Source organism: Mustela lutreola, chromosome 1, assembly GCF_030435805.1.
Source record: "Mustela lutreola isolate mMusLut2 chromosome 1, mMusLut2.pri, whole genome shotgun sequence".
NCBI classification, from domain to species: domain Eukaryota; kingdom Metazoa; phylum Chordata; class Mammalia; order Carnivora; family Mustelidae; genus Mustela; species Mustela lutreola.
In genome coordinates, this window is record NC_081290.1 from 68189859 (window position 1) to 68260472 (window position 70614).

At 57.1% G+C, this 70614-nt stretch overlaps 1 long non-coding RNA gene and 1 pseudogene across 1 annotated transcript; one reads left to right on the top strand and one right to left on the bottom strand.

The window, feature by feature from the left end:
* The first annotated feature begins 20423 nt into the window (after positions 1-20423).
* LOC131818384 (large ribosomal subunit protein eL15-like) lies at positions 20424-24456 on the top strand (annotated as a pseudogene).
* Positions 24457-46563: 22107 nt separating this feature from the next.
* Positions 46564-55312, bottom strand: LOC131819412 (uncharacterized). Its single transcript, XR_009349181.1, has 3 exons — positions 55210-55312; positions 47441-47895; positions 46564-46720 (listed from the first exon to the last, which is right to left on the bottom strand). It is a non-coding gene; the product is annotated as an uncharacterized LOC131819412 (long non-coding RNA).
* Positions 55313-70614: the final 15302 nt, after the last annotated feature.

Below are 70614 nucleotides of genomic sequence, written 5' to 3' on the forward strand. Positions count from 1 at the left end.
CTCGCTGCCACTGTGGCTGGGAGGCTGTGGCATCTTAGCTGCCATGGGTCCATGGGTCCGTGGGTCTGCATGAGCGCGCAGGGCCACACAGCTGCGTGGGCAGGAAGGTGAGGTCCAGCATCCCTGCCAGTGTCCTGTCCCCCAGGCATGACAACTTCTAACCCACAGGCACCTGTTCCCTCACGGCAGGTCCTCATTGTGCTTCTGGGGTCCCCATAGCGGCCCTCAGAGGGACAGGGGCCGTGGCCTATTCTGGCTTTATTCGTGGGCAGGACCCAGAGCGGCGGCGAGGGGACCACAGCGAGGAGCTGGTTGGGGCAGCTGCCGGGGCCACGGGAGTGCACGGTGTCCAGGGAGGCCTCCCTCCTTGGGCCCCTCTCCCTGCAAGCAGCGCCCCTTCTTGGGCACTTGGCCATAGCTGTGGGCGATGCAGGCCTGGTCTGGCAGAGGCTGCAGGCAAGGTGCTGTTGTGGAGCCGCCCCCTGGCTCGCAGGCTGTTCCTGCTGCCTCTCTGTGCCCCCTTGTTGACCCACACAGATACTACTGGGGTAAGACACATAAACCAGTTAAAGAAGACACTGTTGTCCAATGAGCGAGAACCCATGGCTCCCGCGCCCTAATGGGCCAAGGCAACGGGCCCCGCCAACTTGCAGGGGCCGCCTGTGTCCCGGAGACACCGTCACCAACTGCAGGACAGAAAGGTCAGCCAGAACCACAGGCGGCAGCCCCATGGGCCTCTCTGGTCACTGCCTGTCCCCACCTCCTCGTCTGGTCTGAGGCCTGGTGGCGGAAGGTTGGGGGCATCTCTAAGCCCACCCTCCAGACCAGCAGATGCAGGCCCAGCCCAGGAGGGGCACACCCGTCCTGCTGCCCTCCCAGTGAGCAAGTCCCAGAGCTGGGAGTGCACCACAGTGGCCCTTCATTCCTGCGGAAGTGACTGTCCCCCTTGCTTTGATGGTCCAACTGAAGCAAAGAGTGGTTAACCAGACCTTTGCCAAATGCAGCCCTGGGAGTTTTCTTCAGCTGTGCAGGTCTGCAAACCTCATGCCCGGCTCAGAGCCTGGCAGGCTGCAGCTGGGCGTGTGCACACAGAGGTGGGGGCCCAGTGCGGGCCTGGCAGGGTGAGGGACCAAAATCAGCCAAGGGGGTCAGGGCAGATCCTGGGCAGCCAGCCACCCAGTGGGCAGAAGGGCTCACTCCAAGTACCCTGCTCCTGGGGACAGCGTGGCCATGAGACAGATGACAGAAAAGCGATTTACAATTTGGCGGTTCTATTTCCAATTAAGCTGCGACATTAGTTAATATGCAGGCCGGGAAGCTCAGGCAGAGATAATGTGTAGATAGCTCCGTAAAGCTCCACCAGGAACAAATAATTTTGCACAAATTTGCAAACAGCACGGTTTTTGTAAATAACCATAATCTTTCTACCGGCCCTGCTGCCGATTATGCATTTTTCCTTTGTGATAATTTAATGATGATCTAATTTACCTATTGTTGCCAGGCCTTGGGTGCAGCCAACGTGATTGTCCAATTTAGTTCCAAATCCGTCCTGATGGCGTTAATTCATATTGACCGAGTGTTTACAAATCAAGCTTTCCCCCTCATTGTGCAGGACGGTGAACTCTGCTTACGAGCCCGTTTGCGCATGTCTGGCGGACTCAGCCCCGGGCTGCCCGTCTGAGCCCCAGAAACTGCACACATGGGTTGAGGTGCACGGCCTGGGAACCGCTGGGCCCGGGGAGGGGCAGACATGGGGGGCATGCTTTCAGGAGACAGCCAAGGGCAGGCCAGGCACACTGAACAGGAGCCTGAGCGGCCAGGAGGGCACAGGAGGGCGGGTGGGGGTTTGCTACCAATGCCCAGAGGCCTTGGTCAGACCTGCTGGAAGGGGCTGACGGGTGCCCTGCCCCGTGGTCTTGGCAAGAGTTCAAAGGCAGCATCCCTGTGAGGGACCCAGTACCAGCCTGTCTCCTGTGTGCAGAGACCCCTCCCAACAAAGCCTGGCCGGGTGGTCTTCTGGGGCAGGGCCACTGTGAGAAGTGACTGTTTCTCTGCTTGCTTGTTGGATGCCTGTCTCCCTTCTAGAATGTTGGGATGAGCAGGCATCTGCTGTGCCCACAGGCTCGCCCAGGGCTCAGCTGAGAACAGGTGATGGGTGTGACATGGCTTCTGTCTTATTGCTTTGTTGCTGTCAACACCGTGCACACAGGGCGGCGCCCGGACCCGCTTCTGGACCCTGGTCCCCAAGGCTGCTTCCCCATCAGGACTTCCTCTTCCAGGCTCACTGCAGGGTGCCAAGGCAATGGAGTGGTGTGCCAGTGGTGGGACCCCACGTGGATCACGGGGATGGAGTTACACTGGCAGGACAGGCCTGTGCTGACCCAGTCCCCAAGCTTTGGATGGCCGTGGGGTAAGGGGACAAACAGTCTGACAGCAGGATGTGAGTGGATGCTGGCCAGGTGGCGGCCGGGGCAGCCAGCTGTGGGATTGGTAGGCAGGCGGGTAGGCAGAAGAGTGGTGTAGGGTGGGCTGCTTGGGTGTGTGTGTGGGTGTGGGGGGGGCGGCTGGTGGGCTGGTGGTGGGTGAAGAATGGGTGAGTGGGTGGCTGGAGAGGTGTGAGGGGAGGTGGGTGGGTATTTGTGTGGGCTGTTGACCTTGTGCGTGGGGTTTGTGATTCCGTGGGCACATGGGCGACTAGGCGGGCTGTGGGATTTGCTGAGCGAGTTACTATATGGGTTGGTGGCTGAGTGAGCACAGGTGGAGCAGGGGGTGGACGGGTGCTGGGTTAGAAGTGGTTAAGCTCGGGGAGGAAGAGTAGAGGGGCTGGCACACGAGGGTGGGCGCCTAGGTAGGTCCATGGGTGTGTGTGTGATTAGGCAGCTTTCGGGGCGAGTTTGTGGACGGTGGCTTAGCAGATGATGAGTGGGAGGCCGCGTTCCCTTCCAGGAGCACTGGGGGCTTTTCCAGACACCCGTTACTAGGGAGCCTGTCCTGAGCCTGCCCGCAGCATGACAGAGGACACCAGGACCAGCAGTTGTGGTGTCCACTTGGAGGAAATACTTGGAAACAAAATCCAAAGGGGGAGTTGTCGGCTGCAGCCCTCCAGCTTCCAGCTGTAGGAGTGCATGGAGGAGGCAGACCCAACCCCCACAGATCACGTGGCCCTGGGGGCAGCTGCAGGGGTGGGTTGGACAAAAGGTGTGGGGACCATTCTGTGGGGATGGAAGTAGGCAGTCAGGTGGTGCTATGGTCTTGGAGACCCTGAGGCCCACCTGCTTGTGGGGGGTCTGGGTCAGGAGCTGGGTGGGTCTGGGGTCCGGTCCAGACCAGGGAGAGGCCTGGCAGATGGGGGTGGGGGCTTGCCCAGGGTAAGGGAGGGCCTCCTGGAGGAGGAGATACCAGGTGTCTATGTAGATGGAAGTTGGAGAGCTGTAGATCAGGGAGGGGGGAGCATGTACCTGCCCCATGTGTCTCAGCGAGAGGGCCACATGGACAATAGCTCCCTCACCAGAGGGACCAGAGAAGAAAGTGGGCATGGAGAGGGCATCCAGAGGGGAAACGGCACAGGCGGGTGTCCCTCCTTCACACTCAGCAGGCAGGGCTGGAGTTGGCGCTGGCCCTCGCCTGGGAAGGCCAGTCCTATTACCAGCTCTTCAGGCCAGCACTTTCAGACGCTCTCCCCTCAGATCCCGCTGCCCGGCCACTTTGGGGGGCTCTGAGCACCACCAGCCTGACACGTATTGTCCCAGTGCTCCCTGATCCCAGCGACCAGGGTAGCACTGGGCCCTCTGGACCCCTGCCCCAAACCACTTCCTCCCACTAAAAAAGCTAGATTTTTCTGCTATTTGTGCTGCTTTTAATCCATAGGAAGTGAATTTTCCACTCATATATTAGTTTATTTTATATTTTCAAATTGATTCGACTATACATTGATTTCCTGTTGTGGGTATTGTGTCCCGAGCGAGGATTACGCGTGTAGAAGAGGGGGCTCGGGGCTCATAAAGGTTGCTGTGCGCTGGAGAGCTCTTATCTTGAAAAGGGAGAGTCCAATTTTATTGAAACAGCTAAAATCCCACTTAATTGAATTTTTTTTCCTCTAAGATGTACAAGCTTAGAGACTTTTGCTTTCCAATTCAACTCAGACTCTGTGGTGTTTAAATTTCCAAGCCCATAAAGACCTTTATGAAAAAGACCCTGTGAATATCGTATTTCTGAGCCCGCGCCCTGCTGCGCAGCCCAGCTGGGAGCGGTGATCACAATATCAATATTCTGTAGAACAGCTTGGATTGCGAGCCTTTCATGCCTGTTTAACACAGCCCTGCGGAAAAGGCTCCTGCCAGGCTCCCCTCGCTTATGCCCTGGAGGGCCAGGACAGCCCACCACGGAGCCCCGCAGCTTGGCTAGGATTTTCCTGGCCCCAGACTGAGCTAGTGAGGGGCACCTGAGAGGCGTGTGCCCCGCGTTGTGCGCCATGTGCACCATCCTGAGCCTCACCCGAACCTCCTTGAAGCTGCCTGGCCAGCGGCTCTCACCCTTTGGGACTGGCTCTCAGCCCATCTCCCCTGCCTCCGCCACCTTCAGGGAGGAGAGAGGAAGGACAGACAGGCAGATGGCCACCCTGTACTCTGTGGCTGGCAGACTGTGCCCAGGCCTGGCTCCCGGAGCTGGTCACGCCAAGGACAGGTGTGCAGTGAGCAGTGTGTAGGTCCCGGTGCCCGAAAGGACCCTTCTGCACTTGCTGGCCTCCCATCCTGCCCAGGACCTGAGCCAGCCCTTGGCTTCCAGCCACAGGTGGGTGCTGCACACAGGAGCTGGGGCGTCTGCTGGGTGAGTCTAGGGGAACCTCTGTCTGGGGACGTCTGATGGGTGAGTCCGGGAACTTCTGTTCTGGGGGGGCCACACCCTTGTACCTGTTCTCACCCCTGGCCACCTCCTGGCCCAGTGGCCCAGGCTGGAGGCCACAGGCATGAGCTGACCTCAGTGAGCTCACATTCATGTGCTCACTCCTCTCCACACTCTGCTCAGATAGGCTCTGCCCTCCTGCCATCTGCCTTTGTCCAGCTCAGACCACAGCTGACGCTCCTGTGTCCCCTCCTGACCCCCACTCACCTCTACCAACCTAGGGCCTGAGCACCTGGGAGCTGGGTGGGGCCAGGGAGGGGGACCCTGGGGGCCCAGAGAGGCTCCCACCTGGCCTTGGAGTTTTAGGAGCTCAGCGCAGCCCTGCCCCTCAGGGATGCCTCCATTTCTGCTTTGAGTTCCCTGTCCCCATGCTGCTAGCCATGTGCAGGCTGGGGCCCAGGCCTGTGTCACTTCTGCGGTCCTCCTCCCAGCCTCAGTGTCCCCTCCCTGCCAGCACAGGGGCCTGCCCTGCACTTCTGTGCCCACTGGATTGGTCTGCGGTCCAGCTGGGCCAGAGGGGCTCTGGGATGGCCGTCTGGGGCCAAGCGTGAACAGGCCACCCGAGGCTGGGGCGCTCAGCCTGCTTCCTGGCCCGAGTTGCCTCCTGTCATCCACAGCCTTCAGGTGGGGCCCTCAGGGCCGTCCACCCCATCCCTGCCCCCACTCCCTGGGAGCTGGCAAGGCCGGTGCCTGGCTGGCGGGCCTCTCCCGGTGTCACGACGGTGGGGCTCATGCTTTGCAGGCCTGTTATCTGCCACCTCTTCACACACAGCTGTGGCCATGACAGTTTAGCGGGGCTTGGAACCAGGTGGTACTGTATCTCCATCCCAGGAAATGACTCATGGTGAGGACAGTGAAAACAAAGCTGCCCTCGGCCCTCTCGAGGCCGTGCCCACCCTGCTCCTTAGCACACGCGGCCCTCCTGCCTGCAATTATTTCCTCAGCTCACTGGGGCTTCTGGAGTTTTCTGAGATGGCGCAGCCACCTTGGGCTCAGGATGGTGCTGAGTGGGGATGGGGGTGGGGGGCACTGGGACCCCGCTCTGGGGGCCCAGGGCCAGACTCCCCAGGTGAGCCCAGCAGGTGGGTGCAGTGAGGAGGGTTGGGGGTCAGGATGGGTGACGGTTTGCCACGGAATGCTTCAGCGCCACCAGATTGGGCACAATTGGCACACCTTGCCCTCTGGCCCTTGGGGTAGGCCCTGGGAGTGGAGATGCCCGGCTGCCCAGCAAGGACCGGGAAGTGGGCTCCTGGCGGGACCCTGGGGTGGGGGTGGGGGTCTGGACTTGCTCAGCGGTGAGTTCCTTGTCTCCTTGGTGACCTCGGGTACTCTGCCTGAGATGCCACAGGCATTGGAGGAGATGGGAAGGTCACATGGGCCATCCCCAGGGCTGGCAGAGCTCAGAACAGAGGTTGTCAGCTCTGTCACTACTGAGCAGATGGCACTGGACCTGGCCATCCTGTGAGTGGCATAGGCACTCCTTCCCGGCAAATACCCGGACTGCCTCTCATGCCCTTCTTTTCTCCCCAAAACTCCTTCCATTGGAACTTCCTCCCCGCCCCCTGCAGCCCCCGCAGGCTCATCTCTGTCCTGGGCTGTCTGGGTCTGGCTACCGTGCCGGCTCTGGGCCTCACTGTCCAGCTCACCCACTCCCAAGGCTGGGTGCCTGCCCTGCCTGGCAGGCCTCACGTTCTGGTGGGGCCTGTCCCTGGCCTTTGCTTCCATAGGGAGGGTGCCCCCCAGCCCCATGCCCAGCACCAGGGCTGGGGGTTCTTCCCACCCCTCAGGCCTGGGTGTGCCTCTCAGGCTTTCTGTAGCCATAGGCCTCACTGGTGGTCTGTCAGCTGCCTGACTGGGGTCGGGGCGGGCGGAGGGAGTCCTACCTCTGCCCCCTGCCAGTTGGTGGGGAGTCTGGTGAAGGGAAGTAGAGCACATTGGCTCCATAGGGGCCAGCCCTGGGAGATTGTGGTCCTTTCCTCCACTCCTGCTCTCAGGCTCCTGCCCACAGTCCTGAGCCCTAAGCCCAACATGGAGGTGAGGTTTGGGTACTCCCCTGAGCTGGGTGGGCAATGCTCCCCTAGGCAGCATCTGAGAGTAGGAAGGTCCTGCAGGGGCTGGCTGGAGGCCTACCTCGAAGGACCCAAAGCTGTCTCCGGGCCCCTTCTCCCCTGCATGGGGGGCACCAGGCAGGGAGGGGGCAGGGCGGCTGCAGTGTGGGGCACAGCCAGCAGGGGCAGCGCTGGGGTGGCCATCTGAGGCCCTGCCCCACAAGGCTCTCTTTGCCGCTGGGAACAAGGGGAGTCCCCACCGGCCAGGTAGCCACAGTGCATTTTAATAGCGGAGCGTAATTCCAGAGCAGTGGGAAGAGAAAGAGAGAAGCCTATGAATTATGACAAACGCACTCTGTCTCCACGGCGGCCCGGCCTGGAAAGCCTTTTCTTCTCGTGTTTAAGTTAGCGTGGAAGATGAAATAGTCACAGAGACGCACTGGCCACTCGAACCCGTTATTGCTGCTGCGAGGGCCTATAAATACTTTTCTGATTTATAACCGCTCTCTGCTTTATAAATGGAAAACCAGAGACGCCTCCCAGAGCAGCTTTTGAAGTGCGTCTCCCCATGTCCACTCCTGGACGTGAATGCTAACACTGGGAGGTGCCCTCCGCTGCTCTCCCCAGCAGTCTGTGGGTCAGTTGGAAATCTGTGCATGTTGGCCCAGGAGGATGGGGTCCCTGATGTGGGGCTCTCAGGGCTGAAAGCAGGGTGGGGAGTTTAGCCTGAGTCTCCGGGAGGCGCTATGTTTTGGGAAGAGGGCAGGTGCACAAAGGTCCATAGGAAGGTCCTAGGCCTCCATGAGCCCCGGAGCGAAGCTAATGTTCAGGCCTCCAGCCCCTGCCCCACCCCAGCTTCCCAACACCCCCGATCTCTGCGGACGGCAGGGTGGTGGTGCCCAGCAGCCCTGCCCCGGCGCTCACCTGGGCCAGGTGACGTGGAGCTTTCCCTGAAGTTGGGCAGTGACCCCACCCCAGGGCCACGTGTGGGTGAGTAAGAACACTTGGTTCACCTGTGGTGTCCCAGCCAGTGCCTGGTGCAGGGAGAGCTCAGGGAACATCAGCCACTGATGCACATATTATAGTAACCTGGTATGTTGGGGAAAATGAGTCTCACAAAGCCTAAGCCACTTGTCCCAAGTCCCGTGGGGACTGTGAGCGGGGCAGCGGGGGGCTGCCCCAGGACGCCGCATGCATGGTCTTTCTCTCTCACCAGCCATGGCAGGACCAGCAGCCCTGGTGGGGTCAGGACAGAGGTCTCCGCAGCCACCCAGCCCCTCCCCTACAGCAGTTCCTGATGCCATCGAGGACTTGCAGGAAACCATGTTTGGGGTTAAAGAAAAGGCGTTGGAAAGAAGCACTTGGTGTTGGATTTGCTCTGTGAATTTTTGAATCATCTAGAGAATATGAGCTTCTTGATGAAAGCACGATTCTGTGTTATGAACCAGAAAGACATGGGCGATGAGACCAGCGAGCTGGGCTGAGGCACCTCCATAATGTTCCCCCTGCTGACACTGCTGCTTCCAGGCAGATGACCCAGTAAACTGGTCGTTCACCCCAGGGGCCCCTGGTGCCACACTCTCAGCCCCCCATGTCTGGAAAGGAGCATGAGGGATGACAGCCCGGAAGCCGGGCATGCCTGGTCCTGGAGATAAGTTTATCCGTGTGGGATAAGCCTTGGCTGTGGAGGGCTGACCCTGCTACACGCGGTCCGCACCTTGAGGTCCCTCGGCTCCCACAGTGAATCCCCATTCCCTGCTTGTGACACACCACGCAAAACTCCCCTGGCGCAGCCAGCGCTGGAGATGTTCATTGAAAGGAGGTAAAACTGTGACCTCCCGGCCAAACAGAACACTCACCCAGGAGTGTATAGTTGGCCACGGGTAACTGTTCCGGGGTCTGAGCTCACAGTGGAAAAGCAGCTCCCACCGGAACCGAGGGTCTCACCAGCAGACCTGGGGCAGCACCTGCGACTGTGGACAGCCTCTGGGGGGATCCACTCTGCAGGGGTGCAGGGGGGCCACACAGCCCCAGGGAAACCCACTGCAAGGCAGGGCCCCCCCTGCACCTGCCCCTGGCCCAGGCCCTCACCATCACACCTACTTCCCATGGTCCACACAGAAACTAATCATGTCCTAAGACTGCGGGGCCCGGCCCAGAGATCTCTGTGCTCTGGAGATAATCTGTGATGGGCCACGGGGCACCTGAAGACTCCAGCTTCTGGACGGTCAGCCATCCATGTGTCCCTAAGCCCCAGGTGGCTGACTGCTCAGGCCGTCTTCGTGCCCCGTCATTTCCTGTGCAGATAAAGGGTCGTAAAAACTGACTTCTGTTTGTTACACCCTGTTCTGCCAGTGTTGCAAACTGCCAGGGGTCATCAGCATGGTGGCAGTTGTGGCCAGGTTCCCTGCTGGCTGGTCAAGCTGGAGAAGGGCCGGGCAGAGTGAGTGGCTGTGTGTGTGACCAGCCTGGTTACTTTCTAGGGCCCTCTGCTTGTCCAGGGGCAGCACTTTCCATGAAATGTGGGGGGGTTTCTTTGACCAAAGCCCGTCTGTCCTAAGGCAGGTATAAGCCAAGGGCCCCTCAGTCCAACCAGAGGCAGCAAAACACAGATGGGTTCCAGTGACGGTTCCCAACTGACTTGGGGCTGGTGCTGCCCCAGGGTGGGGGTGGGCAGCTGGAAAAGCTTACCAGGAGGGCGTGTAGGCCAGATGCTGACATGGTGGACACCCAGGTCTCCAGGGTTCCCTGAGGGGACCCCAGGGTCTCACCTGGGCTTTGGGGGGAGATGAGGGCACCAAGCCGTCTGCTGTCTGGGAACATGGGCACCAGACCACCACTGCACCCTGTACTTGAATTCTGACAGCAGCTCTGGGCCAGAGCGGGTGGCCCAGCCACCTGCTGCTAGATGCATAAAGGGTGCGGCCCATGTGTGCAGGAGACTGGCCTGCAGCCGCGAGAGGGAGCGACCCACAGCACACGGGCAGTGTGGACAGACTCGGAGCTGGCTGTCTGTGAGAAGCCAGACACAGAGGCTGCTCCCACACGGCGTCTGGAGCGGCCGCCGCAGTGACAGATGCGAGGAGCTGTGGGCACGGCTGGAGCAGGCGCTGACCGCTGGCGGAGTCGGGGGTGGCACGTGCTAGAGTGAGGTGCTGGGTGATGTGACCTTGCAAAGGGGCTGAGTGCCACTGAAATGCAGTTTCAAATGGTTCATTTTAGTGAATTTCACTGGAATTAACAAATTAATCAGTAAAATAAACAACTTGGACTGGAGACAATGCGAGCAGAAGGAGGGGACAAGGAAGAAAGCGGGGTTTGCCAGCATCACTGGGAGGTCGCCGGGCCGCATGTGGGGTGCTCCAGGTTTACAGGGAGGCTGGGCTGGGGACTTGCTCTGACCTCAGGGGCCTCTCAAGGGGAAGGCCCAGGCTGAGGCCATTGGCTGGAGGCCAAGTGGGTCCGGGCTGCCCCATGGAGCCTTGTGTGTCCTCCGGGGGTCAGTAACCCTGGGGATCAGAGTTAGCCAGGGTTTAACTGTGTTTTCTGGAGGAGGGCCAGGAACTGGAAGGAGGGGGACCTCTGGGAGCAAGACGCCCAGCCCAGTTGCCTTCCCAGGCGCCACTCCCCGATGACCAGAGTCACACCCATGGGAGACACAGTCAGGGCCTCCACGGCCCTGGACCCAGGTCTGGCAAGTGGGAGCACGGCTGCTCAGAGTCGGGGGACTGGGGCGCCCACACTGCACACCCAGAGACCCCCAGGGCCCTGACGATCACAGCCTCAGTGTTTGGGAGGGTGCAGATGGAACGCAGGGCCACTGTCTGTGAGAAACTCACAGGAAGGACCCTGGGTCAATCTGGGTGGTGGGAGCTGGGCTGTATGGCCCTCCTCCTGGCCTTGGTGGGGACATGGGGTGGCTGGGCTTTCAGGACCCGGAGGGGGGAGCCCCACAACCACTCTGAAGCCCGGGAGGAGCAGGGCAGGACTTACAGGGGCCTGGCAAAAGCATGGCCTTGCTGGCTTCATGGATTCACCCCTCAGCTCACATATGCCCTTGTCCTGGTCACTGTCATTGCAGGGACCATGTAGTCCCTTCATTCTGGGTCTCAGGGCTGAGGACAGAGGTCCCAGCCCTTGAGCCGTGAAGGGTGCCTTAAGATGTTGACGGCCAGGAGGAGGAGTGGGGGGCCTGGGACTCAGTGTCCTTGTCTGGAAGTGCAGGTTAGTGCACGGTCCCTCCTTGATGGGCTTCTGCTGGCTCCAGGAGAGGTGAGAGACCAAGCACGGATGCCAGCTGTGCAGGGGAGCAGGACCCTAGCGGCGGGTCAGACACAGGCCCGGGGGTCACGACCCAGGGGGGATGTGTCCGTGCCGCCCACTGCGCTCTGAGGGGATGCCTGTGAGGTAATGGCCTGCACTGAAGCCTTCCTGGGCACCGTGGCTGCGCGGCCCTCCCCGGGGTCCGCACCAGTGATGGAGCGCTGACGGGAGTAACCCGGGCTGAGCTAATCGAAGCTGAAAAGGCGGAATCAGCGCGCGTCGGATCCTCTTGCCGCCTTCATCAATCCAGCTAACTGGGTTTGAGCGCACGTTGGGCAAGCGTTCGGCCCGGGGAATTACTGTGTAGGACATCTGAGGCCTGGCGAGGGCGGCCAGTGGGCGCGGGGCTGGGCGGCCGGGCCGACCCTCCCGGCCTGGGGAGGCCGCCGCCCCGCCCGCCCTCCCCGCCCGCAATTCAATTACCTGCTGCATATGCAGGCGGCGGGCGGGGAGACAAAGGCGCCCGCATTTACCCCATCATGAGCTTCATTTGGAGGAGGTTTGAAAACAATTCCCCGTCACATTTGTCCCTGTCAGATCACATTACTCACAAATGAACTTCACAAAGTATCAATTCAGTTTCAATGAGCCGCGTTGTGGGGCTCGGCGGGTTCGGGGCGGCCCCGCAGGGGGGGGGGCTGCGGACACCGAGGCCGGCAGAGGTAATCAGAGGCAGGCGGCCACGCTAGCGCTTTTCCATTTCACCCCTTTTGTGCACATCTGTTCCTGGATAATCCCATTTTCTACACTTCCAAATCACTGAAGATGGCTGCAGAGGGTGGGGCCGCGGGAGGGGGGCCACATCGGTCTGTCCATTGGAGCCAGACCCAGGCAGGGGTGTGGTGGGCAAGAGAACTGGCCCTGGGGCCCTGCCCTTCAGGTAGAGGCCCAGTGTTGCCTTGCAGGGGCTGGCTGGGTCTGGGACCCTGCACCAGGGGTGGGGGAGTCTGCAGCCTTGGGGACGTCCTCCCTCTCCCCGTCTGGGGCCCTCCCCACAGCTCAGAGGGGCAGGACCCTGACTCCCATCAGGGAGCTTCCCCATGGCCCAGGCAGCCCAGCCCTCCATACCCCTCTCCCCACCTCAGGGCTCCCCTCCCCTCCCATGAAGGTGGGTCCCCTTCTTGGTTGGGGCTGAGGGGCTCTCTGAGACAGAGCCCAGTGGGTGGGCCTCAGGCCCTGGCCTCCAATGGCAAACATGTCAGGGGAATCCCCAGCATGGACCTGCTCCAGATAGGACGCGGCGGGGACACACTTCCCTGTGTGCAGGCCTCTCCCCTCTCCCAGCCACCAGACCTGACAGCACAACACCAGGCCCATCTCCTGCCCCTTTACAGCCTCTAAGGAGGTGGGTGGCCCCTCCCACCAGCCCAAGCACGCAGGGCAGGGCAGGGCGGTAGGAGGGGCCCTGCTCATGCTGGCCTTCGCTTGGGGCGACAGCATGTCAGGTCATACCCTGCCGTTCCACAGCCCCACAAGCGGAGGTTATCCACTATTCCTGTGTGTCCAACCAGCCAGCCACTCTCCATGCCTCCAGGCCTGGGGAATGAAGTCAGCTCCTTCCTGGTCTGGGCCTCATGAAGACTGCAGACGTCACATGAGTCGGGGCGGAGAGGGGCTGTGGAAGCTGGAATCAGACACCCGGGCAGGAGGTAGGAGGAAGCCGAGAGCAGTGGGGGAGAGGGGGCTGTGGGGGTCGGGCCCCCAACCCCTGCCAGCTGCCTCTGCCTCTGGCTTGGCCTTTGGGACTGGACGTGCACTTATGGGGCTGCCCTGGGGCTGGTGGCTGGAGGCCGCACCCTCAGACCCAGAGACCCAGGGAAGGAAGGAACGGCCAGGTTCGCCCTGGTGTAGCCGTTCATGGGCTCGAGGTGTGCGGTTCTGCGGCCAGGCCCACCCCCGCTGCTGGGGTGCATTTGTGACTGCTGGGCAGCCGTGAGCCTATCTGTGGGGCATGTATGTGGGGTGTGCACAGGAGGGTAGATAAGCCCAAGCCAGTGTGTGCGTAGGCACACACAGGTGCACCTGCCCTGGGTCTGAGGTTTTGAGCAGCTGGGGGCACGAGCACCCCGCGGGGCGAGTGCTACCACGTTTGGCTCTCTCTGCGTCTGACACTCTCTACTGGGCTAGGGCTGCCTTCCTGCTCTGGGAACCTCCGGCGCCCCACGACCCTGCCAGCACGGATGCAGTCAGGCTGCCTGTGGACGCGGGCCCATGCGGGCATGGGGATCGCCCAGGCCCCTGTCACCCCAGGATAAGGCTGGGCCTCTGAAGTAGAAGAAAATCGCCATTTCACAGCATCGGTTTGCATTTTCAAATGAATTAACTTCGTTGTTTTAGAGCAGTTTGAGGGTGAGAGCACCGAGGGGGGCTCAGAGAGAGAAGTCCCATGTGCCCCCAGCCCCCCACAAGCCACGTCTGCACTGGAGTGGGACATCCCTTATGGTGGACCAGCCTCCACGGACATGCCACCCTCACCCAGAGTCCACAGATGACATCGGGGTCCCCCCGGGGGTCACGTTCTGTGGGTCTGGACGAAGGCGTCAGGATGGGCGCCCACCACTGCAGTATCACCCAGAGTTGCTTCCCAGCCCCCACATGCCCCGTGCTCCCCCTGTCTGCCCTCCTTTCCCCAGCCCCCGACAACCGCAGGTCTTGTCACTGTCCCCGTGGTTCTGCCTTTCCCGAGATGTCCCACAGCTGGTATCCTGCTGTGTCTTTCCTTAGTGACATGCATTTAAGGCTCCTCCGTGTCTTTTCACGGCTCAGACACTCGTTTCTCATGACCATGAGTCATAGGTCTGCGTGGAGCACAGCTAATTCACCCACTCACACATGGAAGGATGTCTTGGTGGTTCTCAGGTTTTAGAGATTGTGAATGAAGCTGCTGTAAACAATGGCATGCAGGTTTTTGTGTGGACGTAAGGTTTCAGTTAATTTGGGGGAACCCCACGGAGCCGGACTGCTGGGCCACATGGTGAGAGTGGGCTTGGTTCTGTAAGAAAGAGATCCGTTTCCCAGTGTCCCTGTCCACTGATGAAACCTGGCCGTGGACACGGGAGAAAGCCAGCATCTCACAGCATATACAGCAAAGCTGGAGCTATCACTGAGCTGCTGTGCTATGAGCTCCCAGGAGAGCCTGGGACCTGAGCCCCCCACCCCTCCCTCACTGCCCCCACCACCAGCTGGCTCGCCAGAGGGGGCCTGGCCTGCCTGCCCTGAGTGGACGTGGGGGTGCTTTGTCCTGGCCAGCGTGCATCGAGCCTGGGGGCCCAGTAGTGGGCATCCCTTATCCTGAGGGTCCCATCGGGCACGGGAAGCATGAGGAAGATGGGTGCCAGGGTCAAGGTCTCCACTGGTCCTCGTGGAAATGGCCTGGGCAGGACCCCACTGCTCTCTTTGAGGCTGCAAGGGAGCAGCCTGGCTGCAGAGGCCACTAGGGCTGGCTGGCATGGGTCCCTGAGTCTGAAGACAGGCGTTGCAGGGTGACCATCAGGGCATCGGGGCCTCAGCCACAAGGGGCCTCTGTGGCCCCCAGGGCAGGTGTGACCAGGCAGGGCGTGGAAAGACCTTGGCCTGGGAGGCAGCTCCCCAGCCATCTGCATCAGACTGTAACTGGTACTCAGCTCTCTCGAGCTATTGATCCCAGGGCTGGAACATGCTGTAAAATGAGGCAATCGTGATGGATTTAAAGTTAGGACAGGTAAAGCCATAGGAGCACAGAGCGAGGGCCTGGCGGGTTCACTCACCGTCGTAAACTTGCCCGACCAGACTGCCCTCTGGCTGCCTGAGCGCCGCACTTGTCCTCTTGCCCCACAGGTAGAAGGATGGGTCTTCAAACCAGAGCAACTCACCGCAAGGCCAGCCCTGTGGGCAGCCTCCAGCTCCATGTACACACACACATAGGTACACACTTGCACACGCATGCCAAGAGTGCACACGAACATGTCGCCGAGCCCATGTGAACCTGCGTGCCCCCACACGCGCACACACACTTCCTGGGACCATGCAGGTGGGGCAGTTTTCCTGTCCTTCCTCAGTGGGAACCCCATGCTCAGGCCGGTTCCCACAGGAGCACCTCATAGGCTCAGGCCTCTGTCCCTGAGGCCAGCCCAGATCCCCGTGGCCACTGCTCCCTGTGGAGGTGCTGGGAGGCCTCCGGACAGCGCAGGTCCTCAGCACCATGACAGGTGCTCACTGGCACGGACAGCAGTCTACCTTCTGTCAAATACTGTCCTCTGCACCCGGCCTCATGCCTGGCCTGGGGTCTCAGTATCCCTCTGCAGTGGGGCAGAATCCCCACCCGGGGGCAGTGATGGGACAGTTCCAAGGACATGATGTGAGAGGCCCAGCCATCAGCAGTGGGGAGGGGGGAGGCGGGGGCAGGAAGAGCTAGGAAAGCCTGGGTCTGGGGGTCTTCCTGGAGGAGGTGGTCCAGGGCTGAGTACAGCGGGGCCTGTGAAGGCCTATCCACCCGCAGGACTCTGTGCCCCCAGCTGGGCAGTTCTGAGACCTGAAACCTCCACCTCTGCAGGGAGCAGGGGCCCAGTGGCACTCCCATCCCTGCCCACCCAGTGCAGGGCACATTCTGGAGAGTCTGGAGAGTCGGCCCCTTGAGGCCTGCTCTACTGGTCCCCACGGGTCTGTTGGGGCTCGCAACTCTAGGCCAAGAAGCATCTAGAACCCAGGAACTGTCCAGGCACCAGCCAGGTGTATGGCTCTCCCAGCCCGGGCGTCAGCTGGACACCAGGACCGTGGAGATGTATCGAATTCAGCTTAGCAACCCAGGCATGAATGCCCGTCCTTTAAAGAGAAACTTATCTGTAATTAAAATCATGCACAAGTTTTAGAAAGAGTCTGTTTACAACTGGGAAGAAAGCTGATTGTAGGAATGAATAGGCCTCCATTGGGGCCGGTAGCATTTAATTCAGAAATAAATCCCCCACAGGAGGTGCCTCGCTGGGGCTCCTTCCCCGGTGCCTTGGGGGCCGGTGCCAGCGTGAGCGTGGCCGTGGTTGGCGCTGCTTATCCAGCGGCGATCGCAGGCACGAGGGCTGGGCTGCCGGCTCCCGGGTGGCTGGAGAGCTTGCCGCTCACCTCGCTCCTGCACCGTGAGCAATAAATTAGCCCAGTTAAAATCAGTGGGACATGCGCCTTCCAAGTTTATGCTTCCTTGTGAGCAGACGGTGGCTTCAGCCTGTGCACGGCAGGGCGGCATCAATCATCAGCCTCGGAGTTGAGTGGACAGTCACACCGGTCCTGGCGGAAGAGCCGCCGCCGCACGTGGTGGCCATCAGAAGGTGATTGATGCCGGCCGGGGCGGGCCGCCGCCACTGGGGTGATTTAGGGGTATGGTGGAGGCTGCCACTGTTAATTGGGAGAGTGGCGGATGGATAATTTGGGGCACCTGCACTCCTGCCTGGGCCACCGTGTTTGCATGACCCTCCCCGCTGTTCTTGTGCCCGTGGACAACATGGGACAGAATCGATTGTTTTGCTGGGTACTGACCGCAATTCAGAGCAGTAATATGAGCTGGAAGATGGGGGCTTCCGCTCGAGAACACTTGCTGGGTCTTGTTGGCGCCTCTAGCCTTCTTCCACCTGCCCGCCCCCCACCCCAGAGGCAGAGCCCCTCCACCAAGACCCCTGGACTTGGAATGAGCCTGCCCAAACATTCCTGACCGGCCCACCAGCGGTGCCCACAGACCCCCGCCACCTGCCTGCTCTATGGCTGACTACAGGGTCACTGCCCCATGGAGTGGGGGGCCAGAACACTGCTCACTGGCTCCTACTCTAGGTCCCTGCCCCAGGGGCATGTGGGACTTTCTTGAGAACAGCTCCTTGCAGGAGAACCTGCTCGCTGCAGTCTGCAGTGGGACACATGGGCTTGTCCACATGACTGGGAGACAGTGGGTCCTCAGAGCCCATGTAGGGGCATATGGGTGGGGAAAGCCATGCAGGCACAGGGTGGGTCCCCCCCCGGCAGGCAGCAGGGCCTGGCCAAGAGCTGTATCTGGGACCAAGGCAGAGCTGCGGGAGGAGTGAAGGGCAGCCGGGGAGGGCCGCACCCCCCACTGGCAGATTCTTCCTGCATTTGCTGGCAGGGTGGATCGGGACCATGGTAGGTAGAGAAGGTGATATGAGTGGAGCTGCCCCAGGGAGAGCAGGGCCTCTGTCAGTAAGTGTATACCAGGCCTAGCTTGTACCCCACTAGCTCAGGGTGGCCCCCTGGCTGCCTGGCCAGGCCTCAGACCTCGGTTCCTGCTCCTCCAGCCGCTGGCTTTCTCCTCTGACTCCTGCTAACCCCCAAAGTCCCACAGTCCCATTTCCCCACCAGGAGGGACCTCTTGCTGCTGCTGGTGTCCAGGGGCCGGTCCCCTGTTCCGTTCCAGGGAGCAGTGTGAAGTGGCAAGACCATGGGGGGAAGGGTGCAGGTGCCCCAGCTGGCCCCCGGCCCTTCTCCAACCTCTAACACTCTGGCCACATCCGAGACTCTCCCACCTTGTTCCCACCATCTGACTTGCTGGGGTTCGAGCTCCCTGAGGAGGGGCTTCCTGTGACCCAGAGCTTGGCCTGGGGAGGTGAGGTCTGGGCTACCCGCAGACACGGTGTGCAGGAGCCTGGGGCCGTGCTCTCCTCAGTCCCCGCTCTGCTAGGTAGGCCCCCAGAGGACAGTATGACATGGACCCTGACACAGAGGCAGCCTTGTGACCCCTGTGTCCACTTCTCACTTCTCCCTGGGAGACCGGACTTTGACCCTGGCCACACCCTTTGTGGGAGCAGCCTGTGCCCGCCTCCTACCCGCGGGTGGCTCTGGGCCTCCAGACTTGCTCCCGGGAGTTACCCCACAGACAGTGGCTACATCTGTTGATTTTAATGCCACAAAAATCATTTTCAATGAATAAGAAGAAAATGTGGGGGATGATCTCCGTGGCCTGGAGGGAGTAAATGATTTCTTTCATTGCTTATTTATTTATTTTTTTTTTTAAGATTTATTCTTTCAGTTTTAGAGAAGCATGGAAAGAGCTTGCAAGCAGAGGGTAGGGCGGAGGGCAAGGAAGAAGCAGACTTGACACTGAGCGAGACTCGATCCCACGACCCATGAGGTCATGACCTGAGCCGAAACCAAGAGCTGGACGCTTCACCGACCAAGCCCCCTGGGGGCTCCCAATGTCCTAAGTAAGACCCCAGAAGCAGTAACCACTGAGGAGAGCACAGAGGAGCACAGCCACAGCAAGACACGAGCTCTTCATCGAGACTGTCCGGGAGAGCAGATTCCCCACTCCATGTAGACATGCGGCCCAACATAGAAAGGGCGAGGGCAGGAGCCGATGTTCCTGAGGCAGGAAAAGTATGGTCAGTGGGCAGCAACGTCCAGGTCAGGGACGTGGAGTGTCCTGGGCTTGTGGCAGTGGTGACACGGAGCACAGCCGTGGGACTCGTGTGCCTGAGGACCAGAACCCTCCAAACCAGGGCTCCCTTGGAAAACAAAACAGCTCCCCCTTTCCGTGTTTCCCGTTTGTGGCTTCTCCAGCCCTTGGGCAGGGCTTAGTGTCCATGCTCTGGGGGCGGTGGTGCCTGTCCTGGGGATCGTATGCAGAACCTAGGAGCTGTCTGTGTGTGTGCAAAGTCACATACTCACAAAGCACATTAGAAGGCATGGGACAAAATCTGAAGGTCTGCAGATCAGACACTGTTTTATGGGGCTGATTTCCTGACTTTGATGATTATATTGTGGTTATGTTAGAGATGGTCCTTGTCTCCAGTAAGTACCACGGAAGGGTTCAGAGGAAGAATGTGTCTGGAAGTAACTCAGACGACTCAGAGCAGCAGAAATACATACGTGCAGGAGAGAGGACACAGATTTTTCACCCCGATGAAACTAATGAAAATAAAAATACTTAAACCTAGTCATGTTTGTAATGATACTTTCCGTAGGTACTGGGAACTCGGTAAGCAGGTGTCTATATGGAAAAAGCTAAAAGTGACCCCATGGGGGCGCCTGGGGGCCTCCATCCATTGGGTGTCTGCCTTTGGCTCAGGTCCTGAGCTTGGGATCCTGGGATTGGGTTCCCACATGGGGCTCCTTGCTCAGCAGGGGGTCTGCTTCTCCCTCCCCCTCTGCCCCTCCCCACCACTTCTGCTCTCTCTCTCTCCCATTGGTCTCAAATAAATAAAATCTTTAAAAATAAATAAATAAAATTGACCTCATGCAAAAAAATCTTCATGGTCTCAGGATAAGAAAATATCTCTTAAATGGTACAACATTATGTACTAAGTGTAAACAATTCTAAGAACTTCAAAGCTTTTATTCATCAAAACATCACTCAGACGGCAGGAGAAGGTGCTCGTACACATGTTGTCATCCAACGGCTATGCGACCATAACATATAAAGAAATTCTTACAAGAAAGCGTGAACAGGCACCTCACAAAAGTGGACACTAATGTAATGGCCAATAAACACACACAAGTGCTCTGTGCATCGTTTGTGAGCGGGATGGGCCCATTAAAGTCTCGTGATGTCGTGTGACACACCCATGGGGCAGCGGCACAGAGAAAGACAGGGAACACCAGGGCAGCAAAAGATTGGAGCAGAAACCAGTGGTTAATGTCTAAGGAGACCCTCCAGAGGGGAAGGAGCCCAGTTTGGCAGTGCCGGCCAGTTTCAATGGTGTAAATAATCCCCACATGGCTGACGGCAAGGTGCCACTTCATGTCACTACTGGCAGAGCTGAGAACCATGTGTGTACAGAGCTCTTGTGAGTCCCTGTGAGCCGGCCCTGGCCACCACTTGGGGGAGGCCAGGCCTCCCACACGTGGCTGGGGGCTGCGTGAACTGGTAGAGCGGTGCTGGAAGAGGATTTGGCAATACCTATAAAAGCTAAACATATTGCACGCCTCGAAATGCCACCACCCCCAAGCAGAGACCCACACATGTTCACCAACAGACATGCACAAGCATGTTTAGCAGTGCTACCTGGAACAGCACTGAACTAGAAATGACCCAGATGGCCGCTGACGGTAGGACGTTATATTTGCACACAAGGAAATAGTCTACAAATGAGACGAGTAGCCTACCGCCTCACACAGCTCTAGGAATGAGCTTCCTGAACACAGTGTCGATCAAGGCAGCCAGACGAAAGGTACTCACTGCATGATTCCTCTATGTGAAGTTCCAAGCAGACAGAATGAATTCGTGGAGTTAGAAATCAGGACGATGGGTCTTTCCTTCCAGTGGCAGCCATCAGCTCAAAGGTATTCAAACAGGTACATCCAGGAGCTATGGAGGAAGAAGCAGTCCAATGTAATGTGCTTTGTTCTCAAGGTGCACGCTGCCCAGCTCTCTGGGCTCCACTGGCCCCCTGCCCAACCTGACCTAATAAAGTACACAGACGAGGGTACAAGGCCAAGCAAGGTTATGTCATCTGTCAGATTCTTGTGTGTCACGGTAGCTGCAAACACCCAGCTCCTAAGGGTGTGACCTAGAGCAAGCCTGTCCATCATGGTGCTAACAGCTCAAGTTTGCCCAAAGCCTATAGTCTGTCACAGAAAAGCAAGCTGGACACCATAGTAGGGCTCTAAGACTCTTGAAATCTTACTGGATCGGCAAAGATTCCATTTACAAATGTATCCAGGTTATATTCATCAATCCATTTCATAAAGCTATCAGAAGAAATTCTGACACCCAGGAGAGCACCAGACCAGTCCACAGCATAGGGAGATGTGAGGACTGACATATGCAGGCCCTGAAAACATGGCCTTGGGAACAGTCCCAAGTTCCACCACATCACTAGTGGTTCTCACAGTATGGCATGGAGAAGATACAATACTCTCCAGCTAATGTAAGTAAGTGCTGATATAAGTAATGTTCATCAACAATTTAAGACAGTCAAAAAAAAAAAAAAAAAGAAAGAAAGAAAGAAATGAGGACAGTGGTTTTCTCTGGGGAAAACAGAAGTGCTGGGAGGTGGCACCAGCTGGGCTGATGATACTCTTATTTCTTGACCTGGAGCTGGACACACGAATTTCATTTTGTGACAGGTGGTACACTCATGTTCTATACATTTTTCTGCAAGTCTGCTATGGTTAGATTTTAAAGAATGTGAAAAATCATGAAAATTTTTATACACTAAAAAAGAAGAATCCATGATGCCTGGGTGGCTCAGTGGGTTAAAGCCTCTGCCTTCGGCTCAGGTCATGATCCCAGGGTCCTGGGATTGAGCCCCACATCCGGTTCTCTGCTCAGCAGGGACCCTGCTTCCTCCTCTCTCTTTGCCTGCCTCTCTGCCTACTTGTGATCTCTGTCTGTGAAATAAATAAATAAAATCTTTAAAAAATAAAAAATAAAAAAGAAGAATCCAGGGCACCTGGGTGGCTCAGTGGGTTAAAGCCTCTGCCTTCGGCTCAGCTCATGATCCCAGGGTCCTGGGGTCAAGTCCCGCATCAGGCTCTCTGCTCAGCAGGAGGCCTGCTTCCCTCTCTCTCTCTGCCTGCCTCTCTGCCTACTTGTGATCTCTGTCTGTCCAATAAATAAATAAAATCTTAAAAAAAAAAGAAGAATCCAAAAAAGAAATTAAGGAAACAATCTCATATATAATAAGGCCAAAATGAATAAAATACTTAGGAATAAACTTAACCAAGGAAGTGAAAGACTTACATCGAAAATAACAAAGCACTGCAGAAAGAAATTAACAAAGACATACTAGAAAGATGTCCCATGTTCATGGACTGGAAGATGAAATATCAGTAAGATAACAATACTACTGAAAGCAATCTATAGATTAATTGCAATCTGTATCAGAATCTCAACAAGACATTTGGCAGAAATAGAACAATCCATCCTGAAATTTATGTGGAATCTCAATGGTCAAAACAATCTTGAGAATGAAGAACAAAGCAGGAGGACTCAGAGCTCCTAAATTCAAAACTGACTACAAAGTGGGTACTGACATCAAGACAGACATAGAGACAAATGGAATAGAATAGAGAGCCCTGGTGTAAACCTTTAGACATGTGGTCAAATGACTTTCAACAAGGGAAAAGGAAAGAACAGTCTTCCCACAAATGGTGCTGGGGAAATTGCACATCCCCGGGGAAAAGAATGATGTTGGAGCCCTACCTCACACCATATACAAAACTAACTCAAAATAGATCAAAAACCTAAAGTAACGGCTAAACTATAGAACCATTGGAGGTAAACATAGTGGGAAAACTTCACAGCTTTGGGTTTGGCAGTGATTTCTTTGATATGACACCAAAAGCACATGCAAGAAAAAAAATAAACTGGACTTAATAAAAATCAAAATCTTGTGTGCATCAAAGGATGCAATGTACAGGGAGGAGAGGTGGCCCACAGATCAGGAGAGAAGGTCTGCAAACCATTTATCTGGTAAGGGACTAATATCCAGAATATGTAAAGAACTCCCAAAACTCAATAACAACAACAAGAAAAATAACCAACCTGATTAAAAGTGATCAAAGGGCTTGAACAGGCACTTTTTCAAGGGTTATTTACAGATGGCCAATAAGTCGTGAAAAGATGCTCACACCTCTAAGCATTAGAGAAATGCAAATGAAACCCACAGTCAGATGCCAGCATGGGCCTCTACCAAACAAAATAAAACCCCAGAACACCACGTGTCGGTAAAGATGTGGGGAAACGGAGCCCTGTGCGCTGTTGTGGGAGCCCAAACTTGTGCAGCTGCTGTGCAAACAGTGTGAAGTTTCCTCACAAAACTAAATGTAGAATGACCACACAGCCCAGCTCTTCCACATCTGGGTATCTCCAGGGATAGAAGATGTTCACAGCTGCATTAGCCGAAACAGCTAAAATGGGGGAGCAACCCAGGTGTCCATCAGTGAATGGAAGGGAAGTGAAAGGTTGTCCAGCTGGGCAAGTGAATGTTATTTAGCCGTAAAAGGAAGGAATTCCTGCTGCCTGCCACCTGCTGCCTGCCTCCCTGTGGAGGAATCTGGAGGACACAATACTCAATGAAATGAGCCAGTTGCAAAAAGACAACTACTGAGCCTTCTTCCTCTTGCGAAGGATCCCAAATGGTCTGGATGCCAGCCCGGAACCAGCCGCCATGCTGGGAGGAGTGCAGGCCATGTATAGGCCCAGCCAGGTCCCCCCAGCATGGGCCCCTGGCACTGCGTCAAGGGGCCTGTAGCGATGGTGGCCATGGCCTTCCAGCTGCCTAGAAGCCCCAGAGGAGCCGGGAGTGGCAGCTGGCTGGACCCCACCCCCCTACAGTGCGGGCTCTGGGGTAGAGCAGACGCTATGCGGTTCTGACGCATAGGGCTTGGATGCAGCTCCCTGGCTGCTGGGGAGGCCTGCCTCCCAGAGCTGTGGGCCTCGGACAGACGGTACCGACCCTGCCCCACAAGGGCAAGTCTGACAAGACTGAGGCTCCCTGAGGTGGTGCAGGATGGGCTGCCGAGAGATCGCTCAGGCATGACAACCTGGTGATGAACCGGGTGCCTGGCTGTCATTTTTCACTGCAGACCAGGGTGGGGAGATCTGCACAGCGTCCAGCAGGGAAGGCCACTGGCCGTCCATCACTGGGCAGCCAGCCCTGCCTGGCCCCCACTGCCCTCCACTACACTTCCAGGTGACATTGTGACCAGAGCAGAGGGGCCTCCACCTGGGCCAGCCGCTGGTCTGAGTGGCAGACACTAGGGTCGGGGGCATCAGGCTGGCCTGTCTGCCCCAAACCCTTGGGGTCCAGCCCTACAGCCTCCTCACACAGCCCACACCAGCTTCCTACCCAACCTCGTCCTTCTTGTCACCCAGTCCCCCAGTCCTGAGCCCTGCCCCTATCTGTGACCTTGTCCATTGCCAAATCTCACCACCCTCCAGGTCCCCTGCTGTCACTGCCTTCTCCAGGAAGCCCTCCTGGTGGTCTCCTGTGGAAACACCCTGAGCCCCACCTTAGTTGTGGCCTCACCTTGCTCAGAGCAGAGAGGAGCTGCCTTGCCTGAGTCTGGCTGACACAGGACAGAGTTGGGGGGGCTTCCTTCCTGGGGTCTGAGCCTGCATGCCCTGGGGGGAGTGCAAAAGCCCGGCCTGGCCCAGCCGGACACCCCCTCCAGAGCCCCCGAGGGTCGCGCCGGGGGTGTGAGGAAGGACAGGGAGACCCAAGAGCTGGAGCTGGTGCGGGTGGGCGCTGGTGTGGGCGGGCGCTGACCAGGGATGGACATGGGCAGATCCTGCCCAAGAGGAGGTGCTCCTGCCTCGAGGTGCTCCTGGCTCCAACCCAGTGCAGCCCGCCTCCTCCCCAGGCGCACGTCTGGGCCCGTCAGCCTGAGTCGATCAGTCCGAGTCCGTATTCCGAGTCTATCAGTCTGGGACCCGCAGGAGCCCGGGACAGGGGCTGGGCACTGCGCTCCTGCACTGCATCCGTCCCTGCTGACCGTGGGGACTTCAGAGAGGGAGCGGGCAGGGGCTCTGCACTTGGGGTGACCCAGTGCCGAGCGGGGGTGGGGGCAAGGCTGGTGGCCTCCCCAGCCTCCCACGCATGGTCGTCCACGGGGCCTGCAAACGGAGCACAGTAGGGGCTTCAGGCGGCCAGGCGCACTTTCTGGACCTGGTGCTGCGCCCGTGTTAACTTTTAATTTAAAGTCTCTAGGCAAAGCACAATGGACTTTTGACATACAAATATTAAAAATTAAATTTCCCGAGTTCATTATCTGATAATTAGAACCAAATAACATCTTAACTGAGAGGCCAGCCCCACACAGATCAAGTCAGTTCCATTTAAGATTCCATTAGACCAGTGTCGGAGCGGTAAGTAATGGACCATAAAATTTAATTTGGAAATGATCTCCGCCGTGATGGAGCGATAGCGCTCACAAAGGAGGGCGGCTGGCCGGGCTCCCCAGCCGGGATTCAAAGAGGCCGCCGCCGCTGCCTCGGAGAACATGTGTTCGGCGCTTTCTTCTCCTTTCTAGGGCCCTGCGGTATTTAAAAGTCAGAATTGACCAGTGTAGCGCCGTGTAATTACAAAGATCCCCTTATCGGAGTCTATTTGCCGGCGCAGAAAGGGAAGGCCGACCCTGGCACCGCGCAGCTCATTTGCATGCACGATAATCCACAGTCACTGGGATTCAGCCTGTCCAGCCGTCCTGCCCCCACCCCCCCGCCCCACAAGTCCCCAGCCCCCGTAAGTCCCCTGGGCCATGGGCCTGCAGCAGCCAGGAGCACATGTGGAATGAATAGTCAGGAATGCTCTGGAGAGAGAGATCCCCCCAACCCCGCTGGGGCTGGCGTGTACCTCCCTCCCCTGAAGGTAGGAGAGCAAACAGGCCTCTTGAACTGAATGACATTCCAATTTCCCCAAAGTCCCACAAAACCTCAACAACCACACAAAAGGGACCCAGGCTCCTTCACAGGGGCCAGGCACGGCCCTTCCTGCACAAACCTTAGAGGCAGCGAGCAGGCTGGTTGGGCAGACCCTAGTGCCAAGCACTGGGACCCTGGGGGCTGTGACGTGGAGCTTCACTCTCTCTCTGCACAGATGACATGATCACGCTCTGCTCCTGCAGCTGAAATGGGGGTGCCTTTGCACAGACCCCTCCTCAGTTTCTGGGAGCCAACAGTCCTAGGCCCGGTCCCCCCTGAGATGCCAAGGAGCCGCCCCTCCTGCTGTCCCTGTCAGCATCTGGCCTCCACTCTCTGTTCTAACACATATCAACTCTTGGCAACCCCCAGCCCACCCCACCCCCAAAATGATCTCTGAGGCCTGCGGGTACACAGGGCAGAGAAGAGCACTCTAGCCCTCGCTCTGAACCATCTTGTTCTTATTCTGCACACATTTCTAAACACCCTGGGGATCTGCTTTTCTGTCCATCAGAAACCAGGGCCGAAGCGGGAGAAGTCACATTCCCAGCGACCCCGGCTGTGGTGAGAAGTGGCCACTGGGGACCTGGGAGGTCCAGATGCCTAGGAGTGTGAGGCTGGCAGCTCAGGGATCAGCAGCCCACAGCTGGCAGCCAGCGCGGAGAGAGGGGACAAGGGGGCAGGAACATGTCTGTGGTGGCTTGCAGCCTTGGGGACCTACCAGCACCAGAGGCACAGAGACAGAGGCCGGAGGCCCTCCCTCCATTGCCCACCCCTCGCCCCGGAGGACGGCTTCCTGGGCAGAAGCCCCCGCCTGCCCAGCCCCAGAAAGCTTCTAAATTAATTCTTGCTCCTGAAGCAGGCGCAGGTGACCCGCGGATGTACTCAGCCTCCACGGGCTCTCTGCAAGCCGCCGGCTCTGCGTCTTATCTCTCGGGCAGCCTCATTTGTTACTTCTCACTGAATACACCCACTCCCATTATTTCTGTAATTCTTGGCAATAACAGCGTTTCCGCTAATGAAACCTGCATTATTGGAAGGTTGCAGTCCTGACCCAGTGGAGATTAGCTGTGTACTCTGTTATTACTACATATGTAATTGTATAATTGATTTTAAAATTTACTTTTGTGTCCCCACATCATAAAGTAAGCAGCCCATTAGGGGAAGAAATATAATTAATACATCTCTAACCATTTCTACCCGGGGAGAAGGGAATCAGGGGAGGGGTCCACCAGGCTGGGGGTTGGGGTTCCCATCACTTCCATGTCCGAGAGACTTGTCCATGTCTTGGGTTCAAGGAGGTTCTGCATGGATGTCCCCTCCTCAACTTCTGGGATGGCCCTGGGCTGTCTTCCAGCCAGACTTGGACTTGAGGGCACCTTGCTGCCCAGCAGGCGCCGTTTCAGGCAAAGGGGTGGAAGGGCAAGGCTGTGGGACCACCTGCCGGCATGAAGGGCCTCCCGAGGGGGTGAGAACCACGCTGCCTTCCAGTGGGCAGCTGGTGCTCCAGTGAGGCCATGCCCCACGGCTGGAAGCCCCCCTGGGGTGGGGCAAGGGCACGGGCGGCCACCCCTAGGCTCGGGTTAGGCAGTGCTCTAGTAGGTCCGCTGGCCCACGGCCAAGCAGGGGGAGCGAATGGTGCACGCTGTAGGCTTGTGAGCAGGGGGAGTGAAGGGCACATGCTGCAGGCTCATGAGCCCTGGGGCTGGAGTTTGCAGCAGGGCCAGCCCATCCTGCCGTGGTTTGCTCAGAACCGGCTCTCTGCCTTCATGGTCCCTCACGGTTCTCTCACAGGTACACGGATAACCAGGGCTGCCGCCTTGCCACTTGCCCTATCAGCCCCACACTCCATGGAGAAGGCTGCAGCCCCCAGCCCAGGCCTGGTCCCCTCAAGGCTTCACAGTAACCCTGGGCAAAGAAGTACCCGAGGGCTGGAGCCTAGGCCCCATGTGGGGTGGGTGGCTGTGGTGGGGCCTGGCTCAGCTCCAAGCCCAGGACCCACCACACTGTAGGTCAAATGCTCCCTTGGGCCCCAAATTTCATCCTTTTCCATTTAAACAGCTTTACTGAACACCATTTCAAGAGCACAATTCAATGTGTCTTCAGCCCATGCATATGGGCTGCCCATCTCCGTGGTCTGCCCTCCTGCTGGTGCCCCGGTATCCCCTCCCCAGGTGCTGACCACCACCAACCCAACATCTGCTTCCGTACACGTGCTTCTTCTGGACATACCACACAACATTTGTCCCCCTGTGTCTGCTCTTCCACTGAGCAGCATGGCCTCTGGCCTGTCCTGGCTGTGCCATACGTCCACACTCCATGCCCTCTGCCACAGCTGTTCATCCATGGACACGAGGCTGGTCTCTGCCTATGGCTACCCCGCTGGCTCCCAAGGTCTGTTGGCTTCCGGACATGCACACGCTCCTAGTGCCTGCACACGCTTGCAGCTGTGTGGGTGCATGTAGATGCGTGGGCAGGTGCGCCCACGCAAACAGGGCTCCGAAGGATCACGGGGGGCGGGGGGGGGCAGAGATGAGGCAGATGGGAAGCCCTGCCCCTCTCCTGAGGGCAGCAGGAGCCTAGCATCTGGTCCTGCCTGGCAGGACACAGATGAGGTGCCCGGTGCCCCAGGCCATCAGGCAGGGCTACGTGGTCAGTCGGCGCGGGGGAGCTGGGGGAGGCATGGGACGGGCCTGCTCAGTGTCCATGCTGCAGCCTCTGATGTCCATCAGTTTGGCCTTCATAAAGGTCTACATGGCCTCCTGGCTGGGGTCACCTGGGTCGACGCCCCCACCCCTGCCTTGACAGGCTGGGGCTGGCATACAGTCCACACCGAGGGACTTGGACTGATCTCAGAGCACGCACGTCCCTGTGAAGACAGGATGATTTCTGGAATCAGACCTCACAACCCGTCAGGACTTGGGGGCTGATTTTAAGGAGTGGACTTTTTCTTGCAGGAGCGCCGCTGAGAGAGGGTGTGGGAGCTGATGGTATGGGTGGGGCAGGGAAACAGGCTTCACCACAGCCCCTGGAACTAGAGGGAAAAATCAATGACCCAATTAGAGGCTGGGGCTCTGTTGGGAGTGGCCTTGCATCCAAGGGCCCCCACTTGTCACTCCCCTGGGCCAGCAAGCTGTGAGACTGTCAGGGGGCCCCTCTGCCAGATGCCCAGGACAGCCTTCAGCATGGCCAAGGAGCCCCTGACACCTTCTGCTGGCCCTTGCTCAGGGTGGCCCCCCGATGGTTGGGGAAGGACCTGCTTCTGGCCCTGCTCCAGGGTCATCACCACCACCAGAGGCCTGCGGGGCACCAAGCCAGGCTACCCCCCCCCCCCGGGCACCCAGATGGGAGTCGCTGGCTGCCTCCCGCACTGAGCCATGGTCCAGATTCCCTGAGTTGAGTGGCCTGGGGCTGGGGAGAGGGGAGAAGGCCTGTATGGGCTGTTTACCCCACACACCCTGCGCCCCACCCAACCTCCCCACCTCAAAAGAAATACTGTCACCCCAGGCGGCCTACCCCAGCTAGGCCCAGCCCCCTGGCTCCCCAGCAGGGAGGAGCAGCCCAGGCAGGCCATCCCATCCTTCACCTTATCACGCAGGCAGAGCCTGTCACCAGCTCAGGGAGGGATTCATCAGATAACCCCGTAAATCACACATCAAAACAGCGTTTTTTAAGGGAGGCCCTCACAGAGATGGCGCTTTCTCAGCCTGGTTAAAACCCACATAACAAAATACATGTAAGAAAGTCGGCTACTTAATCATGGAGACGAAGAGCCGCCGTGAGAGACTGTTCTGCTTAATAAAAAATGTGGTGGCAACTTGCAAATATGTTTTTAGAAGCAATTTTATTACAAACTGTCCCATCGGGCAAGCGCCTTGGAAATTATGGGGCACCGTGTTCATTCCTCAGAGACCCGGCTGGCTGCTGCCCGAGGTTGCTAGGGGAGACTTCATCCCCCGGGTGCTGGTCCCAGGGAGGGGACAGGGGCAGGCTGAGCTGCATCCCCAGCTCCCAGCTGCTGCCCAGGAGCAGTGTCCCCTCCCTGGAGGATGGGCTGCATGGACTATAAATGGTGTCAGGAGGCCTGGTCTAGGACGAGCACCCAGAAACTGGCCCTGGGGCCTCTGCTGCTCCCCCACCTCCAGCCAGGACACCCGACTCTGGTTTTCTGCAGAGTAAAAAGAGAAGGGGTCATTGTCCATAACTCACAGACCATTTCAAAGGACTCTGGGCTGAGCAGTAAGAGGCAAATCATAAGAACCCAGGTGCCTGGTGCAAAATGTTCCTCTTTGTAAGGAAGACACGTCCTGGAACCACAAACCTTCTCTGGTCTCACTCCCTGGTCTTCCTTCTGGTTGGAGGGCCTTAAGGCAGCAGGTACCCTCAGCTTCTTCCTAGCCCTTGCCATCACTAGGGCAGGCAGCCTCTGAGATGCCATCAGCCCCCTCCCGGGGTTCACACACTGTTAACCTCCCTGAGGGGCTGGACCGGTGACTTGTTTCCAAGTGGTGTTGCAGAAGGGGAAGGATGCCTTTTCTGAGATTAGGTTAGAAAACAATGGCCGCTTCTTTCTTGGTTGCTCATCTTCTTCCTCCCTTCTCTTCCCGCCCCATCTCTCTCTCACCATTTGCTCTGGGGGAAGCCAACTGCCTGGTTGTGCCAACAGTCAGTGAGGATCCAAGGCCTGCCAAAACCTGGGGCAATCTCGGAAACAAACCCACTGCCAATCAAGGTTTGAAATGTCTACAGTCATGGCTGACCATTTGTAGCCTCATGAGGAACCCTGAGCCAGAACCCCCCCTAAGCCCCCATCAGAGTCTTAGCTTTCAGAAACTGGGAGACACTAATGTTTGTTTTCTCATCCACCATCACCACCATCAACACCAATATCACCATTGCCATTATCACCATCACCATCACCATCAGCACCACCATCATCATCATCATCACCACCATCACCACTCACCACCATCATTACAACCATCATCACCATCACCATTATCACCTTCATCACCACCATCACCATCATCACCACCATCACCATAACCACCACCATCATCACCGTCACCATCAACACCATCATCACCATCACCACCGTCACCACGACCATCATTTCTTCCTGGTCCATTGCAGTTTTCACATCTGTTCTCTTAATCAGAACAATGTCTGAAGATAAGGACACGGGGACTCAGACAGATAGGCACCGTAGCTCAGTGCTACTAGCTAGGTGACAGATGACAGAGACCAGGCTGTAGGCCACACATAACTCCAAATACATGTTGAATCCCCTCAAGCCCTAGGACAGAGCCACTCGTTCTCTTCCTGAGCAGGCTTCCAAGGGGAAGGGAACGCCACACCTGGGCCCTGCAGAGAGAGGTGGGAAAGCTGGGCTTGGTCAGGAAAAGTCTCCTCCCCAGCCTGATCTGATCCTTGAGTCCTTGAACACTGCTTCCCTGAACCTGTGCTCAGCAGCCCTATTCCTCACCACCCATGCTCTAGTCTCCCATAGAAAGGCCTGGGAGCCAGAGCCCTGAGGCAGCTGTGGGGTACACAGCTGACCATGGTCACAGCATCTGAGTTGTAAAATGATGTTCAGTGTCCAATGATGCTGAAGGTGACAGTGTACTGCAAGAGAAATAGCTGCTGGGGGTGGCATTGGGGTGCAGGGACTTGGAGGAAGTAGGACCTTCCAGGTCTTAACAAGTCAACCCAGCAGGGGTGCCATGCCCTGCTCCGTGGGAAGCCCCACCTGGCTCCCCTTAGAATCCACGCAGCGTGGGTGCCCAGGGGCCCCTCCTTCACGTCCCTGCTCCTGTGGGATGGCCCGCATGCCCTCGGTGATGAGTGGCGTGTCCTTCCCAGGGGCTGGGCTCCTGGCTGCGTGGGCAAGAAGACTTGAGGTCTGGGACTAATAGCAGACCCAGCTGCATCCCCGTGGGGAGCCCCCTGGATGGCATGAAGGGGCAGGTGACCCAGTGACGGTTTGTCAAAGAGTGCTAAGATCCCCATCATTGTCCTTGTCGCTAAGCCCAATCCTTGGTCCTAGCTTGGTAGTTTCCCTCTGCCCAGTGCACCCTGCACTGCTCTCAGATCCCTGCTTTCTCAGGGAAAGTAAGTCTGGAATCAAGGTATTTCTGGCTCCCCATCAGGCCCTGGAGGCCCGATATTGCCTGTGAAAGTGACTCCATGGTGTCCCCTTTAACCGGGACTATTAATTGATAACACTTAATTAATCTGCCCAGGAGAGAGATCAAGTGAAGATTGTGTCCCCCAGCAGCCATGAGTATTGACTTTGTTATTCCAATTAACTGCTGGCCAGAGGGGCACTCTGGTGAGGTGTGCACCCTAGATTGCCCCCAGCAGCTCTGCGCGCCCTGGCCTCCTGGGCGTCCCGCTGGTCGGAGGCTGCTCAGCCCCACGAGGGTGCTCACCTGCAGGCTGACGCCATTAGAGGAGCCTCGTGCTTGCAATTAACGGCTTTATTTAGAGCCTCCTCTCCCCTTCAAAGAGCAATTAGATTTCTGCAGCCTTTGGAAAACACGAACGACCTGGAGAAAGACACCCTATAAATCAGGGCCCCAGGGTGGGCAAGTCCCTGCTCTGGCAGATGCCCCGTGTGAATGCCACCTGTGAGGGGGGGGCTATGCCCTGCAGAGAAGCCTCCCCCCCAGCCTCCTCTAGGCCTGTCCAGGCAGAAGCCATTGGTCTCTGCTCCAGGAGGAAAACTGTGCCTTGCTGTCCCGGTATGGTGTGGTGTGGAGCAGCATATGGAGCCTAAACACCCACAGCTCCCCACTTCGCCCCTCCCCTTCACCCCCTCACTCCTCCCTCCCCCTTCCCCCTTCCCCCATTTCACCTCCCCTCCCACCGCTCCCTCCCCCTGTCCCCTCAGCCATCTCTCCTCCCTCTCCTCTTGCCCTTTCCCGCCCCCACCTGCTCCTCCCTCTTCCCCACTCTCTGCGCTCTTTTCCTCTTTTGGGAGCACTGCCCAGGCGGGCCCTACTGACTGCCCTACACAACTAACTTGTGAGTCTGCTGGTGCCCCGAGTTTGCGAGTTTGCTCTGGGCTCTGGGCCCGGAGCCCTGGAGGCAGGAGGTAGGAATGAGGTGGGAATGAGGCCACATTCCAGCCCCTGCCCCTGGGGCCTGGATCCCCCAAGACCACTGACACAGGAGCCCACCCAGTATGTGGCTGTTAGGACAGCAGACCCATGGAGGAGACCAGAGTGGGAGCCTGGCTGTGGGACGATTGTGACCGCCAGGGGCCAGCTTTCCTTTGGGAGATGAAAATGTCCCGGAACCAGGTAGTGCCAATAGTTGTACAACCTTGTGACAACACGAGGAAAATCACACAATTGTGTGCTTTAAAATGGTGAATTTTATGTTACATGAATTATATCTCAATTTTCAAAAACAGGGGAAAAAAGATGTCTTACAACTTCATGCTGAGAAGACAAACAACCCAATTAAAAACGAGCCAAAGATTTGAGAACCTTTTTTTTTTTAACTAAAGAAGATTCGGGGATGGCAAGCAAGCACGTTCCAGGCTTGGTCCCTCCGGAAATGCACATTTGCGCCACCCCCTCCACAGGATGGGCTAGGACCCCAGAGCAGGACTGCCTGTGTTGGGGCGGGGGGAGCACTCCTGTGGCGGAAACTGAAAGCCACCAGGTCAGAAACAACCAGAAACAATGTGCCTATGACTAAAAAAGTTTAAGGTGTAGCAGCAGCCACCGCCATTGTGCGCCAAGACACTTGCCCCAGGAAACACTAGCGTGTGTCCTCGAAAGGCCTACACACGAGCGCCCCAGTGGCTCTCTCCAAATCAGCCCACATTGGACTGGCCCCGGGTCCCCACCACTGAGTGGATGGGCTGTGTCCCTGCACCCTGCAGAGTGCACACGCTACGGACACACCAACACCCCCATGAGTCCTGAGATGCTGCAGAGCAAAGGGAGCTGGAGGGAAAAAATGCACTTGTAGAAAATTCTAGAAAGAGAAAAATGAATCAAAGGTGACAAGGAGATCCATGGCTGCCAGGATGTGGTGGGGTCCAAGGAGGGTTGCAGGAGGAGTTTGGGGGGCGGGCATGCTGGTCGTCCAGGTCATAGGGGCATTTTCATTGGCATATGCACCTGTCAGGACCCATCTAACTATATACTTTCACTATGTGGGGTTTGTCGTATGTCAATTAGACTTAGATAAACCTGTTATAAAAAGTGACCCCTCCCCCACCCATCCTGGGGCCATCCTGCTGTCCTGGTCATATGCTTGTGTCCCCTGAGTGGGGCTGGCAGGTGCGCATCAGTCCCCAACCTTCTGGGGCCTCTGCTGAGTGCACCCCCAGCCCCTAGAAGGCCCTTCCCCCCCTTCCCCCCCTCGCATGAAAGCAGGGCCTGCCTCCAGGCCCTCAGATCTGGGGATCAAGGGCTCCCTGCCCAGCCAATTTGGGCAGTGTACACCAGGGGAGGACAGGTAGGAAGCAGTGAACACCGCAGAAAGATCTTCAGACTGCCAAGTGCAGATCACAGGGCCAAGGGGAGCTGAGCAGCTCATACCCTCTCCCCGACTGCAGTCATACCCCCAGATTCCTGACACCCATGCTCTACCTGCCCATCCCTCCTCCACATGACAGGGGATCTGGTCCAGATCTGGCTGTGAGCCTCAGCTCAGCTACATGATCTGGGTGAGGCTCTCCCTCTGACGCCTCAGTTTTTCCACTTGTAAAATGGGCCCTGTGCTGCTCTTCCTGTTCCTGACCAGTGAGGACAAGGAAGCCTGCCTATAGGGTCATGTCTGGCTGGACCCCACAGCGTTGTGGGACCCACTCCCCCCACCAGAGGGAGACCTTGGGGCCCGGCTACTGCCTGAGGAGGTGGGCTAGGTCTGGGAAGATGGGAGGGAGACAAGCCCACTTCCCTCCCCTCCTCTGCCCCTTCAGTACTGAGCCCACCTACCAGGAAAACAGGCTAGAGGACAGGAGCTGTCCTCTCCCAGATGCTCCCCAGCCCAGGTGCCTGCTCCATCCCCTGCGCTGGCCCCAAGACCAGCCCAGCCTGGTCCCCACCTCAGGGGCCTGTCAGGGGGCCTGTCTGCATTTACAAAGCTGAGCTTCTGCAGCTGCCAACCCTCCACGGCCCAGGGAAACAGGATTGCCCCAGACAGAGAACAGGGACACCAAGTGTGAAGAATTGGGCTGACAGCACCACGGCTGATAGCTTGTTGAATGAGTGAGCGCGACTAGGAGGGAAATTTACATTTATATAGTGCATTTCACCAGGGCCTGGCCAGGGCCAAACAGCTCCTGAGAGACTCGGGCCGCCAAGCCCCACCCCTGCTGACTGGCCACCAACATAGCTGGAAGCCTGGTAGGACCCAGGTCAGCAGGGCCAGAGCTCCAGCCTGCTGGGGGTACCGCAGAGGGACTGCTACGAGGTCCCCTAGGCTTCCGGAGGAGCCCTGTGCCCTCCCAGGCTCAGCCCTTGCCTCCTGACCCAGGGGAGTCACACTGGGAGGCCGGGGAGGGAACCAAGCCCCCGCACCCCAATCTCAGACTTCCAGCCTCAGCACCATAAGGAAATAAGTTCTGTTGTTTGAGTCGCCTGTTCTGTGGCACTTGGTCATGGTGGCAGGAGTGACTGAGACTTGCATCAGGGTTGCAAACCAGAGAAGTAACCCTTTTTTAACAGGTGATGTGGCCAAATCTGGGGAAGAATCAGCTGAAACCAGCTCCGGTGGTAACTCCCTCCAGCAAGAGGCTGGAAGCAGGGAGAAAAGCGGGAAAGCAGTCCTGTCCTGCATGGACAAGTCTCCCAAGTTCCACAGAGGGATGTAAGGACCAGATGAACAGGCTCACCCCATGACAGAAAGACTGAACACAGACAAGACAATGGCTGCTGCCAACATCTCCCCATAGAAACAGCGTATCCGTGTTGGTTCCTGTGTGGTTCCCATGTGGTTCCCACGTGGTTCCCTTCATGGTTCCCTTTGTGGTTCCCTGGCAGGAGTGCCAGGCATATCCCAAGGAGGAAGGTGGCAGAAAGCACTGCCAGTGGGCACTGGTCACAGCCATGGCCACGACGGAGCCACGGACTCGACCCCCTGCACACAGGGGACCTCTCGGGTTGGGAGGTAAAAGACAGGGCAAGCTCCTGAAAGGTGGGGGGCAGCTGCTGAGTATCCGCACAGCTTCCTGGATCAAAATAAACTAGGGATGAGGGTGCCTGGGTGGCTCAGTGGGTTAAGCCACTGCCTTCAGCTCAGGTCATGATCCCAGAGTCCTGGGATCGAGTCCCACATCGGGCTCTCTGCTCAGCAGGGAGCCTGCTTCCTCCTCTTTCTCTCTGCCAGCCTCTCTGCCTACATGTAATCTCTCTCTGTCAAATAAATAAATAAAATCTAAAAAAAAAAAATAATAATAATAATAATAAACTAGGGATGAAATCTCCCACGCTTACAACACAGTCTCGAGAGAGAGAAAACTTAGAAGCTGCACAGAACACAGAAGCCACAGAACACAGAAGATGAATACATCCAACCACATAAAATCAAGAATTTCTAGACGGCAAAAACTGCCCCTTCAAAAAAAGACAAATAGGGTACAGGGTGGGGGTACTCACAGCACATCTGAGAGAGGGACGACTAACACCCTAAACAGGAAAAGCTCCTAAAGAGGAACAGGACCAGCTATGTCAGGAGACAAGCTGAGGCTGGGGAAAAAGGGAGCCGCTCTGTGCTGGCTGATCCCCCCCCCCCCCGTGGTCCTGGCATCTGGGGCTCAGCCCCAGCCCCCCACCCTCACTGGGCCACCAGCTGCTTGCAGGCGCTGCCAGGCCCTGCCCCCAGAGAGGACTGTGCTTGGCTTCAGGCTTGTCTGCCAGCACCTCAGCATTCTCACTCTTCTTAAGTGAGTGGCCCCCAGTCCCCCAGATTCCTTGGCCCCCTGAGAACTGCTGAGTCTGTGCCCCGGGCACGGAAAGCCCTGTTTTCAGGACAAAGACAGCCTGTCATCTCCTCCGTGGAGCCCTTCTTGAACTCTGCCGGCCCCCATGGGCTCCTGGTACCCCTGCTGCCCCCAAGCCCATGGGGACACTGTTCCAGGCACGGCCAAGGCTGCTGCATGTGGCCTGTGACGTGGAACCCCAGCTCCATGGGGACGACTGGCCTGGCCAGGATTCCACCTGCTGCCCTCCCAGAAGCCCACTGTCACTGGGGCATTCAGCCCCCTCCTGTCTCACTCGGGACCCCCAAGCCACCCAGTCTGCTGCTATTCTGTTCTGGGGTGTGTCTCTGGGGGTACCGGGTGCAGTTGGAGCAGTCAATGTGGTACTGGCCCTTCCTCAGTCCCTGAGTCTGTCCCCAAGTCTGTCCCTGAGTCAGGCACCATGCCCTGTCCCCCTGCTCAGCTGACTCTCTTGGGGCCTCCGGAGACCATGTTCGGGGCAGCAGGGAGGGCGGCCATCCTGGCCCGGCTTCCTGGAAGGCAGGGTAGCCCGGGAACTCTGCTTCTGGAGGGAGACACCCGGCGTCTTTGGCCGGGGAGCTGTGCCATCCATAGAAAGCTGTCCTGCCCCCGAGAGTGAGGACCTGCCCCTGTCCTGTGGGGAAGACTCCGCAGGGTTTTAAGTAAAACTCACTTGGCTTGATTGCCGGAGGGCACGGGGGCCTTGGCACTTCCAGGGGCCCAACCATCACCTCCCTGGAAGGCAAGAGGCAGGTTTATTCCACTGATCACAAGCACATGGGGCTAATGTGTTTCGCACCAGTCGGGAGAGAGGGTAGAGGGCAGCTCTTGGCCTGAGAGACCATGGTCAGGGGGATGCTGGGCTGCGTCCTATTGTGATGGCTGAACCTGGGGGAGTTGCAGTCCAACCAGCATGGTGAGCCCCACCTGGGGCCCCAGTTGGAGACAGGGAGGAATGGAGGGGTTGCCCTAAATCAGGAACTGCGAGGGCCTCTCTCCCCACCATGTCTTCCCTGGCAGCCTGGAGGCAGACCTCAGGACCCAGTAGCCCCTCTCATGCTGGCCCCCTGACTCGGTGAGACCTGATCTGACCCTCCCGCCTTCCTGCTGCCTCCAAGGGGCCCCAGGGTGCATGCACGCACCAAACAATCCCCTGGCCAGGGTCGTGTCCCACCTATGACCTGGACCCACTTCTGGAGCTGGGCCATGCTTCCAGGCTCCCCAGATGGCCCAGAGCCATTTCTCCAACCTTTTCCGACTGCCTGATCACTCTAGAGAGTGTGTAGGCAGGGTCAGGGGCAGGGCCCCCCTTCATACAGCTCTGCACCCAACTGGAGTCGGGATCCTTTGGCCACTGTGAGTGAGAGTGGATACGAGGGCTGCGGGGCTGCCAGTGGTGGGGGTGGGGGGCAGGCGGCCCAGGGCCAGAGCCACGGGCGCTGGGGCCACAGGGAGACTTTGGCCAAATGGCCCCAGGGAGAAATGCTCCTGGGACCTGGGCTCCCCAAGCAGTTTTTGGCTTGATTTTGTACACCACCTGTGAGTTATCAGTCTTTGCTCCCTCCAAGACTGATGCCACGGCAACCTGGCCTTCCGGACCCCCTATTTATCACCATTTAATATATATTAAAGTGCTCTCCCCTTTGATTGCAAAAACAAACAAACAAAAAAGCTGTATCAATCATGGAGCAGCAACAGGCAGGATGTGGGGGTGTGTGAGGGTTGGGGGCCTGTGGGCAGCAAGCAGAGGGCTTCCCGATGGGCAGACTGGCGCCCCCCTCTCCATCCCCTGTGGTCTTCCCTGGCACAGGGAGGAAATGGGTACACAGGGGCCTGTGGCTACAGGTGTCCCACCAGGAAGGTACTCCTGCCATAGGCCACACCTCAGGCCCCTGTGTGGCCAGGCCTCGGCCCTCACAGGCCCGGCACTCCCGGCTGAGACCGTCTCAGCCAGGTGGTCGGGGTTTAAGGACCCAGACCCTTCTCAGCTCGACATGCCCAGGAAAGGGCTCTCCGGGCTCGGGTGGCTTGAGGCCCGTCCGTGCTGGAGCTGTGCTGGACCCGGGGACTACTGGCCGCTCTCCGGGCAGAGTTGTCCCCCAGGAGAGATAGACCCCTTCCACGGAAACACGGAAACCCAAGCACACGTTCCAGCTGGACACAGCGCAGGGAGAACACAGCTCATCCTGTCCAGCCACTGGCCACCGCTAAGGTATTAATATGACTGCCCATATGGCCAACAGAGCCTCAGCTGGCACCGGCCCCCCAACAGACACGTGCCAGGCCTGGGGCCTGGGTAGCAACAGGCTCCTGGCCCTAGCGGGCACCGGGCCCCCAGCCCCCTCCGCCACCACCTCCCAGTCCCCCTATTGACTCCCCCTCCCAGCCCTTGATCAGCGAGGCCCCTGCGGGTGGAGCTCTGTGGCAGCCCCGGCAGTGGGGGCTGCTGGGACTGCAGTGGGAGGGAGGGGCACGGGCTCAGGCCACTAAATCAGTCCACGCCTGTCACCAGCTCGGGGCCGCGGGAGCCGCCCGAGCGGAAATAACAAATGGCTGTCATTGTGGAGCCAAAAACCTGTGATTATAATTATCACATCCTCGGTGACCTTGCGTAAACTTTAATCCCTCTCCAATGGAGCATTTAAATAGCCTTCAGAGCGTACCACGGAGCCCCAGTCCGCCCGCCGCGCCCCCAGCCCCAGGGCTCCCCGGGGACAGGGACGCCTCTGAAACCGAAGCGCCTGCCCCTGAGCACGTGCTCACAGGGCACTGAGCCTGCGCTGCCTGGGACTCACCCTGTGCCCTCCCCCGCCCCCACCTCGTAGAGGGAGCAAGGGCAGGGGGCAGGGGCTGACTCCCACCCCCACTGAGCCTGTGTCCTGTGGTGCCATCCAGGGGCAAGCACAGTGAGGTGGAAGTCCAAGGGCTTCCTCGGGCTCGGCCCTCCCGGGGTCCAGGTCACCAGAGAAGCCCGGGGAGGCGTCCCTGCAACCAGAGATCCATCTGAGGCTCTGCAGAGGCGGGGGGAGCTCAGTGGGGTGGGTGAGAGCCAGGCAGTAGCAGAAGGAGGAGAAAGCAAACCCATAAAGCCCTCGAGGTGGGAGGGAGAGAGTGTGGGCTCAGCCCGCCTTCACCCCAACCTTGTCTTCGTGAGCTGTGGGGATGCACGCTCACACATGTGCACACAGGAACATGGTCCGAACACACCTGTACTCATGCACACCCACGTGCACACACACGAGCACACCTGCATGTTCATCCACACACAAGTGTGAGTCCAGTGCACAGACACACGTCCACACACGCCCATAGTCATGTGTGTGAACGCATGTGAACACGCACTCGTGCGCACATGTGTGTGCATGGATGGCCACGTGAGCGTGCACACGTGAGCACTCCCCTATGCTTGCCTGCAATCACGCACATTCCCCTGTGAGCACACTTGGTCGGTCACGCTGGTGTCACCGAGTCCTTAGAGGTGAGCCAGAGGCTGACAACTCTGGGTTTTGGGGTGGGCGATGGGCCTGGCCCCTGAGGCAGGGAGCACCATGGGTGTGCTGAGGTTGCCCCATGTGCAGGGCTGGGGGCCGCCTGCGGGGGGAGCTCGCTGGGGTGGGAGGCTCTGGGGTAGCAGCAGAGCCTGCGGTGGGGAAGGACGCACAGGTGGAGCAGTGAAGGCAGCCATGGGCCCAGAGCTGAGCCCTGAGAAACCCCCACACAAGGACGCTGAAGAGTCCAGCCCAGGAGGCAGAGGAAGAAGGCAGAGCAGACAGAGGCCGGGGACAGTGTCCTCTAAGTGGAGAGGGCCAGGTCCAGAAGGAGCACATGGCTCCAGGGGCCAGAGACCAAGCGATAAGGTGCCCTGGGGGGGCACACAGAGATCTTAGGGGCCTGGCCTGAGCCATGACCTCCTAGGATGGGGTGCCCTGTGGCCAGCAGGGTGGGCAGCCAGTGGGGACCAGGCACTGATGGGCAGTCCCCATGGGAGGGTCACATCTTCCTCTGCAACCAGGGCCAACCAGGGCAGCCCCGTGACAGATATGGAAGCCCAGACTTCGGGGGTGCAATGGGAGGTGGCCTGGGAGTTCAGACGGAGGCCGTGGGCCTGCTCCAGTGTGGGAGTCCTCAGGGGCTACATGGGCTTCGAAGGGCCTTGGACCTCACGGGTCCCGAGGTCACAGCAGGCCACGCCGGCCACACCTCCCCAGGGACCTCTGTGCCTCCAGGCAGGTAAGACTCTTCCCAAGAAGGGAGCCATGCAGGGCCCTCTGCCCTCACTGGGCCTCAGTGTCCCAATCAGTCTTAGCTGGGGCAGAACTGGGGTCCCCGAGACAGGGAGGGACTCTGGAGCCCATGGCACACTGTGAGCCAGGACTGCCACCGTGGCAGGGACATGCCCGTCGTTTGGGGGCCAGGACCTCAATTACCGGCCATAGCCACGCAAATGTCAGCAGCAGCGCCCGCACCCTCGGCCACGGAGTCTGGGCCTGGAGCGGCCTGAGAGGAGGCGCCCACAGCTCACATAATTGCTGGCTGCCATGCAGTCACCCTTGACAGGCCATCTCCTCCCGCCCAGGTGACACACAGCCCCAGCCTCCACACTCCCCGCCCCACAGGGTCCTCGCTGTAGCAGCAGGAGCCAGGGCAGGGCACTGACTCTCCCTCTCCCAGGGTGGGGCCTCTCTGTGACCCAGAGACCTGCACACACTAGGGGCTCAGTACCAGTGTGAGAGTCCTGGACTTGTGGGAACCTCACCAGAGAAACGAAGAGTAAGACAGACAGGAGGGAGACGCCCTGTGAGGGAGCTGATCCTCCATCTCTGAAGAGCCATAGTAGGAGCGTTTGTGCTCGAGGTGGGGACAGAGACCTCAGAGAATGACTGCCATGCAACATGCGTGCACAGCCAGTGCAGGGGCTCCTGGGGCTGTGTCCCCACCGTCCTGGTCTGGCCCATCCCCCAGGGCACCGCATGAACGGACACATGTAGCACGCCTTCTCCTCCCGCATATACTCAGCCTAGACTGGAGCTCGTGAAAGCCAGGGACCCACACCCTCTTTCAGGAGCCGGCCTATGCCTGGTCTGGGCTGCAAGAGGCAGGTGTGGTTAGGAGGTCGGCCTGCAGCAGGGTAGAATGGAGGAGGACCTGACCCAATTGTGAGTGCCCAAATCCCAAGCTGGGGGAGCAGGGACAACCCCAGCTGGTGCCAGACAGGGGCATCTAGACTTCCATTTACCTGCCCGCCAATTCATCGTCCTGCCTCCCTTGTCCACCAGTCATCCCTCCTCCATTCATCCATTCAAGCGCAAATTTATCTATACATTCATTCATTAGCCCCTCAACACTCTCATGCACCCATCTGTCCACCCCTCCACCCACCAGGCCCCATCCATCTCCATCTATCTGTATATCCATCCACTGGCCATTCATCAATCCGTCAACCTATTCATGCATTTGTTTCTTCTGTCAGTCAGTTGACCCATCAGTATGGAGTCTGATGCCCAGAAACTAGTGCCAACCTTCTCTAGGAACACAGGGAGGCCACCTATGTCCAGGTGGAAGTGGGTACGCAGGTGTTTGTAGACATGGTGCTGGTAAGATGGGGAGCTTCTGTTTTAGATTATCCTGGTTTCCCAGTGAACGAAGTAAGGAGAGCAGCTGAGGTTGAGGAGGGAAGCATGTTGGCAATTTAAAGAGAGAAGAGAATGGGGGAAAGTGTTCCTGAAAGCAGCCTTTGTGAGTGAGAAAGAAAAATGAAGTAGGTTAGCTAGGCAGTGCCCAGTACCCCTTAAGGCTACGGTCATAGACACAGAGTGGTCAGTATGCTTGTGTGTTTGTGTGCAGCTATGTTCAGCTGCTTAAATGTATCTACACATTCATCCAGGGGCTATACATCCCCCCTCCACCCCCCCCTCCATCCATCCATCCCCCCTCCACCCATCCATCCCCCCTCCATCCATCCCTCATCTATCCCCCATCCCCCATCCATCCATCCCCCATCCATCCATTCCCCATCTATCCATCCCCATCCACCATCTTTCATCCATCCATCATCCACCCATCCCCCATCCATCTATCCATCCATCCATATATCTATCCATCCCTCATCCATCCATCCATCCCATGCGTCCCTCATCCATCCCCTATCTCCCATCCCTCCTCCGTCCATCCATCCAGCCCTCATCCATCCATCCACCATCCCTCAACACTCATCCATCCATCCATCCATCCTTTATCCTCCATCATCCATCCCCCATCCATTAATCCACCCACAATCCTTCATCCATCATCCATCATCCATCCACCATCCATCCATCCATCCATCCACCATCCATCCACTACCCTTAATTCATCCACAACCCCTCATCTTTTATCCATCTATCTATCATCTGCATCCATCCATTCATTCCCCATCCACCCATCCATTTCCCATCTACCCATCCACCCTTCTATCCCTCTCTCTACCTATCCATCCATCCATCCATCCCCTATCCCTCTATCTATTCATTTACTCTTCCTTCCATCCTTCCTCACTACCACCCATCCATTCTCTCTTCATCCATCATACCTGTCTCATCCTTCCTCCATTCTAGGGAATGGTATGGGGACAGGATACTCTTCCTGCCTTCAAAGACAAGTGAAGTCCAGAGTGGACTGAGGGGACAAATGAGTGAGCATGGAAGGGTAATGCCCACAGCCACTGTGTGGTGGGGAGTACTCTGTCCTTCTGTGGTTGTTTTTCAGGCCTGAGACCTTGCTCCTCACCCTTCTGCTTCTCCCTAGAATACATGTGGGCCTTCTTGGATCAAAAGTGGTGTCACAGACAAGTCATGACCTGGGGCAGTACATGGGGTCCCCTTCCTTCTTCCCACTCACTGAGCTTCTGGTGTCTTCTACCCTTTCAGCCCAGGCTTGACTCCAAAGCCCATGTGTCCTACAATCTACAAAAAAGCAAGAGAATATGAAAACTGTCCAAGTCCTTGCCATGACTGCAGGCTCTCTGTTCACTGTGGGGAACAGGCAGGAGCGGGTGGGGCTGGGGTCCACAGGCCCCTCCAGCAGTGTACGCTGACAGCAGTCCCTAGGCCTCAGCTGCCTCTGGACCCACGCAGGATGCAGCTGCCCACAGAGGAGAAAGCCTAAAACTGCTGGCAGGTCTCCCTGCAGGTCGGGCCAGGTCTTTCTGCAGTGGCTTCATCACGAGGGATGTTTGGCGGGATGGTAGGGCAGCCCAGTAAGCACACACAGTTACTCAACACAGGGCTGGTGGCTGCTCCAGTCAGCCGGCCAGGTGTGTGCGCCAGTGGGGAAGGGGAGGGTGGCTGTAGGTAAGGGCACCACCACCACCACCACCACCACCCCGGCAGCTGTGGTGTGGCCCACAGGGCGGGTGTACAGGCTGGAGCTGGCAAGTTGCTGAGAATGGCCTGCGTGCCACACCTGAGCACCATCCAAACCCTGCACCTGCCCTCGGCAGAGGACCCAGGCAGGTAAACACAATGTCACTCTCAGCCCTGGGACACACACAAACAGGCCAGCTGGGGTGCTTTCTGCCCTGACCCAGCACCCACACTGAGACCCCGGTGCTGCGGGACCCCGCCCAGCCTTGCTCCAAAAGCCTCTTCTCACGGTGTGACCTTGAAACACAGAAGCCCCAAGTGGGGGAAGGGAGAACATTTGTCTGTTGCCAGCCCTCCCTTAGCCAGCTCTATCAGCTCCCCACATGCACCCTTGCCCCCACCCCTGCCCACAATAACCCAAAACCTGAAAACTTCCATCTCTCCCACTCCTTCTCGGGAACACTCAGCATCTCAGTCTTCTCAAGCTTGTTACTCATGTGTCTCTTCTCCTAAGAGGTAAAACAGGACCTCAAAATCACCAGGCCGGGCCTCCAACAGCAGCAGCATGTGAAACTGAGGGAGAGGGCTCCAGAGGGAGTCCTGGGGGAAGGCAGGATCCCACGGTGCCAGGGCACGGGCCTGCAGGTCGGCCCCACACACCCCCCATCCCACCCTCCATCCCTGGAGGGCAGGGCCCATGCCTGGGGCTCCTCCTTTGCTCGGTGGAGGTTGGACCAGCAGAGGGGGCCTTGTCTGGCTGCAGGAACAGAAAGCAAGCTAGTGCTCAGGAGGCTCAGTGGAGGCTGGCCTGTTGGCCCCTGGCCAGGAGGCTGACTGGGGAGACCCTAGAATTCCTGCCTGGTGCCCCCCTCGCAACAGTGACTTCACTTTAGCTGGGAGTGCAGGGAAGGGTCATTGGGCAAGCTGAAGGGCAAACTCCAGTCTCTTCTCCTCACCCCGCCTGCCCACAGGGCCCCTCAGGAGGACCTGGCCATGGTTTGCATCCCAACAGGGACCCTTGACCAGGCCAAGGTCAATGGGCCAGGCCCAGGCTGGGCCAGTTACATTCCTTCTCCTGCAAGTGATGGCAGGCCCTTGAACTAAGAAGCTTGTGTCCCAGGAATAGAGTGAGGGCCAGCAAGTTTCCTGTCACTCTCATGGTGCCAGTGACAGTGACCCCAACTCACAAAGCAGCAGGGAGAACTCTGCCTCCAACAGGCAAGTGGAGCAAGGAGATCTGTTTCAGGCAAGGTTTGATCCAGCTGCTCAAAAGGTCTCCCACAGGAGCAGTTTCTCTTGCCCTTCCTAGTGATTTCAGAGGCCTTTCTGTGGAAAAGACAGGGCGGTGATTGGCTCTGGGAGGGCCGAGGTGATGAAATCCAGCTCACACTCAGGCTGCTGGAGCAGAGGAGTCCAGCAGGGGAGCGGAAGGAAGTCAGTTTTGGTCCTGGTGGAGCCTGGGAGTAAATGGTGGCTGGGATGGGCACTATCGCCTGGGACAAGGGCAGGAAGGAGGCCAGGAGGCCCACGGAAGACATCTTCCCCCATGGCTGGCACACCTCGGGCCACACACCTGTCAAAGGAAGGAGAGAATGCCCCACAAGCCATCAGGGGTCATGGGAGGCCACTGCCCCGTCGCCAGACCTTGGGAAGAGGGATTTTGTGCGGCAAGTGGACAGCAGGCCACGTGCCCCATGGCCGCTCACTGCTAAGGCCGCTCACTGCTAAGGCCGCTCAGCCTCATAAGTATCAGTTTCCTGTCTGTGGTGGAGACCCTAGCTCAGGTGAATCACAGCAGCCAGCTCCCTGGGACCAGCGGGGACTCCAGACCAGCAAGGAAGCCTGGGTAATGCCAACCCGGCGCCCAGCCGTCCTGGTCAATGGGGAGGGTGTCTGCCAGGCCAGCAACAGTGACGGCTCCACTTGGAAGACTTGGGACAGATGCCACCACACCTCCCGTGAGGCTCCCAACTGGCAGCGGTGCGCCTGGCTCTCTCTATGGGGCTGGATGGGGACTTGCCCTGGCCACAGAGGGGGGCCCAGCCTCCCTGGTGGGGGTTGTCAGGGGAGCCCCTAGCCGGATTCCCCACCGCAGCCATGGGCCCTCTGCTGGGAACCACACCGTGCAGACCCCAGCTTAGGAGCCCGCGCACAGGGAGTGAGTAAGTTCATTACCTTCTATAACATGATAAGCCCTGTTCTGATTGCTGCATTAAGGGACAGAGCTGCGAGATTATAAATTACAGGGATGTGCTCACGCGTCTGTCTCTCCAGGGCCAGGCAGGACAAGTCAATTATTTTTACAGGTCCAGGGAGGGCACGGTTGATCGGGGCGCCCTGTCCAGGGTCCGAGCCAGCAGCACGTGGGGCCCTGCCCACCCCCGTTCGGAGCACGGGTCCCTGGCCTCCCCCTGCAGTGCCCTGGGCCCTCCCCCTCCCGCGGAGGAACACGTTAATGGGCGGCGGCAGCTTCTTATTATTCCTGCCCGCGGAGAGGAGTGAGCCCGGCCGGCTCTCTGAGTGGCCGGCGGGACCATCAGTATCCCTGAACGATACTCAGCAATCTTTTTTTTCTCCCAATTGCCCACCACAGCCTATATTACAAATACATAAATCATAATGTTTCAACAAAAGCAAAATTTAATTTTCTCCTTTCAGCCGTTATCTGGGCCGGGTGGTATATGGCAGGCTGGGCCCGGCTCATTTATTACACCCACTGAATGGATAATGGCAGGCCCGGTCGATTGTCGCCAGCTTTGTTAGGGCTCTGAATGTGCCGCGCAGCCAGTGGTGGCCCAATCTCCCGCATCTGTAATAGATACACAGGACTCTATTATTCCTTGCCAGAGCAAAATTAAATAGTTGTGTGTGTGCCGGGGAGGGGGCCGGGCTCCTGGGAGGGGGAGGGAGTACTCTGTGGGCAGGCATGTGGGCCCGCTGCGACACCCCCCCTCCACCTCTCACGGGCCAGCCCTGAGCCCAGGCAGGAGCCCCCGGCTTTGGGAGAACCTGCCACAGCCAGGCGGGGGCAGGTAGTGGGGAGGGGATGGCAGGAGCAGCCCTCTTGGACAACGGACCTGGCCCGGAGAGGCTGGGGTTCAGCCATCAAGAACCTCCATGGCCTTGTGATCTGCCCACAACCATCGTTTGTGGGATGGACCCATTTCATGGGCCCGGGAAACTGAGACCCATGAAACTGCAGCCTGCCTGGGCTAAGGCAGCCTCCAGCATTGGTCCTGTTGGCGACCCCTCCTCAGGCTCTGGGGTTCCTGGGAGAGCTGCTGTCTGGGGCTGGGTATCCGAAGCTCCACAGCCTTGGCCCTAGGAGAAGCCCTGCAGCTCCAAGGGCTGAGATCCTCAGAGCCTCAGCTTGCAGAGAGTGGGAGCTCCTGCCTCCACCATGCACGGGTGTCATGCGGAGCCCCTGTACCACACAGGCCGCAGGCACACGCCCATCTGCAGCAGGCACGGGTCCCCTTGCCCAAGTCCCTCCGCGTCACTGAGTGCTGGGAGTCAGGAATGTGCTTACTTCCCAGGTGAGCAGAGCAGGTCCGTCCCGTTCCCCGGTGAGGAGAATGCTGGCACCTTGCTCCAGGAGCCAGTGTGGAGACCACTCCCCAGAAGAGTCCAGGGCCCCCCAGAATGCTGGTGTCCAGCCCCTTCCTGCCAGTGCCTGGGGTAGAGGCAGGGAGTGGCAACCCTCCTCATGGACCCTCAGAGAGGAAGCCCCTGGACCCTCTCTGAATGGATGGCTGTGGCCCCGGGACCCATAGCTACTGGAATGGGTGGGGGGGGCTGCCCAGGAATACCCAGCGGGGCCACGGGAGGAGAGATGGGCACTAGAGGGCCAGCCCCATTCTGCTCCTGGGCCTCCATCCCAGGGTGATGAGAGGCAGAAGTTCATGATGGAAGTGGGGCTGCTCGGACGCATGTGCTGAAGGTTACTTTCTGCCGTGTTTCTCCGTGCGTATCTGCAAACACGCTCTGACAAAATGGAGATGAAGTGTCAGTGGGGCTGCAGCCCATCTTTCATTTAACCTTTATAGAGCACCTTCCTCCTGTCAACAGAGGCTTTCTGAGGAGGCTGCCCAGCCCTCTGCCCACGGAGGAGCCCAGCTTGTGCCTTCAGTTCTCCACAGACACGGAAGCCCAATGATCCCAAGCTCCTGGGGCCCAGCCAACTTGACCTGGTTCTCCAGCCTCCACAGCCGAGTCCCCCGCACCGCCCAGAGGCCTGGCCTCAGCTGTCACTGTGCTGCCCTCACTGTGAGAGCCACAGATGACCACCGGCTCTGGCCAAGGCCCCACGGAGAGCAGGGGAGCCAGGGGTCCTCCCATGCCACAGGGCTACAGGGCCCACCCACCCTGGGAACCTCCTTTCCTGGGGGCTGCCCCAGGCCCTGGCCAGGCAGGAGCTGGGAGTCCACAGCAGAGTCCGAGGTGGAAAGCAGTGATGTGGGGTCCCCGTGTTTCGAGCTGCTACAGCACCGAGGCCAGCATGGCAGAGGAGAGTGTTTGTGGGGAGCGGGGGGATCATAGGGCAACTCTGCTTTTCTCCTGGTCACTTCCAAACAATGGTCTGTCCCTTAATGACTCTTGAGCAGATTTCTGGTCACATTTGGCTATTAAAAGCCTGGTTTAGAACTTTAATCACAAACCTGATTCTGGCTGGTCTCGCCCACCTTACAAGAGCAGACTTGGAAGAGGCTGAGGTTGCTCAGATCAGCGCTTAGACACTCAGCTCTGCCTCCCCTTTGTCTCCTTAGCACCCAGCGAACATTCACTGAGCACCAACTGCATGCCAGGCACAGAAGACACGGCAGGGAAGCCAAGATGAGGATCCCTGTCCTCGGGCTGGCATCCTGGAAGCAGAGCCCACAACTGATTAAGTCAGTGCTCTTGAGCTGCTATGGGAGCTAAAGTCTGGTGGAGAGCGTGGAGGTGCACTTGCTGCTTTCAACAGGGTGGTCAGCGTGAGTGATAGTGAAGGAGGAGGTGAGGGAGGGAATAGCATCCCCAGCACAGGGAAGAGCCACTGTAAAGAACTGAGGCCAAACCCACCTGACCCACTCCGACAGCAAGGAGGCTACAGTGGTAGCAGGAGTGGAAGGGGTGAGGCCAAGCATAGGGAGCAGCACACAAAGGATCTGTAGTCAGGCTTTAACTCACTGCAGGGAAAGGAAGGTATGACAAGGCTTGAGAGGGGAAAGAGAGACCACCATGTGTGGTTTTAAATTACATACCCAGCTGCGCATGGAGAAGAGACTGCAGGGTTCCAGGTGCACAGGGATGGGGTTTGGAAACCACATCAGTGACCTAGCTGAGAGATGATGGGGGCCTGGCCTGGGAGGCGTAGGAAGATAAGACTTAGTAGAACTAATGGGACTTGTTAGGGGACTGTATGGTGGGCGAGTGAAAGAAGGGAGTCAGAGTTAAGTCAAGGTTTTGACCTGAGCAGCTGCCCTCACCTGAGATGGGGGCAAAAAGGGCCTGGCATTGGACATGTCAAGGCTGATGTCTGTCCAAGCAGAGAGGTTGAGTAGTGGTCGGAGTTGTGAATGTCCAGCTGGGAGAGACTTCTGGTCTGGAAGTAGAATATGGGTGTCGCTGTGGACAGATGGGCATGTGACCCAGCCAGATGGTGTCAGAGAAGAGAGATGGTGTTCAGCCTGAGCCCTGGGCACACCATCATTAAGGTGTCAGAAGGGAGGAGAGGCAGCAGGGGGGATGGAGAAGAAATGATGGGAGAGACAGAAGGGAAGCCAGGGTGAGAGTCATCTGGAAGCCACAGGAGGAAAGTGTCCCTGGGAGGAGTGAGGACTTGGGGGCAGGGTGCATGAGGTGAAGACAAGAAGAGTCCATCTGATTTAACACGTGGAAGCCTCGGTGACCCTAATGAGAGCAAGAAGGCCTGACTGAGTAGATTTACAAAGAAAGAGGGAGCTCCATTTATGAGCAAGATGGAGTAAGACCTGTGTTTACCCTCCCACCTGAAACAACTAGAAACTTAGAAAAGATATGTGGCTTCATGCCTTTGAAGACACTGGACATCAGGCAAACACAGGCAGTGACAATGGAGACCCAGAGCACAAAGGAGCTGAGCCTGGGATCTCCCTGTGTTGTTGCCTTGGGAAGCTTCCAGGCCACGGTGCAGGAGCGGGAGGTGCAGGGGAGCAGTGCAGCATTGAGCTAATATGCAGAACCAGAGTTCTCAAATGCAGAGGTGAAGACAGGAAGAATATTTCAACAATGACTGAAACTTCCAGTTTTGATGAAAACTATAAACCCACAGGTCCACGAAGCTCACCAAACCCCAAGCACAATTCATTAAAACTGGTGATAAGAAAGTCTTCCAAGTAGCCAGAGGAAGAAGGCACATAACGTGCAAAGACACAGAGACAGGGTGACAGCAGATTTCTTACTGGAAAAAGTGTGAGCCAGGAGATGATAGAGCATCTGCGAAGGAAGAGAGATACAACTGCCAACCTAGAATTCTTCACACGATGAAAAGATCTTTCAAACACAAAGGCAGAATAAAGACTTTTTCAGGCATTAAAAAAAGCTGAAAGAATTCATCACTAGGAAAACTATACGATACAGAATGTTAAAGGACATTCTTCAAGCAGAAGGAAAATGATGCCAGATGGAAACCTGTATCTACACAAAAGAATGAAGAGCGCCAGAAAAGGTAACTGTGGTAATTGTCTGGAGCAAAAAAAATAAAACATAATGTGTTGTGACATTTATAACATGTGTAGAAGTAAAATGTATGACAACAGCAGCACAGAGACCAGGAAAGAAAACGTTAGGGGAGGGTTCTGGGTAAGGTCCACATCACCCTCCCAGTCGTGCTGCACCACAAGTGGCAGACAGAGACAAATTAAAGATGCAAGCTATAAACCAAAAAGCAGTCCTTGGAATAACAAACCAAAAAATTATAGCTCATAAGCCAACAAAAGACATAAAGTCATAAGAAATACTCAATCCAAAAGAACACAGAAAAAGAGGGAAATAGGGACAAAGGACAGATGGGACAAATGGGACAAATGACAGACAAAATGATGACAGATATATACCCCACAAATTAGTGTTACAGTCCATGCAGCTGCCCAGATATGCCATCAAAAGGCAGAAGCTGCTGGTTGGGTGAAAGCATCAAGACCGTCTTGCTAACCTGCAAGAAGCCCACTGTAAATATAAAAAGAAAATAGTTGTAAAGTGAAAGGATGGGGAAAAGATAAATTATGCTAACACACACTAGGAGAAAGCTGGAGAGTCCATACTACATCAAAGTAGATTTCAGGGCCAAAGTGTTACCAGGAATAGAGAGGACCATTTCATGATCACAGGGTTAATTCATCAAGAGGACACAACAATTTTGAAGGGCACTTGGGTGACTCAGTCAGTTAAATGTCTGACTCCTGATCTCAGCTCAGGTCTTGATCTCAGGGTTCTGAATTCAAGCCCCGTGTTGGGCTTCACATAGGGCATGGAGCCTACTTGAAAAAAAGAAAAGAGGACACAAAAATTCTAGATGTTTATGTACCTAACAACAGAACTTCAAAATAGAGGAAGAAAAAACTGAGAAATCACAAGGAAGCACACATAAATCATCCACAGTTATAATTGGAGATTTTAACACCCCTCTCTTGATGCTGCTAGGATAAGTAGAGAAGATATCAGCAAGACTGTCAAAGACCATCAACCAAGCCAACCTAACTGAGGCATAGAACTCTGCCCAGAAGAACATATTTCGTATTCTCAAGTACACAAGGAGCACCTATTCAAAAAGTGCATATATTGGGCCAGAAAACTGGTATCAGTGAATCTGAAAGTATTTAAGTGATACAAAGTATGTTCCCTGACCACATTAAACTAGAAATCAGGGACAGAAAAGTAGCTGGAAAATCCCTAAGTATTTGGAAGCTAAAACACACCTCTAAAAAAACCTGGAGGTCAAAGAAGAAATCAAAAGGGAAGTGAGAGAGTATTTTGAATTGAATGAAAATGAAAATACAACATATCAAAAAAATCCGAGATGCAGATAATGCAGAGTGGTACTGGGTGGGACACTGATAGCACTAAGCGCCTATATTGGAAAAAACAAAAAACGAAAAATGAAGATCTTAAATCAATGACCTCAACTTCCACCTCAAAAAACTAGGAAATGAGCAAATAAAACAAAGAGTAAACAAAAGAAAATTAAAAAGCATTAGAGTGACAATTGGTGAATGAGAAATTAGAAAATAGAGAAAGTCAAAGAAACCAAAGTTGGTTCTGTGAGAAGATGAATAAACCTGAGAAGCCATATCAATCAGGAAAAAAAGAGAAGGTATAAGTTACTCATTCCAACAATGGGAAAGCTGACATCACTACAGACCATATAGAAGTTGAAGGGATAATATGGGAATAATGAACACAGTTTATGCCTGTGAATTGGACAAAAGACCCAAACTATCAAACGCATTCAAGAAGAAATAGAAAACCTGCATAGTCCTATAGCTACTAAAGATTATGTTTGTAGTTAAAAACCTTCTCAAAAAGAAAACTCCAAGCCCAAATAGGTTGTAAAGAAAAAATTAGTATCAAGTCTACATAAACTCTTCCAGAAAACTGAAGAGAAGGGATACTTTCCAAATCATCCTATGAGCCAAACATTACCCTAACACCAAAACCAGGCAATGAGATTAAAGAAAAGGTAACCACAGACCAATATCCATTCTGAAACTACATGCAAAAATTCTTCATATCTGGTGAATAGAATCCAACAATATTTTTAAAAGATTATGACCAGGGAAGCCTGGGTGGCTGAGTCATTAAGCGTTGGACTCAGGTCATGATCTCAGAATCCTAGGCTCAAGCCTCAAATCGGGTACCCTGTTCAACAGGGAGTCTGCTTCTCTCTCTGTCTCTCTCCCCCACCCAGCTTGTGCTTTCTCTCTCACTAATTCCCTCCCTCTCTCTCAAATAAATTAATAATAATAATAAATCTTTTATTTTATTTTTTAAAAGATTTTATTTATTTTTTTGACAGAGATCACAAGCAGGCAGAGAGGCAGGCAGAAAGAGTGGGGGAAGCAGGCTCCCCGCTGAGCAGGGACCACCCCCCCCAACAATGTGGGGCTCGATCCCAGGACTCTGAGACCATGACCTGAGCTGAAGGCAGAGGTTTAACCCTCTGAGCCACCCAGGCACCCCAATAACAAATCTTTTTTTTTTTTAAGGAAACATCTTTTTTTTTTTTAATTTTATTTTTATTTATTTATTTTTATTTGACAGACAGAGATCACAAGTAGGCAGAGAGGCAGGAGAAAGCAGGCTCCCCACTGAGCAGAGAGCCCCATGTGGGGCTCGATCCCAGGACCCTGAGATCATGACCTGAGCCGAAGGCAGAGGCTTTAACCCACTGAGCCACCTAGGTGCCCCAACAAATCTTTTTTAAAAAAAGATTATTACCAAGTGATTTATCTATGGAATGCAAGTTTGGCTTAACTTTAAAAATATATTAACAGACTAGGAAAGAAAAATCTTATGATTATTTTAAATAGATATAGAAAAATCATTAGACAAAATTCAACAACTGTTTCTGAAAAAAAAAAATCAATAAAATAGAAAAGAACTTCTCATCCTGAGAAAGGACATTTCTGGAAAACCTGCATCTGGCCTCACAATTATGGTGGAGGACTGAGTCCTTTTCCCTATGACTAGGAAACAGTCCCAGGTGTCCATGCCCAACCCTCGTGTTTAGTGTTGCACTGGGCATTCTAGGCAGTGCAATAAGGCAAAACTTAAAAGCACCGAGATTGGAAAGAAAGATGTAGTACTTTATTCCTAGACTATATGAGGAAATCTTATGAAATCCATAAAAAGGCTAACAGAGCTGATTCTTCCAAGAGTTTAGCAAGGTTGCAGGATACAAGATCAGTCTGCAAAAAGTCAGTTCTATTTCTGGATATCAGCAACAAACAATTAAAAATTTAAAACAGTATTTGCAATGCCATAAATGTATAAAATACATGGGGATAAATCTGCAAAATATGTGCAAGACCCGTGTACTGAAAAATACAAACAGAAATTAGAGCAGCACCTCACAGGGAGAGATACACCCTATCCATGGCAAGAAGATGAAACATTGTTACAGTGTCAGCGGGTCCCACCCCTGGGTCCATCCGGGAACAAGACCCAGAGAGTGGGGGCCCCCCGGGGAAGACACGTGTTGAGCAAATGTGACACAAATAACTCTGAAGGTGAAGAGATCGCTAACAAGGGAAAACATGGTAGTCAAAGAAAGCCTCCAACTTGTCCCAGGGTCAGAGAGGGCCCTGTCTTGGCCTCCTGGGGATGACACTAGCACTCGCTGGCCAGTTGGACCGGCTGCAGCCCCAGGTCACCTCATGGTGGGCTGTCACTGTGTCTGAAGCTAGCCTAAGCTTGCAGCCCCAGGAAGACCCCCATTCAGGGCACTTCTGAGCTGCCCCCCTCCCGGAGGAGTGACCCCCCCACCCCAGTAGCTCCAGACTGGGAGCTGGCATCTCTGGAGCACAGCTCTGGGAGAGGACCGACCCCAGCTGCTGGGGCCCTGGGACTTGCCACACACAGGAGGTCCTAGCAGCTCCCTGTGAGGATGGCCGCAGTCCTTAGGGGATCTGGGAGATTTGCTGTTTGCTGTCTGTGGACTCAGCTCTGCTGTCTAGCCCATGGGACAGTGGTCACCTCTGTAGATGCTGGTGTGGAGAAGGAGGGCATGTGCCTAGCTCTGGGCTCTGAGAGAACAAGGCACACGAGCGGTCATGAGTTAGCCTCTTCCTGTCCACTTGTCCCCAGCAGGCCCAAATCCTTCAAGCAGAGGAGGGAGCGGAAGTAGGGCTGGGATCATGTGTCAGGAACCAGCACCAGGGCCTCACCTGCGGACGGGGAGGCGCAAACTGGAAGTGCAGGGCAGAGAGGCTCAGGGTGGACCCGCCAGCAGGGGGTCAACACCAGTCCCAGCACTGCCTCTAGGGTTCTCCTGTTTAGTGGTGGGCACTGCCTACCTGCATCGCCCCTTCCAGGCCTGGGGTCTGGGCTCACTGGGGGGCTTTGGGGCCGGGTACAGAGCAAGGGCCCATGAGCATAGGAGATGGTATTTAGGGTGGGAGGGCATCAGAATGGGATAGAATAGAGGGACAGCACCCAGCTCAGCTGTCTTCACACCACGGGAATATGCAGTGCATGGTACCCCCTCCTCACGCCACCCCCATGTCATGTCACCCCCACAGACATTCGGCCCCCTGCCCTCCCTGCATTGAGCCTCCCTACCTGTTTCTTGAGCATGAACATGGGAAGTCCGGCTAAGCCCCACCCACTCCATGCCCACTCTCTCCTCAGAACTTGCTGGAAGTTGAGGAGAGGTGGAGTGGACCAGCTTGCCCTTGGTCACACGCCAAGCTGCCTTTGCCCTTGGTCACACGCCAAGCTGCCTGAGCGTGTCAGAGGCCTCCTTCTGTGGACTTGAAACCCTGGAAGAGCAGGGCGAATGGCGGGGGCGGGTGATGGGTGTGGACCTGCCTTCATGGTGCTCATTCAGGTTCTGACACTTGGAGAAGCACATCCTTCCCCTTGCTGCACCAGTTCCCTTCTTCCGGGAGAGCTAGGGGATGGTGTCCAGTGATCTGAATTCATACTATTGTGTAAAGGACTACCCACCGCTTCCCTGAAGAAGCAATCAGAAGAGGGGGGCAGGTGGCGGAGACCAGCGCAAAGTCCTCACACACCTTCTCGCAGCAGGGGCTGTCGCCCAGCTTGGAGGATGGGCGCTCCCTGTGGCCAAGAGACCCATAGGATGACAGTAAATGGCGCAAGGGATTTTGGAGAGCACAGAGCCCAGCAACTTGAGTCCTGGTGGCTGCACTTGGCAAGGAAGGGTGGGAGGAAGTGGGGAGTGGGGTTGGAGGGGAAAGGGTGTCTAGAGGAAGGGTAGGGCTTCTATGTTTCCCAGCCAATCAGGGTGCATGGCTTTGAGGTGGGGATGTCCACTGCACTTTCCTCCCATTTATGCCCTAGTTCTGGGCCGTAGCCGTGCCCTCAACATGTATGCAGCAGTAGTGAGCTTCCTAGTGCAACGGCAGAGGGCCACATGTCCCCAGCTCAGACCTCAGGGCCAGGGCTCCCCTCGCCACTGTGTGAACTCATTCAACGGTAACCACTGTCTCGCATCCCCCGTGCCTGTTCACCGTCTGGCATTCCCCACCCTCGCCAGTGCCTGCTCAGCGTCCAGCATCCCCCATGCCTGCTCAGGCAGCCACCTTTCCAGCCCAGGACACTTGGCCTCACACCTGTCCTAACACTTCTTCACTGGCTCCCACAGTCCTGGGACCCGGCCTGGGTGCTGCTCTGACCACTGTGTTCCCTGCCCTCTAAACTCCAGGCCAGCTTGCTCTCAGGATTTGGCCTCAGCAGTGGGGACACAAAGACATGGAAAAAGCAGGCCCAGCTGGGCTGTCAATGAAATGTACAGAGAGAGGTAGACCAGCAGCCATAGGCACCTCTGGGGGACATGGGAGGCAGGAGGATCCCTGAAGTCCACTCAGCCACGAGCAACAGGAAAAGCATCTGCGTGGAGGGAACAGCATGAACAAAAACAGTGTGCTAGGAGAGTGCTGGGAAAGCCAGGACTGGACAAGGCCAGCTTGGCTGGGAGGCTGAGAGTCGGGGGGCCCACCGAGGGGGTGGGGCAGTGGCAACCCAAACGCTGAGAATGCTGGTAAGATGTAGCTGTGACTTCATCCAAGGGGCACAACGGAGGACAGTGTCTGAGTCCAGGCTGAGATGGTGTGACAGCGGACAGGAAAGTGAAGGTGAGCTGAGATCCTTAGGAGTGAGGACCCAGGTGATGAGGCACTCAGTGTTGGGATGGCTTATCTCCAGGGTGTCTGGAGAGCCCCAGAGAGTGGAGTCTGGAGAGTGGAGAGTGGGGTCTGGGCCAGAGGGGAGGCCACCTCAGCAGGGCTGAGCTTGCCCAGGGAAGAGAGGGGGCATGGGGAGAGCAGGGGCCACCTGTGCACCTGTGGGTGGCCTTCTCCAAGCCCAGGGAGGACAGCGAGGGCATCCCTGAGTGTCCACTATTGTTCTCCTCAGGACTGTCACTGTCTCCCCATTTCTCGCAGGAGCCAGACCCTTTTGTGGCCTTGGAGCCAAGTAGGTCTCCCCGAGGTGGGTAATCTGAGAATGCACCCCCTTTCCTGCCTGGCTCCCCAGCCCAGACTGGGCCCCAGGAACCCCAATATTTTCTGGAGAAGCCCGCAGGTCCCCCCTCCCACCCAGCCTGGCCAGAAAACAAAGGCCTGGGAGCAGGAATGTCCCTAAAGCTATGAGGAAAGGCAGCAGGGAGACGCACTTTTAATTTGTGACTAATTTGTTGCACAATGAGGTTGCAATTTTCTAATTGTGATTGCCAGTTTAATTTTACTCATGGCTGTGCAAGCAACAGTGTATAGTCTAGTAATTAAAATTAATTGTACCTCCACCTGCATATTTCTATTAGGCTGTTAGATTTAGTCTGCAAGCTCAATGATTTTGCTCCCTGAAAGAGGCCGAATTCAATTCTGCCACACTTGGTGGCTGCCTCTTCTTGTGGCAGCTTTGCCCTCCGAGGGGGTGGGGGCCTGCCTTGGCCCGGGCTCCTCAGGTCTGATAGGGCTCGGAGAGAAGAGCCCCTGGGGTCCGTCAGGGAGCTTATGAGCCCATTATTTAATGAATTACTGATGAGTTATTAGGTTCCCAAATTGTATGTAGGGATTTCATGAATAATCTTGAAAAACCCAAATGGGCTTTCTCCACCAAATTAAGTCCATGAATGCCTCCCACAGTGCACGCTGGACGTGGTATTCCCAGCCTGCACACCCTGTTGGCCTGGGGCGGGGGGAGAGGGGGCCTGCCTCTGAATTCCAGGTTCTAGACCTCAGAAGAAGGCATTGAACATCAGCTCTAGAGAACCCTTGGACTGGGGTCCCTGGGAAAGCTCTTCTCCTGTGCTGGCTGAGAGTGACCCCAGGAAGCCTTGGCGGCAGGCCCTGAAACCCCTCCCAGGACCCCAAGACCACGTGTCATCTTAAAACACAGGCAACACGGGTCCCATAGGCATTGGCAGTGGAGCTGGCAGGACAGATGGGCCCTGAGGGGGGCACCAGAATCCCGGGGCCATCCAAGCCCAGCCACCGCCCTCCACTAACCTTAGCTGGAGTTGGTTTCCATGGTTTGTGACCAGGAATCCTACCAACCCGGTCACGATCTGATTCATACAGGAGCAGGCTAGGGCCTGGGGAGGGGTGGGGGGGGCCTGGCTTGGGGTCCCTGTTCCATGGCCTCTCCACCAAGCTATGGACAGGGCAGTTGTGACAAAGTTGAAGGCTTTGAATCCAGCAGAGCCAGGAGACTCCCACCTGACTGTTACCTCGACTGGGCTCTAATGTGTCTAGAGAGGGTTCAGCTGTGATTGTCCTTCCTCTTCACTGAAGAAAACTTGGCTCCCAATTGAACAGGAAGGAAGGATGACCACTGGCACCTGCTCAGAGCTCAGGGAACCTAGGCAGCTGCCCCTCCACATACTCATCCATTCCCCCCATCCAATGTCCCATCCCTCTATCCATCATCCCCTGAGCTCCCATTTCCCCACCCATCCATCCATCATCTACCATCTGTTCTCCATCCCCCCCCATACTCCGTAATCCCTATGCATCTCCTACCATCCATCCCCCACCCCCTGATCCCCCATTCCCCCATCCATCCATCCATCCATCATGCCCCATCTGCCCCCCATCCATCTTCCACCCATCCATCCCCCTACCCACTTAGTAAGCTGCACCCGCTTCCTGCCATGGGTCAGCCATGGGTCAGCCACGGGCACAGACCAGGAACAGTTTGGACAAGACTGCTTGAACTCTCAGGTTTTTCACAAGCTTTGGTGTGATTAGCAGACAAGACAGATAATAAACAATAAATTTGGAAAACAGTTTTCCAAACATTCTGCTGATATGCATGAGGTGAAAACTTACAGGGTGCTGGGAATCAGAGGGAGACAGGAGGGCCCTCCAGGGAGCAGCATGTGAGCAAAGGCCAGAGGAAGCAAGGGGAGGGCTGAGGAGGTATACATCTTCTTTCAGCCAATTTCTCTAGCAGGGTCTGCCCCTGGCTCTACCCTCTCCCTCTCCCCCACTCCTAAGGGATCCTAAACAACCAGCAAGACAAGTTACCCTGCCTGGCAGCCAAAGTGGCTCCTGTCACCCACAGGATCAAGGCCAGACTATCACCATGGTCTTTGGGGCCCGACAGCCTTGCCCTTGTCCCCTACATCCTGCACCCCACCACTCCATCTGGCTCTCCTTGAACCCACCTTTGTCCATCCTGTCCTTCTGTCCTTGGCCTGGATACCCTCCCAGCAGGCCTTCCCTCATGGGCCTTGACCTCCAGGAAGTCCTCCCTGAGCACTCAGGCAAGCCCCGTGTGCGCTCCCTTCTCTCCCCCTCTGGATGCAACCCCAGGGCTCTGTCAGGCTCTCCTGCCCGACCCACCTGCCCCACCCACCCACCTGGCCTGTTCCAGTGCTCAGGCCACAAGCTGGGGGTCCTCCTGGACCCCTCTGTCCTGGCCCCATTGCCACAGCCAGTGTCACAGTTCTCATGCTAAACAGCCTTTTGACCTGCTCTCCTACCCAGCCCCCAGCCTGGATCCACATCCTCCCTGGCTTCCCATCCCACAGCCTCTTTCCAGCTCCTGCCCCTCCCTCTCAGCACTGCAGCCTCCCTGAGCCTCACTGCGCTGGCATGGGTAGCACCTCTGCATGCCATGCTGCTTCCCTGTTTAGCCTTGCACGGGGCTCCCCGGGGTGGAGGGGGCTTGGCTGCTCCCCGAGGGGCTCCCAGCAGCCAGAACTCCCAGTGTGCCGAATGAATAGACCAACATCCATCAGTCCCCGCGGCTGCTCCCTGAAGCCCCCAGCTCTGGACCATTCCTGCCTCTAGTTTGTAAAGAAGAGGCAAAGGCAAACCATATCCCAAGCCCCGTGAGAGCCACACTGCAGTGCCAGTGGAGGTGGACAGAGGGTTTCAGCCTCTGCAGGTGAGCCCTGTGCTGTGATGATCCCATGATCTCCTGGCTATCCAGTGTGAGCGTACCGTGGGCTGCAGGGCTGGGGAAGCACGTCCAGCAGCTGGAGTCCTGGTCCTAGCAGCAGCCACTTAGAAACCAGTATCCTACCGTAGCCTGGCCCAGGAGCCCCCTGAGGGTGGGTCCAGGGCCCCCAGTGGAGTATTTGGGTCAGAGAGCATCCTCCAGGACCTGAGTCTTTCACTTGCTCCCTCCCCAACCCTCCTGCTGGTCAGGGTGGCTCCTGGCCTTCTGGGGCTGCCTCAGGGACCTCTAGGCCGGTCCCTATCTCGGGGCCAGGGCTCCTGGGTGAGGGCCGGAGGCCCAGGGGCACAAGCAGAACTCCAGTGCTGACTGACGGAACACCTCTGTGTCCTGACACGGCTCTGGTAGCTAGGACCCCAACAGACAGGGCCTTCAGACTTGGGGTGGGGAATGGTGAGGAAGGCCCCCTCCACAGGTAGATCAGTAGCTGCTGGAGAGAGAGTGCTGCAGGGGAGGGCCCCATGTGTAAGCAGGTTAGCAGGGAGGCCTCCTTGCCCAGGGAGGAGAGGAAGGGCTTTGAGACCTGGCAATCACAGGAACACAAGCAAGGACAGAGCCAGGGGCCTGGGGGAGGTCATGGGGCCAGAGGCTGGGGTTGGGTGTGCCTGACTCAGGGGGAGGAGAGTGGTGCTCAGCAGGTGAGGGCGTGAGACCAGCCAGCCCTTTGGCTGCTATGCAGAGAGTAGAGTGTGGGGTCAAGTGCAAAGAGGGGGTCCTAACAGGCTATTGTCCCAAGAGCAGGGCTCTTGTGTGGAGGTGTGCAGTGGAGGGGGCCGCTCTGGAGAGATTCTGGAGGAGGGCAGGAGGGGCTGTTGCCAACTATGTGGGCAAGACGTGAGTGTTGGGAGTGATGAGGGGCTGAAGCCAGGAGCTAGCTAGAGCTCAGTGGAGTAGAGACAGAGCAGGGAAGTCTGCCCCAGGATTTAGGGCAGGAAAGTGTCCACCATTGGATTAGAAATCTGGAGTTCAAGGAGAGTTTCAAGAGTTCAGGAGAATTGGCCCCTTTCCTGGGCTCAGAGGTGGGTGTGAGGACCTGAGGCAAAGGAGAGTTAGGACGGGCAGTTGGGGGGGGGGCAGCACTGAAGCGTGGGTGGGGGGCTAGGGGAGGGCTCCTGCTGCCCTGCAGGGGGGAAACTCTATCCTGTGCCCTGCAGGCCCCAGGCCCCAGGCCCTGCCGCACCCCTCCCCCCAGCACGCTGCGTGCGGCGGCCCGGCGGGACATGGGGACACGGGGACACGCGCGGGCACCGCTGACACCCGTCAGGCCCGATAACGGGTGCGGCGCCGCTGACGCCGCGAGCGCATTAATCTTCCCCAAATTAAAATCTGCAGCGCGGCGTTTAAGATTGAGGCCACCACGGTTCAGCGCGGTGTGACCGCCAATTTTGATAAAAGTGTTTTAAGAGAGGGGAGACGGAGATAAATTGCCCGCGCCGCAGCGCCGCCGGGTGAGAGCGCGCGGACAGCGGTGTACCCGCCGGCCCTTCGGTGGGCGCGTGGTGACAGACGGCCCTCGCCTGGGGGGGCCCGTGTGTCCTGGCGCTTCCAGCTCGCTCCCGGGACAGGCTACCTGGTGGCGCTCCTGTGCCGGTGCCGGAGTGCGGGGTGGAGGAGGGCGAGCCGAGGAGGGAGATGCCCCCATCCCGGGGTCTCTCCAGTGCCTGCGAGGACCCTGAGGGGATCGCTCCACCCATGCGAAGGGGGCAGCTGCAGCACAACAGTCTCGGGCCAGGCCCAGGACTACACCTGAGCAACAGTTCAGGTCCTTGGGCTGGTGGGCTGGGGGCCTGGGAGAGGGGCACAGTGGGTAGGCTTTCCCTGCCCCTGCCCCTGTCCCCACAGAGAGTGCCACTTTCCCTCCTCTCCCCCATGCTGGCTTTGCCCTCATCTCAAGGTCAGGGTCAAAGACCATCCTCATGGTATCCCTCCTCAACCCCATCACCTACTGTCTGACCTCTAGTGCAGCCCCCATCACTGTACTGCATCTGTATTGGGGGCAGCGTCTGGCCCCCCTCCCAGGTCCCCTCTGACCTCTACCCACCCCAGCGCACAACCCTCCCAGACACCACCACACCCCTTCCAGCTTCTCTGCGGCGTCAAGACCTGGCTGGTTAGAGCTGCTTCCAGTACCGGAAGTGCCTGGGGAGAGGGACCTGGGGGGCCTGAGGGGCAGTGGGACATGAGGAGACCCAGTCTCTGGAAGAAGGTAGAAGCCCTGACCTGGAGCTCTGGACAGAACCAGGCCAACCGTCTGAGAAGGAGCTCTCCCGAGGGCTTTCCTGGAGGAAGGGGCTTCTTGGTCAGCCTGAGGAAGGAGCAGGAGGGACAGGCATGGACAAGGTACAGGGTCCCAAGTAGGGATTGGGGTGGGAGGGAGGGTTGACTGCCCTGTGGTCATGGGGAGGATGGGACCACAGGACCTTGGTGCACATCTTGGAAGTACATGGGGTGGGGGGCGGGGATAGGCTGGTGTCTGCTCAGCTTCTTCTTTCCGGTACAAAGTTCAAGCCGGGAGAAACACACAGTTTATGGCAGGTATCACCTGCCTATTCTCTCCTGCCCTGAGCAGCCATGAAATTGATATTTAAAACTAATTGTATAGCGCCCTCGGGGCAGCCAGCCTAGGCCGGAGCTGGACTGCACCGTGCTCATTCCAGCTCGCCTCCGGCTCTGTCCAGGACCCCAGCCAGGGGATTAGGGGGCCGAGGATGAGGCCTTATCTCCAGCAGACAGTAGCTGCCCCACCCCCACCTGCCAGGCACAGCCCCTCCCCCACCTGCCTGGCAGTCTCGGAGCCCCCCTCCTCAGAGAGTGGCCCTCCGATCTCATAAGATCCAATTACTGCCCCGACTGCTGTCTGGGGCTCAGATCAAATCGCTCAGCTGCAGTGAGCCCCAAACAGGTCAATCTCAGCCGGTTAGACACGGTGTCCGACGCCGGGCCGCGTGCAGCCCCCCTCAGAAACCAGACACAGCAGGCAGGACCCCAGGGATCGAAGTAGCCATCGGCTCCGCGTAGAGGCTGGCTCTCTCTGTGGTTCAAGGCCAGGTCAGAGTACACGGTGGGAGAGGGGGCCCTGGGCAGGCGGGCACAGGAGGGCAGTGGCTTCTAAACCATCACCAGCAACTGACCACCAGACTTCCTGGCACGGATGCTGTCTTCAGCAGCAGGCCTCTCTCCGAAAACCCTCTTCACTGGGACCTGAGTGTGGCTGACTTGTGTATATAGGGTCTTTGCAAATGTAATTCATCCTCAGGAGCTCCTGCAGGAGGTGGGTGGGCCCTTAATAGGATGACAAGTGCATTTAGAAGAAAAGAAGCACACACAGGGGGAAGCTGAAGGGAGGGCCCAGGCAGAGACTGGAAGGAGCAGCTAGGATTGCCTAGGAGCTGGGCCCAGGAGCCCTTTTCCAGGGCCTCCAGAGGGGGTGCAGCCCTGACTACACCTTGGGGCACACTTTTAATCCATCCAGCTTGTGGTATTTGTGTGGCAAGAGATAAATGAATATACCCAGTACATTGGTGAAAACTGCTGGCCTCCAGGTCTCTGGCTTCTGCCTACCTCCCCTCACCTTCTCCTCACAAGGCCCCCATTCCTCCTGTAGCCTCTCACCTCCCTCACCTGCACCCTGCTGTCCTGGGGCCCCTCCTCCCCACCACCTCCCGGAGTGGCCAGGCCCAGAATGCACCCCAAACCCTTAGCAGCTGCTGTCCATCCCCAAGTCTCCAGATGGAGGCCAGCCTATTTCCTATGACCCCACCTCACCCCAGTGGCCTCCATAAAGCTCGCTCAGCACAGCCATTCACCCCCAGCACATACTCAGCATACACTCTATTATGCCCCCTGGGGTTGGTGCCCTTGTAGGACCTCCTCCAGAATCCCAGCCCTCAGCCTGCAGTGGAAGGGGCCTCCCGTGCATGTGCCTGCTCTGCCCCTGCAGCTGGCCTCAGACTTTTGTCATTCACTGCCCTCCTGCCACAGGCTCTGATATCTACCCACAGCCTTCCAGAAATGATTGGCTCCCATCTGATAAACAGTCTCTTGGCTTGTGTGTTCCACCAAGTTGTTAAAAACCTAGTATTGTGTTCAATATAATGGCAACTGTGTGAAGTCAGCAAAGAAGGCTCATTCTTATCACCCAAAAATTCACTATATTCACTATATATATATTCACTATATTCACTAATCATCACCACCATCATCATTGCCATCACCATTGTCACCACCATCACTGTCATTGCCATCATCACTATCACCATTATCACCATAATCACCATCATAACATCACCACCAGCATCGTCACCACCATAGTTACCACTGTCATCACCATCACCACCATTACCATCACCACCACTTTCATCACCACCACCACCACCATAGTCACTATTACCATCACCACCATCACCACCATCATTACCACCACCACCACCATCACCATTACCATCACCACCACCACTACCATCATCACTGTCACTACCACCATCACCACCACTACCTCACCATAACAATCACCATCATCACCATCCCCAGCATCATCACCATCGCCACCACCATCATTACCACCATCACTATTACCACAATCGCCATCATCACCATCACCACCACCATTGTCAACACCATCACTATCATCATCCAGAATCAATTTTCCGCTGTAGTCAAAGGCCAAAACATTGGACAACCTGCCCAAGGCCACTCAACCAGTTATAGAAGAGCAAGGACGCAAACATTCAAACACCTTCCATCCTAGTCCAAAGAGAAATGCTACCCAAGCAGCCGCTATGTTCACCCACCCTGTTGCCTCCTGAAGACTTTCTGATTTTCTGGCCTGTGCCACAATCAGTTCTGCTTGAGGGCCCTGTACCCTGCTCACTCCCTCAGCCATGCCCCATCTCTGTAAGGCTAGAGAATCCTTTTCCATAATACCTAATAAATAACCTGGATTTAATTGAATTAATATCGACAGCATGTAATTGCTCCTTGTTGCTCAAGCCTGCCTAGGAGGGGCGGTGAGGGGGCGGAGCAGCGAGGTTATTGCTTTAAAAAAATGCCCTCAGCCCTGAGCAGCACTGTGGCCTTATTATTATAGTCATAATGAGGGCAGCTGATTTGATCTCTCCTTCCACAATAGCACGGCCCAGCCAGCTACATAAACAGCCAAAGTCCTTTGTCCCTGTGGGCTGTTTGTGGGTAATTAAAATCAATAGGGTCTTCCTCACAGATCTCCTTAGCCTCCTCAAAGCTCAGCGCTCGGGGCTGCCGGTGTCAGACAAGCAAATGAACTCAGCCCAGCAGAGGGCCCTCCTGTGCACCACCCCTGTCCCACTCCAGGACCCTTCCACGGGGGGTGGGGGGTGGTGTTTCAGGTAGCTATTACAACCCCCAGGTGGTGGGAGGGGGTGGGGGGATTCCGGGCTTGAGCTGTGAGGTCAGGGTCTGAGGGCACAGCCCTAGAGCCAACAGAGAGGAACCCTAGTAACTTTCACTGTCAGGAGCCCCAAATTGGGGGGGGGTGCTTCTCCAGGCTTGGGGGCTATGAGGAGGAGGATCAGAAAGGACTCTCTCCATCCACTACCTACAATTTTATGGACCCATAAGCTCCCTGGCAGGTGCTGTTCTCTCCGGGGCTGGAGCTCAGGGACACATACACAGACACACGACTGTGCACACACAAACCCCCACATGTTCATAACCCCACCGCCAAGACTGCACCCAGAGCCCCCATTGGCCAAGCCCAAAGGCACGAGTCTCTGGTCTGGGGCTGAAGAATATAGCCCGTCCCCAGCGGCCTCCCCCAGACGCAGCCTCCCCCAGTTCCAGCTTTTCTGCGATAAGGTCCAGTTGTGGGCTAGAGAAAGGACACTCTCCTGGGGCAGGTGTCAGGAGAGTCTCTGTGTTTCCTGAATGGTGCTCAGCTCTCTGTATGTGAGGTTAGCAAGTCAGGGAAAATCACTCCGTGGTCCAACCTAGGAACAATTAAGCCCCTTGGACGAAGCAGAAATGAGGCCTTCACCGTCTGCAGTGGCGGAACCACATGACAGCCCCCCTCAAGGCTGAGGCCACCTCATTCTGGAGGTTGGGGAGGGGAGCATGTGCTGGGAGCTCCAGCAGGCATGGACAGAGTGGCCGCTGGGCAAGGATGGACAGAGATCTCCCAGGGGCTCAGACTGCCTGGTTCAGGGAAGAGCTGGCTTCACACTGTGCACCTCACCTCCCCAGCCCTGGAAGCCTTCAGGTCAGGCTGGCTCAAGGGCACCATTCTGCCTGTGAGCTCCCTGTGGTTGGGCTCCTTGGGCCCAATTCAAAGCCTTCCGTTTGCCACACATGGCTCTTGTGGGAGGAGGGGATTGGGCATGCAGGGAGTACAGATGAAGACTGTGGGAGGAAAGTCGACCTCCATGGCAAGTATGGGAGTCCCAGTGGGCAGCGGCTGTAAGAGATACCCAGGAAGGATCCCAGCTTGGCCCCCAGAACTTCGCCTTCAGGCTAGGCTTGGGTCCCCACATCTCTCCTCAGACTCTGTCCTGCCTTCTACCTCCCTACCCGTCTGTCACTCCACAACTGGGCAGAAGAGCTGTGGGTATCTCCCAGGGCCTCCAGGGCAGGCAGTCAGCCTGGGGCTCTCCCTGTCCATGCTCTCCCTGCAGCTGTTAGGGACTGCTGGTTCCAAGTCCCTAGCTCTGCCCTCACCCATGCTGAGCTCAGCAGAGATTTACACAGGCCCCTTGGAGCCTGGCCACTGATCAGGGGACCATTTCCCCACGTGATCTAAAGGCTCACGCAGTGTTGGACACTGGCCTTTAAGGCTCGCGGACCAACTGGCTGAGGGTCGCGTAAGAGCTTAATTCTGTGCTAAAAGGGGGTGTCAGCTGGATGATCTGTGCACCATCCTTCTTCATTAAAGGTACCCTGAAGGAACCTGCCTTCAGTGAGTGTGGGGAAGGCAGCCCTGACTGGCTACAGGCCTCCCCTTCCTGCTGGGCCCGACATGTGGCCTGCATAGAGCGCTCTCCAGGGAGCACTTCCAGCCCCAGCCCTGTACAGCCCAGCCCAGCGGTGAGTACCCAGAGGAGAGCACAAGCGTCCTTTCCCTCCAAAGCTCTGGGGCCAATTTGAGGGCATTGGCTCCACCCCAAGCCCCAGGTCGTTTCTGCAGATCTCACAGGGAGTTGGCCTGCTGCCAAGGCTGCTGTGGGAGAAAGGGAGGGAGGGCCGGTGCTGGCAGGGGACACCTGCGGTGGGAAGGGGCTGGGGGGTGTCACACTAGCTTGAGCTATGGTCCTGCTGCCTGCAGCCCTACCTGCCTCCAGGTACGCCACCAGCAAAGACGCTGACAGCTTAGAGACACAGGGTAGTGATGCATATCCGAGACTGGCCCTCAGTGCAGGGGTTCCCTGCTGGGTGAGGGGCCTGGAGGCCTACCCCGACCCTGGGGGATCATTCACATAGTGAATGCCTCCTGCGGTTCCAGAAACTTCCTCCCACAAAGCCTATCTGGATTTGAACCCAGGCCCAGACAAGGCAGGGACCCCACCCACCCTTTATCCCTTCCACAGAGTTTTCCTGAGCAGCTCCCAGGTACAGGTGTGTGCAGAAGTCTGGTGGGGAAAGAGAGGTACAAACAAGCAGGGGGGCCCCTGACAGGCAGGGCTGGTCTGTCCGCAGGCCTGGGCAGGTGGGGGGAGTGCCAAGCTGAGTCTGAGGCCGGCGTGGGGTGTCCATGCTCAGGGTGGGGGGCTGCTGCTGCCAAGGCCCTGAGGCAGAGGACCAGGGGAGGTCAGCACTTGTGACCAGGTGGGAGGAGAAAAGGCAGAAGGGGGGCTGCGCTGGGGGTGGGGGGAGGGGGAGGTGCTATGAATGCGGGGGAGAGGGTCCAATCTGGGAGAGGCTCTGCGAGGCCAAACAGCTGCTGGACCTTTCTGAGGGTAGGGGAGCAGACCACACAGGGCTGGCCTGCTGAATGGAGGGCTCCCGGGACCCCATCAGCAGTCAGGGCCCTGAGATCCAGCTTGCTCCTGGGACCCCGTGTAAGCAGCTATGGACCCCACACAAGGGCTTTTGTGATCAGAAGGGAGACCAGAGTGGAGTCCCCGCAGGTCGGCTGCAACACATACTCTTGACCACGACGTACATTCATCAAGACCCACAGAGACACACCCACCCACATACTCACCTGCACACGACCCAAGTCAACAAAGTGCAGGTCACCAGCCACGCTCAGCCACCCCTAAGGTGCTCAAAAGCTTCCTTGTGCTTGTATACACACACGCACACTCAAACTTACATGCGTGTACACACACACACATTCACATGAGTGCACACTCATATACACATGGGCACAGCTCACACTCAGCCTGCCACCACCATGGTTTCAGTGCACAGGGCCCACACTTGGGCCCCCTGGCCACCCAGCAGATGCAGCAGGTCCTCCCTGACCCTCCCGCAGCAACAGGAGCCGCAGGGCTTGGCACACACCCGAAAACTTGGTGGCTCTGAGAGCTGGGAACACAGGTGCTCAGGGAGACGCTGGGTGGCCGCTGTGAGCCATGGGAGGTCAGCTGCCTCACGGAGCCACTCTCTGGAAGCCGTCACCCACGCCGCCCTCTCCAAAGCTGAAGATGCAGGCCATGTCATGGGAAACAGTGCAGTAATTCCCATGTTCTGGCAAAGAGCAGCCGTAGCCCATCCGTGGGGGAGTCTGGGCTGGGCTGCTTCTGTCTGCAGGGGTCACTCTGGGCTCAAGGGGTGGCCCCAGGGAAGGCTGGGACCAGGGCCACTCCCAGTCTCCCCAGCACAGCGGACCCCCTGTCCCAGGGGCTGTTTGAAGGTCCCTCTGGAGCAGGATTCAGGCGCCTGCTGGGCTGGGTGGTCTCCATGCCCCCTCCCTCTGTGTGAGGAGCACCCTTCCCCCTCTCAGCCACCCAACCCTCCCCACACCCACCACAGCCCATCTAGCCACTGCTCTGTGGGGACATTTTCCCAGAACCCACTCCCACCACCTCCCAGGGCTGAAACAATGGGTCCCCTCAAGGCCCTTCCCTCCATTTAGCTCCATTTACCAGGCGCTCCAGCGCTTCCTGACCTCCTGACCCAAGTCCGATTCCTGTCTCCCCCTGAGGGAGGCTCTCCCAGGCAGGAGGGGGTCTCAGGTATCTGTGGCCCCCAGAGCCAGCTGGGGCCCAGCCCCATCCTGAGTGGGTCCCTGTGGGGTCTGAGAGCATGCCTAGGTGTGGCCTCCCTAGAGGGCAAATCTCCTTGTTGCTGAACCCACGCCCAGCGTCTCAGCCCTTCTCCACAGCTCAGGGCAGGGAGGATCAAGCCCCCAGCCTTGATCCTGGAGCCCCTCGGGCACAGAAGCAAAGCCAGCCGCCCACCCGTGCTCCCACAGAAACAGGACCCAGAGATGCCAGAGGGAAGCAGGCAGCCTCAGGTCAGGTGTGCAGCACCAAGAGGCAGGGAGGGAAGCCGGGGAGTAGCCGAGTACCCCTTTGACAGCAGGGCCCCCACAGAGGCTCAGGAGCGCAGGGGACAGAGGCGTAGCGGCCGCCGCCTTCATGCTTTATTCTCTGACAGTATCCATCTTTCCAAATTGATTTTTGATATCCATAGTGACCTGGAAGGGAGACACGGCGATAACTCTCGGAAAGTGGAAAACAATATTATCGCCACAAATATGAATTACTGGCCGCCAGGTTAAATCTACTGTGCAATGAATTATGTGACCCTGGAGCTCCTATAATTCTCGGGAATTTTATAGAGTCAGGAGAGGCCTGTGGGCGCTGACAAGCACTTAACAGCCAGAACGGGTCCCGACAACTCTCGGGGCCGTTTGATTTAGCCGCCCGGGCACCGCGGGCCATTCCGTTCTGCCTTCGGAGCGAAAGATGATGGGCAGTCACTTCTGGAGTTACGGACTTCATTTGTCCACTCTTGTTGTCACTCCCGGGCCTGCCTCCTGCCAGGAACCAAGATCCTTGGAGCAGCCCATGAGTCTGGGGCTGTCCTCCAGGGAGTATGGGCTCCAGGGGGCTCTTGGTCCTCAGTGGGCGCCTGCCCCTGGGAAGAGGGCAGTGGAAACCCCTGCGGCATGGTGCTTACTGAGTGACTTGTCACCATCTGGGTAGAGGGCCCTGGGACACACCTCGTCCAACCAGAGAGGGTCACACAGCTGTAGGTCTGGAGTCACAGCCAGCAGGAGCCTCCTTCTCCCAGCTCCTCCCAACCCCCCCACAGCCAGGACCCAGGGCCTCACTTGGGGTCACCTGGGCAGGATGCTAGATGAACCCTGTGGAGAGGCAGGTATTCCTGGAGGCTAGGCTCCCCCTCTAGGCAGGCAGCATGCTTTAAGCCTCCTAGGCAGCTACCACCTGGGATTGAGCAGAGGATGGAAGCGGAGAAGGACTGAAGGGATGGTGGGCACTGGGTGACTGAGAGAGGGAGAGAGGAAACGGAGCCCATGCTGCCCACTGAAGCCCCATGTTAGGGCCCCCAGGAGTCCTGGGGTGCAGAAGAGGGGCAGACAGGAGGCCCCATCTGCAT